The sequence below is a fragment of the Typopeltis vanoorti genome, chromosome 7, assembly GCF_054136105.1.
Source record: "Typopeltis vanoorti isolate ZY-2024b chromosome 7, IOZ_Tvanoo_1.0, whole genome shotgun sequence".
NCBI classification, from domain to species: Eukaryota; Metazoa; Arthropoda; class Arachnida; order Uropygi; family Thelyphonidae; genus Typopeltis; species Typopeltis vanoorti.
In genome coordinates, this window is record NC_143555.1 from 70334829 (window position 1) to 70399214 (window position 64386).

Genomic DNA, 64386 nt, shown 5'->3' on the forward strand with positions numbered 1-64386 from the left:
ATGCCGGTGGTTACATATTATCATTTGTAGCAATCTAGAGTCACGTTTGGTGAAGGCGGTGGGTCGTCCGATTCCCTTAGCCCTTGCAGTTGACTCACTGCGATTCCATCTCACTCGATTCATATTTTTTTACGTACTAGTAGTGTTTTCGAGATTTTTTCTCGAAAGAAATTAAGCTAGAAAAATGCCTGAATCTATAAGTTGTTTATTTTTGTTCATTGTTTAGATTATATTTGATCATTCAAATATATAATTAAATTGCCTGTGTAGTTTAGTAGAAGTAGCGTTTGCACTCTATGGTGTTTGACCGCACGAAGAAAGGATTTGGTCTTTCATATCTAGTCGCCGACTAGAGGAAATTTTTCTAAGCCTTTTTACGACCGGTTCCGGAGTTAGTCGATCTCTAGCACGGGATAGCTGGTTTTTTCTCCAGGAAACTCGGGTTTTTAGTCCCGTAAACTCAAGAAAATCGACCGTGGAACCCATACTATTTTCAGACATTAAAAATATTGTGTTAGGGTTATGGACCACGAGATGGCGGCACTAGCTTGCTGCCTTCTTCACTGCATACCGATGAATCAGTAATAGCCTTGGGCCAGCTATCTCTCTGATTGGCTACCAGTGGAGATTGAACTGCCCACTCAGTCTCCAAAAAAAATTAGATAGGGTAAACGCCCCGCCTACTCCCTATACGGAACAAATAGGCGTTAGCTGATTTTTTTTCTGATTGTAATATATATTGGTCTTTAATTAACCATGATTTATAAACATCTAATACAACGAACAAGTTTCGCCGACAATGCTGTCCGGCTTCTTCAGAGCTTATAACGGTAAGAGAAAAAAAACTCAAAGTGGCTGGTACAGAGAAAATGGAGTAACACTATTGTATAAATTAAACATAAAAACAGAACGCATAACATTACATGCATGGAGCATGTTGTGTTAGTCACTATTATGAGAGTATGTTCTGTAGTTTTCAGCGAAATTAAATTCTGGCTGGGTGAGTGATCTTATTAAGGTTTTCCCAATGTCAGCTATTATCATTCCCTGGTTTCTGTTAAGAAACCAGGTTCACAGAAAACCCCCAACAACAACCTTCCATCACTCAATACAGATCATTCTTATGCAAGTACAGTGTCTGAGAAGATTGCAAAACGTTTTAAACCTTTCAACATCAAAGTTGCTTTCAATCAGGTCAAGACTGTCTGTCACGTTTTAAGATAGCCAGAAGACATTAATCCTTTTTTTTTCAAACACTGTGGAGTGTACAACATTCCATGTGCTTGGGGTTTAAACCATATAGGACAAACGTCGAGAAACCTCGAAATCCGAAAAAAAAAGAACATATAAGAAATGTTAATGACAGAACAGACAACTCAGGTCTAGGCCATCATTTTGTGATTACTAACCATACCATTGATAGGGATAGCAGCTCCATGCCTTACCTAGAGGATTTCCGTTGTAGAAATGAAGCCGTTGTAGTGCTCCGTTCTGGAGAATATCTTAACAGAAACCAGGGAATGATAATAGCTGATATATGGAAAACCTTAATAAGATCACTCAGTCTGCAGAGCCTTTGTAGCTCAGTGGATGTGGGGTTTGCATACCATGGCGCTTGACCGCACGAATGAAGACACGGTGTTTCGAATCTAGTCAGCGACTAGAGGATATTTTTCTAAGACTTTTTTCGATCGGTTCCCGAGTTAATCGATCTCTGGCACGGGCTAGCGGGTTTTTTCTCCCGGAAACTCGGGTTTTTCGTCCCGTAAACTCAAGAAAATCGACCGTAGAACACACACTATTTCAGACATTAAATATATTCTGTTAGGGTCAGGGACCACGAGTTGGCGGCACTTGTTGAGCTGCCTCTTCACTGCGTGCCGCTTAATTAGTGATAGCCTTGGGCCAGCTATCTCTGATTGGGTACCAGTAAAGATTGAACTGCCCACTCAGTCTCCAAAAAGTTAGATAGGGCTAAAAGCGGCCTCTCCTACTCCCTATACAGGATTAAAAAGGCATTAGCTGATTTTTTTTTTTTTTTGGCAGAATTTAATTTCGCTCAAAACTACAGAATGTTCTCTGATAGCAGTGACTAACGCAACACGCTCCATGCGTGTAATGTTACGCGTTCTGTTTTAATGTTTAATTTATATGATAGTGTTGCTCCATTTTCTCTGTGCTAGCCACTTTGAGTTTTTTACTCTTACCGTTATAAGCACTGAAGAAGCCGGACAGCCCTGTTGGCGAAACTTGTTTGTATTAGATGTTTATAAATCATGGTCAATTAAAGATCAATATATATTACAATTTAATTATATGTCTATTTTTTTCACTTAGAATAGTCAAGAGAAATTTAGGAAGAGTTCTTTAGGAATAAGGCAATGTAGTTTTCTGCTGTGAAAGCATTGTTATATCCCCGTTTTTCTTGTTGTATCTTTAATTTACTTTTCTTTACTTATAGTTTTGTATCTCTTACTCTCAGACTTCGGTTGCCGACAAATTTGTATAGATTTAAGACTGCGCCAGCCGGCAACTAAATTCTGATACACTATCTAAAATACTTAAGGAAAATTGTAGGGATCAAGATATATGCAGTCGTAGTCCCTATTCTCATATCACTATTGGTTTCCCCTTTAAATGCAACGGCACGAAATTTTCCAAACGGTAATTCAAATCCGCAGAAAATATGACAAACTCAATTGATTATGTAAAAGAAACACATTTATTATTTCACAAAGACAAGTATACATGTTATTTAAATTCTTAACCTTAAAAGAGTCTGGGTTCCCCCTTAATTAAACACATTTAAACTTCTGCACTATGATCTCTTACTACACATAAATTCCTCACTTCTGTACATATATCTATTCTCAGACTCTCACAATTAAGTTACTTGATAATATCATATATGAAACATTATATATAAACACTAGACAATTCAGTAAATCTGACATGTAATTCTCTAGGACAATAGTGCTTATTTCTACTTAATTCTCTCCCCCAAAATATCTGTTAACATTTAATTACTTTCTGAACATATGACATCACTTTTCTTAAATCACTAAAACAGTTCGGAGCTCGGCCTCCTGTTTCGGCTGAAGCCTAATATGTTTTCCTCTTAGCAGTAGACAAAAGTATCCAAATTACAGACAGTTCTTGTGGCACATCACGTAAATAGCGCGTGTTCTTAACTTCTGTTTCTTTACTCCACGGATACTTTAATCCTACATTAATATAAGAAAATCTTCGCTTACCATTCTTGCTTTGACTAGGTATTCTGATCTGTTCACTGTATCTCCTCTGATGGCTAGCTTTGTTCCTTTGTTCTACACGAACCGAAAACACTCATGCACAGATCTGTACGCTGACATGGATTTCATCAGCGGCTCTTTCTCGAAAAAATGCGTTTGAACACATTGTAGTTGCAGCTTTGACCGATGTAACATGCATAGCAAGGGGAGATCCTTGCTACACGTGGCAGCAAGCTCTACATAACTCTCCTATGGGAAACTTGGTGCTGACGAAACTCGGAGACCAGACACAAGCGATCGAGGTAAGAGACAAGAGGAAAGCGATAAGAGAGCGATTCGAACTCCTGCCGAAACTTTTATACTTCGGAACAGCTCCCTCCCTCGGCGGTGTCGTCACGCATACTGCGGCAGCCGATTGGACGCCGTGGCTACGAACTGTCTTTACATGCCTTAAACTTGTACTTAGCTTATACATATTTATTTGTTAATACTACATGACTTTCTAATTTAATTCATTCACAATTACTATCTTAATAAACTTATGGGTGGGCTATCTTAACAGTGTTTGGAATTTATACATCTGGATATTTACATTTTCTTAGGACATTATACGGTACACTCCCATCCGGGGCACAAGCATGTCCTTATCCCTTGCTTTTGAGGTAACTTAATGTTGGGTGGGAAAAAGGGATGACTCATCAATTTTTCTGACACACAACAGCATGTTTCCTGTAGTGTTCTCTATCCCGTGTCACTGCCAATGATTTGCAGGGCTCATTGAACGATCCATCTCTAATATACAGTCTCTAGAAATAGCAGTAGTAGTGATATGTGGAGACATGGCCTATAACCAAAGCACAGGAGAGGAAGATGTAGGTAGCGGAGATGCTGATGTTGAGATGGATGAGTGGTGTGGCAAAGAAGGACAGGATAAGGAATGATTACATCAGAGGGACGGTTAAGGCGGGACCAATTGGCAAGAAGATACAAGAAAGTAGGCTGAGGTGGTTTGGACATGTAGAGAGGAAGGGTGAGGAATATGTTGGTAAACGAGTGGAGTATATGGAGTTGGAGGAAAATAGCAGGCCCCAGCTCAGGTGGAGGGATAAGGTGACAGAGGATCTTAGAGAGAAAGGATGGAGTCCGAAGGACGCCCTGGACCGGAGAACTTAGAACAGGAAGGTTAAAGATCGGTGCGCCGACCCCGTTTAACATGGGATAAGGCATAGTGAAAGAAGAAGAAGAAGTGATATTGCTAAAACAGTATTCTGTTCTGTTTTTTATCGATCTGCAAGCGGCACGTGTGGTTTTGAAACCAGAGATCCTACTGAATAGGGTTGGTTTGTTGTTTTTGATGTTTATGCATTCTGTCAGTATATGGCACGTGTTCTCCTAGCTGATTTACTTGTTGTGTGGATGAAAAACTCGAGTTTCTAGGAGAAACCTAAACATCTCTGGATGTTACTACTTATGTTTTTGCCAAAATCATTTAATGTAATTACAATAAAATAACATTGTGATTGAATTCCATAAAAATAATATCATATATAGCTTCCCATTTCAGATTAAGAATACATTATCAAACGCAAATATTTCAATTTTGTAGATCTTTTTAGAATAAATTTGATTATGGATGCACAGCTATGTTTCATAAAATTTGGGAAAGGTTTAGAAAACCAAGGAAGGGGACGCTAAATAAAATGGCGGCTTGGTTGTAAAGATGCTTATTGGAAGTAGAGAATAATGTCAAAAGGAAAATTTTAAGTTATTGTATGCTTCAGTTTATACACGTTTCTTCTTTTGTTAATTAAAATGTTTTGAAGGAATGATTATTGTTTCCGGTTTAAGTAGAAAAATGCTGCAGTACAATTTAGTAATAATTTATTTCATTAGAGACATTCTAGAACAGAAGTTCGTATCGTGATGAATATGGATAGAAAACAGATATCTGAGCACAGGAGTTTGGAAGGATAATTTTGAATGAAAAATAATAGTCAGCCATTCCTAGAAATAATAGGATGAGAGAAGCATAAATCATATAAAGATATCGGAAAACAAGTTCAGGTGAGAATGGTAAGAATTTCGAACTCTTATTTACACATAATATATTAGAAGGTTGAACGCAATAATAAATACTACAAACATAAGAAAAAATATATAATCGATTAAAAAAACAAACATATAAAAAAAACAAAGCCATGTAATAAAAATGACAAAACTAGTATCAACCAACAATACACAACCAATCACTTCTGTCATGCAGCATAACATTTTAACATCAGTTAAAACAGTACACAACCCCATCACTATCAGAAACAACCATACTATTAACAAAAAGCCAACACCAAATAACTCTGGCGCTGGAGTAATATAATACAGAACTTGAGAGTAGTGGGAATTGGGGAGGAACCAATGATAGTGATCTAATCTGATATTTTAAATCAGTCAAACCAACAAAATTGTCCATTGTTGTAAGTGAAGTGTTGCATCTTCATCCAGTTGGTGAAAGTTGAATATTGCAAACTCAGGAGACATCCTTGCAGCTATATCATGGAATGAGGAGTTGCATGGGAAGGAAATCAATTCTCCTTAGTCTCTACTCAGGAAGTATCTGCAGGGCCAGTGACTGAATGTATTCCAAAGGTCAGGAGGTTAAATAAGGTAGGTGTAAAATAGATGACTGAAGAAATAAGGTGTGCAATCTGGGAAAAAAAAAAAGGCATTGTGGAGGTAGCACAAGATGAATGGAGATAATCAGCTACATGAGTACCACAAAGAGCAAGCAAGGAAGGTGACTCACTTAATAAGGATAGCAAAAGTGTGGTATACGCAGCAGTTAGCAAATGACACTAAAAGAAATCCTGGTGAGTTTTTTCGATATGTGACCAGATGTACAGCATTTACCAGTCCTGTATAACATTATTATGTGTACAGCATTTGAAATATTTTATTCACCTTAACAGAAAGAGTAAACTACGAACATACATTAGTTGTTTATTCTGAGGAACTTTTTCATTATTATTATTTGACACCTCCAGGGAGTCCAAAGACTCATCGAGAGAGAGAGTTCATGTAAAATTATTTTTTGATTATACGTCAAACTTTTAAAATTCTACAAAATTATCGTCAATCAATGTAATCTAAATTTATGTAATACCAACATTTTATGTTTTGTTTTTACTACTATAATTTACATAGTGTATGTTTAATGCATGTAATTTGTATTCTGTTTTGTAAAACTATTTACCTATTTTTACTGTGCAATTCACAACCATCTGTAACAAATTTTAACTGGGATAATGCCCTTAATAAATGTTATTATTATTATCATAAAACAAAGTTTAGATATGATATCTGTTGCTTTTAAATTTCATTCATAAAATAAACAATTACACGTGAAAGCAAAAGCTGTATTTTCCCTTTTTTTTTTTAATAATAAAGGTAATTTAAGTTATTGTTAGTTTGAGGTCTTTCAGTACTTCACTCATGTCGATACAAAATCGATTGTGGAGTAGAGGAGACCATGAAACGATATATTGACCATGGTTATAGTAATGATAATTTAAAGAATGATATTTTATTGTATGTTTCAAAATCAAAATTTACCTGTAGACATTGTATTACAAGTGTTGTTTTTGATATCATAGATCCCAGGTATTCGCAGAAGTGATACTTTGCTATATCTTTTTTTATATGTTTAAAAATTGGAAAGTTTATAATTATTTTAAAATATTTAATTATTTTTTAATAATCAGGTTTAAACCATGTCAGTAAAAAGAAAATGAAGGGATTGCAAACTGACAGATAATTTGAAAATAGAGTATCCATTTATTAAGGAGTATGAACAGGAGGGATATGTTTCATGTACAATCTGTTTGGGAAATTTTTCTGTGACCTCTGGAAAAAATCACGATATCACAAGGCATTTAGCTTCTGATAAGCATAAGAAAGCTCTATAGGCAGCTTCTTCATCTGTAAAGATGAAGAAGCTACCAATTTTCTCTGTCAAACTGAATTTGGGATGAAAGAAAGAGAATTAGTGATTGCAAAGGCTGTGTTTTCTTTCCATACCATATATCACAATCAAACTTTTAGATCCATGCACTGTACAACCAAACTGACCTGCAAATTCACATGTGCAAGGAAAAAAGCAGAAGCTATCATGAAGAATGTATTAGCACCATATGCATTGAAAGAGCTTGGTAAGGAATTACAAAATATAAACTTTATATCTGCGTTTTCTGATGCATCAAACCATAAAGATGTAAAACTTTTTCCTACTATCATTCGTTATTTTGATTCAAAAAGTGGTGTGAAGAATAAGATTATTGATTTTGTGTTCAAAATCAATAATCTGGGGAAACTGCAGAGCTTATCAGCAATTCTATCTTAACTGTTCTTGAAAAAAACAATTTATCTAAGAAGGTTGTTGCATATTGTGCTGATAATGCAATTACCAATTTTGGTGGTGTAGCTAGAAAGGGTATTAACAATGTCTTTGCTATATTGAACAGAAGTTTAGAGCAAAATATTATTGGAGTAGGTTGTGCAGCTCATATAGTTCACAATGCCATTCAAACTGCTGCTGATCTTTTACCACTAGACATAGAGTCTATTGTAACAAAAATTTATAGCCATTTTTACATTTACACTGTCAGAGTAGAATCTCTGTGGAGAAGCAGAAGTTGAATATCACAAAATACTAGGCTACAGTAAAACTAGATGGCTAGCTTTAATGCCTGTGATCAAGAGGATTCTGAAATTATATAGTCCATTGAAGTCATATTTCTTATCCCTTGATAAGTGTCCAAGAATAATTGAACTCTTTTTCAATGATAATACCTCTCGGTTGTGGTTAACATTTCTTCATAGTCAGGCATCAGTATTTGAGACTATAGTCAGAAACATTGAAGGAAATGACTGTACAATAACGGAAGTCTCAGAGAAACTTGATATGCTAAAAGCAAAATACAGAGAATGTCTCGAATCAAACTACGTTCCTATTGGCATAAGACGAGATTTAAGAATTTTAGAAAATGAGGGAAGCATAAAAAAAAGTTGTTTATTTCTCATGTTAAAACTTTTTACAGTAACTGCTCGGAATATTTGGACATGTGTAGGGTTCATATATTTTTGAAAAAAAATACGGGACACTTTCAGTTTGAATAAACCAAAAAAATTTTTTTTTTTTCTTATTTACGAACATTAGCAAAGGGAAAAGAATTTAATTAATTATAGCAATCTTAAAATTGAACTTTAAACAATACTAAATCATTGATCTTTGCCTGTGATATACTTCTCAGATGACTGTATTTTCTCAAGTAAAGAATGATTATGTTTTACCAAGTTATGAAATTCCGCACAGTCCTCATTGAAAAACACTTTAACAATGAGCCACAGTTTCTACAGATAACTTATTCTTTTCGTTTGTCCATAAGGAGTTCATCTGGGAAAACAGTCTTTCAATACTAGCATTTGTGCCAGGAATGCAGCAGAAGAACTCAACAATCTTCTTCAAATTTATTAATTCATTTACTCTAACACTGTTGAATAATTCATACAAATTTTTCCTGTAGATTTTGCTTTAATTTCTTCTTTCTTCTCTGTAATTTTTCAAGATCATCACCTCATCAAACAGTTCAGGTTCATTGATTTTTGTGTTTGGGCAGATCTCTTCAATAGTTGTTACACTTTTCTGCACACTTTTCCAACTGAGACTGGCTTCTGGATTCTTCAATAAAATTCAAGACAAACTTTCAAAAGTAAGAGTGTCAGAAGACCATTCTTGGATGTATTTTATACAGGTGTTATAAAATTCATTTTTATAATTACCATAATTCTTCTCAGTGATGAGTCCATCTTCAATTAATACCTTCAGTAAGGACTGTTATTTCCTTGTTGCAGACTCATTATTTAGTCTCTGATGAAGTTTCTCTAAGAGGCTTTCAATAATGGATTTTGCTTCAGCAAGAGTGATTCTTCACCTTCAATTGCACAAATTATTGCATGAAACATTTCAGATCGGCATTCTAGAAATGTGGCTATTAGCTCTGAAACTGGATTACTAAAGAAATTTTTTAGAAGCAATGGTGGTTTATCAAATGAAAGAACATATGATTTGAGAACTTCGTACATCTCATTCATCCTTTTGAGAGCAGGGTACGGAGACAACCATCGCGTTTTTGAGTGCCCTAACACTGTTTTGTACTCAGTATTTAAAAAGTTGCAAAAACCTTTGAGTGTATGCACTCTAACAGTATAGATATAAAAATGCTGATATAATTTTTCAATGACAGCTTGAACGTCCATGGACAATGTATCAGCTGCACATTGTACAGCATTATTTATGATATGGGATGAACAACCAACTCCTATCAATGTAATTCAATTTTGATATCAATTTATGAAAAACATTGTTCTTTCCTCTTCTAGAACTTCAACCAAAATTTGTATTAGTATTATCTGCTGACAAGGCAACAACTTGCTTTTCAATATTTCACTTTGTCACTAGTTGCCATGCATATTCTGTACATTGGTCTGCAGTTTCACACGGTAAATCTAAAAACTCTAGAACCATAGTTTTGATGGCCTCTTCTGGTATGAAGTATCGAACTAGAACTGGAACTATTTTCAAAGCACCGTGGTTAGAACTGTGTATTATTATCGACACATAATTAACTTTCTGAAGTTCGTTTCTGAAAACAGCCATTGCATAAGGTGCTAATGCACTCACAATTATAGCTTAAGTCTTCTTTTGATCGCAGGTGAACTTTTTGTCATATAGTTTCCGGATTATTTTCGACGTGCAGTCCATCGAACTGAAACTCTGATTGTGCATGTATACATGATATGCAAATGTAGCTTCATCAGCTGTATTTGCATATCATCAAAACAGTGGATGAAATGGAAAGAAATCCATTTCTTTCCATTTCATCCATTGTTTTTTTTAGAAAAATAATCTGACACTTTACTACTTACACTTGCATTTGTTGCTAATTTGTATCTCTTTGTAGGGATGTGCTTCTATTTTACACCAATGTGTTCTATGCATCATTCCCATAATCTGCTGTGTTGTCCTCACAGTTGTAACAAATGTCCATGAAATTTCAAGTCCCTATCTATCATCATCCCCTCCCCCCAGCTTTTTCATATTCTCCACCTCTGCTAAAATATTCCCACAATCCTATACTCTGCATCCCATCTTTGCTTCCCAAATTTCAAAACCTTCACTTTGTAACATTATATTGAATTTCCATATACTTACCCATTCAGACAGTCTATTTAGGTCCTCTTTCAGAGATACAACATCTGCAACTTCTAATAATACGCCCCAACTTTGCATCATCTGCAAACATCTGTACATCACCATTTAAGGCCTTCTAATGTCATTTAGATACAAATTAACAACAATGGCGCAAAACAGACCCCTGGAGAATGCCACCTAGTGACCTTCCTCTTACTCCCCCCCATATGCAACTTAATGATACTTTTCAGACAGCCAATCTCAATCAAATGTGCTAATCTACTATGCAACCCCCACCTGTACCAATTTAACTACTAGTTTGTCATGTGACAATCTATTGAAAGTCTGCAAAATCTAAATGTCCCTACTGTATATGCATCCCCTTGTCCAATGTATTCATTACCTTGTTATAAAAAGTAAGCAGATTGCTAAATGATCTTCCTTTAGCAAACCCAGGCTATCCATTAAAGAGAATTCTACTGCTGCAACCCAGTTCTGAATCCATGTCCTCACTAGCTTCTCCAACACCTTGACCACAACTCCAGACAAGCAGATTGGTCTATAATTCAAAGCTGTAGTCTTATCACCTCCTTTATGAAGCAGAACAATTTTGCAATCTATCCACTCCTTGGGAACCTAGGCTAATTTAAGACTCATGTTAAAAATATAAGCTAAAGTTGTTAACTCCTGGAACATTCCATCAAAACATGCAGTGATATTTCATCAAGTCCTATGGCCTTGATGACATCAAGTTTACTCAATTCCTCATACACCTCCTGCTCAATCACCATCACTGGTTCCTCCCCATTCTCACTGCTCTCAAGTTCTGCATTATGTTACCATTCCAAAGATGAAATGCTTTAATGTACCGCCTCATTAAATAACTCTATTGTATTCTCCTCAATGTTTATCATCCTCTCATAATCAATCTTCCTTCTACTGTTATGTGACCAGATGTACAGCATTATGCTGTATTGTACATCATTTACCGGTCCTGTACAGCATTAGTATGTATACAGCAAAACGTACAGCATTTGAAATATTTTATTCACTTTAACAGAAAGAGTAAACTACGAACATACATTAGTTGTTTATTCTGAGGAACTTTTTCATGTAACATTATTTTTTGATTATATGCAAACTTTTAAAGAGTATTTTCAGTTGTGAGTAAATTATGGACTGCCAAGAAAACACAATTAAAACTTGAGACAATAAAGGCCATTCTTATTGTGAAATATCAGAGGATGATGAATTATTGAAAAGAATTCATTCTTCCGAAAAATATGTTTAAATTGTTCATTTGGAGAGTTTTAATAGATATTCATTGTATAAGATAAATAAGTTTTGTGTGATATTTACTTTTAATAAATATCTATTTATTGTATAAATAAAATAAGTTTCTTTGGGATATTTACTTTTGCATCCATTATTGAGAATTTAAATAAAAATTTCTTGATAGTTTAGCAGTAACAATATTATTAATTAGTAATAATAACAAGAATAAAAGCAGAATATTTTATTGAAAAGGTATGATTTGTTTCTGTTGGGATAAGAAGAAATACAGCATAGAAGGCAAACCTGCAAAGCAGGAAACAAAAGTTATGCAACCAGTGGAATGTGTCCAGCATTGGTCCTTGGAGGGAAGGCAAACGTACAAAGCATGAAACACAAGTTATGCAACTAGTGAAATATGTCCAGCATTGGTCCTTGGATAATCTGGTCACTATATTCTACTGTATTCTTTCTTTTAGGCTTACATGGTGATCCAAATGCATTTTTGAAAATTATGGAAACAACTACCGTGTTTGAATAAAAACTTTAGTTTAATATAACTAAAATCTACATTCGACGTTTCAACCTTTATGTTAAGGTCATCTTCTGGAGCATACAACTATACACAGAAAACAAGCTACACTACAATCAAACTGGTTTGTTAAAGACACTGACCAACCGCTACAACAATTGTTGGCCTGACCTCTGGTGAAAAAAAAAAAAAAAAATCATACATCAACGTTAGAGTCCTATTATTAGTGTTATCTATTGATTGTAGAAATACATTGGGCACAACAACAACAAGTATCTATCTATATACATACATTAACATTATGTACACATTGGAGCCAGTTGGTATGGAATGGTTTCTAATACTAACTGAAGACTGGCTAGAGTCCTGACTTATGCTGGATCCTATATATTAGGTAGGCTGAATGAGTGCCATCCAGATCCTTGGAATTTTCATGCCATCTTTGTTGTTGATATTTGGGTGGTTTATCAGGATTTCGCAGGCTTCCTTAAATTTCCTTTCGTACCAGGTTTTGTGCGGTGTAAAGAGCAGGTGCTTTTCCAGTTGATTTGGTGTAAGGTGTTGAGTGTGTGGTCTGAGAAGCCTGCTTCACCATAATGGTTATATTTAATGTGTCTAATGTGTTCTTTCTTGCATATAGGGATTGTCGGTCCTGTTTCACCAATGTATGGTAAGTTACAGGTGCAGCGGATGCAATAGACTCCAGGATGTGCTAATGGGAGGAGAGGATCCTTAGAGGAGTTGAATATGGTTTTAAGTTTAGTGGGTGGTTTAAAGGTGGCATTGAGGTTATAATTTTGTAGGATTCTGTTGATTTTTTCTGATAACCCTTTAATGTATGGGATGGCTATGGTTTTACTGTAATCTAGATTCGTTTTTGTTGTAGTTTTATGGAGTATTTTATTAACAGTATTTTTGTTATAGCCATTCTTTATGAACGTGTCACTGATGATTTTTAGTTCTTGTTTCAGGGCTTGTGGTTAGAGCAAATTGTTGTAGCTCTGTTTTTAAGGGTGTTAATGACTCCATATTTTTGTGATGGGTGATGGTATGAATTAGCATGTATGTATTGGCCAGTGTGTGTTGGTTTTTGGTAGACCGTGAAGGATAGATTGCCTGAAGAAAGATGTGTGACTCGAATGTTGAACATAGATTTTAGTTATATTCAACTAAAGTTTTTATTCCAACACGGTAGTTGTCTCCATAATTTTCAAAAATATATTCTACTGTATAGTAACCAGATTATCCAAGGACCAATGCTGGACACACTCCACTGGTTGCATAACTTTTGTTTCCCTGCTTTGCAGGTTTGCCTTCCCTTGAAGGACCAATGCTGGCCACGTTCCACTGGTTGCATAACTTTTGTTTCCTACTTTGTGGGTTTGCCTTCCCTCCAGGCATATATTCTAAAATTGCTGTTTTTCTTCTTATCCCAACAGAAACATAATCATACCTTTCAATAAAATATTCTGCTTTTATTCTTGTTATTATTACTAATTAATAATATTGTTACTGCTAAACTATCAAGAAATTTTTATTTAAATTCTCAATAATGGATGCAAAAATAAATATCCCCAAAAAACTTATTTATTTTATTTATACAATGAATAGATATTTATTATTATTATTCCTGACATCTCCAAGGAGTCTGAAGACTCATCGCAGGAGGACACCTACAGCTGTCTCAACCACTACACCGAACCTCTACTACGAATCGTCTCCATCAACTGGCCACCACAACTAGTATTTTTTTGTCTGTAAATTGCGTGTGTTCTGAAGGGCCGATTTGTCTGTATGTGGGATGAAAAACTTGAGTTTCCGGGAGAAAAAAACCCAGCTACCTTCGTACGAGATCGGCTAACTCACCTTCGATTGAAATCGTCCAGATAAAGATTCCTCCTGTTGCGATGAGAATCAAACTTAGGCCTATTCCAATCGAAGGGCACAATGTATCATCGTTCTTCCAATTGCGCTACGGAGGCGTTAGCAACTTAAAAACAATCAAAAGCAACTTTTATTTAAGTTCTTAATAATATATGTAAAAGTAAATATCACACAAAACTTATTTAACTTATACAACGAATATCTATTAAAACTCTCCATTAAACATATTTTTCGGAAGAATGAATTTTTTTCGATAATTCATCATCCTCTGATATTTCACTCATAAAATCTTCACAGGAATCAACCATATTATATTTCACAATGAGAATGGCCTTTATTGTCTCAAGTTTTAATTGTGTTTTCTCTGCAGTCCATAATTTCTTCATAACTGAAAATACTCTTTCTGTAACAGCATTTGTCCCAGGTAACTGATTCCACTGATTTCTTTTATATTACCATAAGGCACTTTTTGTTTCTCAAAAAATGCAAATATCTCAACCCATTTATCTCCTGTATGAGTTTTTTCTCCTTCCATTCTTCAATTTTTGAATCAATTATTATGATTATTATTATTATATCACACCTCCAGGGAGTCCAAAGACTCATCGAGAGAGGGCATTAACTCTACAACTGTTCGTCTCAATACTCCACCAACCTTCATCATCTAACACTAACGGCAACTGCCACCACTAGTGCTTTCACAGACAATCAGAAAAACATCCATGCCCACGGTGGGATTTGAACCTGTGGCCTTTTGGCTGGAGAGTGGATACGCTAACCACTCGGCCAACCAGGCCGGCTGAAATGCTGTTACAGAAAGTATTTTCAGTTGTGAATAAATTATGGACTGCAGAGAAAACACAATTAAAACTTGAGACAATAAAGGTCATTCTCATTGTGAAATATAATATGATTGATTCCTGTGAAGATTTTATGAGTGAAATATCAGAGGATGATGAATTATTGAAAAAAATTATATACTTCTTTAAACAAGAAACCTCATCATAAAGGTTATTTTCATATATTCCATGATTTTTTCCAAAATTAGAATCTATATACTACAACAATGCCTCAAAATCATTTTACGAGGCTTTCATCAGGCCTGATATGGATTACTGTGCACAGATTTGGTTGCCAGGTTTTCAAAAGGATATTGAGATTTGAGAGGGTTTAGAGATGATTGACTAATTTGGTTTCTGTGATCTGGAATATGAGGACAGATTGAGAGAATGCAAATTACAGTCTAGTGGATAGAAGGAAGAGGGGGAGACATGATCAATATGGATAAGTTTGTAAGGGGAGTAATTACCAGATTAATGTGGATGAGATTATTTTTTTTTATAGAATATCTTGAGACAGAGAGAACAAGGGGCCATCACTGGAAGCTGAATAAGGTAGGTGTAAGAAGGGGGCGAGGTGTAAATTTTTTGCATGGAGTTTGGTGGGTGATTGGAATTGCATTGTTTCAAAGTGTAGGAAGTGCAGGTACAGTGAATGCATTTAAGTTGAGGTATGATGAGCTGTGCATGTAAAAGTGGGACCTCTCACAATGAGTCTCTTGACTTTATAGAGGTTTTGTTGATGATAATAATAATAATACCACCTAGTAAATAGACTTGGCAGTATCAAGAAAAAAAAAGGGGTGGGGGATCCAAATATAGTAAAACAAATTGACAAACTACAATAGCAGACAACAAAAATGAGTAAATTTTTGTTGTCTATATAAGGAATCTTATATAGACAATCCTTATATTTTGTTAATATAAGGAATCACGACGTTCCTTATATTAACCAACACACTACTAGGAAAAACTGCATAAAAATAAGAAATAAAATATCACATATACAAAAAAAATTAATGCACCAGCAAATCATTTTGACAACAATTTGTCAAAAAAATTCACAAACTGTGATTACAGGTAATGAAACATTGACACAAACATATTAACAAATGATCTATTGGAAAAGAACATAAAATATAATAAATAAAACAGAAATGCATTAACACAGCACCATGCTGAACATAAGAAAGAAAGAAAAAAAAACTCCATAAACATAATCGAAACAATATCACTGCTGGCGACATTCCTCATATAGTCATGTGATTTTGTTTAATTTGGAGTTATTGGAAAGCAGTATCTTTTGCATGCTAATACCATATTGATATTGTAAAAATATTATTTGAAACTTTTCTATATTATCATGCTAGAAAATTTACTCATACATTTTTTTATGAATTTATAAGTTGTTATTGAAGGGTGGGAAGAGGCAGTTAGGTTGGCCTGGCTGTTAATAAAATATGGTATTGCCGGATTTAGGATTACACTGAAGATTATAAAATAGTTGTCAACAGTAAGCACTACAGATTACTAGACAGCATGCTACATAGTAAAACAATAGAAGCACTGCAGCACCATTAAAAGTGTCTCTAAGTGCATTATTTATCGTCAGTCCACATTTCCGCCCAGATTTTTGAAAAGCAAGAAATAGTACAGCAGTCATTATTCAAAGAAAGTAGTTCTTATAGGGAACTTCAACTATGTTGACATAGATTAGAAAGTGAAAAGGATGGAAATGGCAGATATGCAGCTACAAAGAGATCTTTATTTGAAATATGATGAGAATCTTTGGTTTGGGAGTGCTGGATATGGATTTAGCATCAAGAGGATATGTGCATAACCAAGCTAAGATAACTTAGATATCCATTAGATATCTGATTGGTGAAAGTGATCATGCAGTCTTGACTGGAGAGGATGCAAAAGGTAAAATATTCAGCAAAGAAAAGTATGTGAAACTACAGAGCTGTTGATTATGATTAAGTTAGGAGACAGCTTGGAGCAGCACCATGCAAATAAAACTGTAAGAGAAGGAGACTTCATGTGGAGATCTTCAGATGTTTGCTGATGACGCAAAATTAGGTAAAATGATAAGGAATATTGCTGATGCTAATTTTATTATTATTACGTGACACCTCCTGGTAGTCCAAAGACTCATCGAAAGAGAGCACCCACTCTACAACTCTCCAAGTACTCAATCTACCACAAGCCGCATCATCTACACTACTGCCATCTACTCTCCTCTACCACCACTAGTATTTTTCACAAACATCCATGACAGGATCCGAAACCCTCAGCCTTTTTCTTGGAGAATGGATACGCTAACCACTCAGCCAACCAGGCCAGCAGGAAGATTTTAATAAACTTTTAGCTTGGACAAATGAGTGGGCAGTTGTAGTTTTAATATTAATAAATGCAAGGTACTGCACTCTTGGGGGGGTGCAGAGATATAAGGCTGCATACTATATTGGTGGAGCTGTGCTTCAGGAATTGGATGAGATTGAGGATCTTGGGATGATGGTAGTTAGTGCAATAAAGTTCCAAGGACACACGCTGCAAGTGTTGAGAGATTGCACATCGTATTGTTTCTATGATAAGAAATACATTAGTGTGTAGGGGGTAATGACATGGTGGTGGTGCCTCTGTATAAGGCATTGGTCTGACTACATATAGGACTTTTGTGCTCAAAGTTGCTAACCTAATTTTCATTTAGATGTGGAAATGCTTGAGAGGACCCAGAGTTGAATGACCAAAATGATATCAGGATTTTGGAGTATTGGTTGTGCAGGACAGTTGAGAGATAAGGACGTGGTATTGTAAAAGTCACAAGGGAGTAAGAGAGAGCAAATTATAGACCAGTCAGCATCTTAGAAGTTGTGGTTAAGTTATTGGAAAATTTGATTAAAGCCAGAATTCACGTATGGGTGCCTCTGCTTAATTTGTACATTTATGTGTGAAACTGTATTGGGGAAGGAGTAGACATTGCTTTGCGAAGAATAGGTTCTCATCTTAGTAATTTGCTCACATTTTATAATAAAGCTGAATAAAGGAAGTGCTATATCATGGTACTTCTGGGCATTTTAAAGGCATTTGATAGGATACTACAAGGAAATTTATTTCATAAATTGGAGTGAATGGGCTTGGGTAATATGGATGACATAGTGGCTGCTAGATATCTAAGAGTAGTATGTAAAGGAGTAAATTCCAGGAAAATGCAGGTGACCAGTAGTGTATTGCAGGACTCTGTAGGGGTGGGTGGGTGTGAGTATGTTGTTCCATCGAGTCGTTTTCAACTCCTGGTGATCCTATGAACATACATTCTCCATTCAGTTCTGTCCCTGACCATGTCTTTCAGAATTTCCAAGGGTGCTCCAGTTATTTCTTTAACTCCATCCACCCATCTAATTCTTGGTCTTCCTTCTCTCCTGCTTCCATCAACTTTAGCAAGCATCATCATCTTCTCCAGATTGTCATTTGCTCACATAATATATCCAAAGTATGACAATTTTTGCTTGATGATCATAGCTTCGAGGGAGCAATCTGACTTTATTCTGTCTATCACTGATTTAAGATCTTGCTTAAATTTGTCATTGCTTACTTTCCGAGTAATAATCTTCTAACTTCTTCAGTATAATAACCATCTTTATCAATTCAGGATCCTAGGAGCACAAAATTGTTAACTGCTTTCATTTTCTCCCCGTCTACTTCAAAATCATTAAGTTCACATGTTGCCATAACTTTTGCCTTTTTGAGGTTAAGTTTAAGACAGAATGCAATAATTCCTCCAAATCTTCTTTGCATTCTGCTAGCAAGGTGGTATCATCTGCATACCTCAAATTATTAATATTTTCCCACCAATTTTAATTCCAACTGGAGACTCCTCCAGCCCTGCCATTCTTAAAATGTATTCGCTGTACAAGTTAAACAAGTACGGAGATAAAATACATCCTTGTCGCACCTTTTACCTATTGTGAAATACTCAGTTTCTCCAAGATCTGTTCGGACAGTAGCTTCTTGTTCATAATAAAGATTCCTCAGAAGGTACTCCCATTGTTCTTAACACATTCCACAGTTTCACATGATCTACAGAGCCAAAAGCCTTGCTATTGTTGTGTCCTGAATAAACCAAGAAAAAGAATTACCAATTTTTATTCAGGAACAACTTTCTTTAAATAAGGGCAGAGAATGTGGTGTGTTGGCTATATACTGGAATGTGTTTATATGTATATAACACTAAAATAGGAGTAAGAAATTATATGACAAATGAAAGAAAATTGTAAGACCTAACCTGTTATGTATAAGGGTTAGATAATGAAATTATTTAAAATATTGAATTAATTTAAGAACCCCATTTCATGTGTCATAAGATAGCAAAATCTGTAAGTCAGAGTCCAAGGGTCACCTTTTGACCGTCCAGTGTTACATGTGCCACGGGGGGGGAGGGGGGGGGATTATGAGAAAGAGAAACTAGAGTGCCTTCTAAGAAAACACACCAAGCGCACGCGCGATGTAGTGGAAGGAGCGGGATGCAGTGACGAAAACCCATGTGACTGCATTGATGGGCATCGTGATATACGAGAAACGCCAGGAAGAGCAAAAAAAAACAAAAAGGTCAAGCAACACCCACTCGAGGCTTTTTTGGTTCCTGTTTCCTGACCTCTCGGACGTTGGTCCAGTCCGCACCGGCAGAGAAGTTCCACGCTGGCTGTGGAAGGTATGGGTCATCTGCCGCAGCATATGGAATAGTCCTATCTATTTCCTAGGACTAGGATAGCTAAGCAGTGTCGTGTGACGGAAGAACCAAGTAGATGCCGTCTGTTCTGGCTAAGCTCCTGAGCCATATCGCCCTTCCCATTGAGAATCTGGCCGTATAGTTGTCGAAGGTGATCAGACGAGTAGCAGACTGAGAAGAAGCCTTGATGCCCAGACAAGGCAGAAGAAAGGAATGCGTATCATTTCAGAGACGGTAATGTAGACTCTTGTATTATATATTCACGGTTGAGGAATTGTGTGTTTTCCTAAGAATATTTTGTGTAGTGGACTTAATATATGGAACTTTAGGAACTGTCTCCAACTTGGCATAGACCCATCTTTGTTTGAGAAATGTCTGCCTAGAAGGGCTATATTTAATTTGTATGAATTAATTGTGTTGTGTTAAGTGATATAACTAGTGACCACATGAGTGTAGAATGTGTGATAACTTGTGATGAGATAATGTTAAGTTGCATATAGAGGTGGTTCAAGCAAATTTGTTCATGTATTTAATTAGTAGTAATGAACCAGAGATCTTACTTAAATTTGATTCAGATTACCTAGTAGTAAGAATTTCATGTGTCTTTTCTTTAATTAATAAATATATTTCTTAGTACCTGCCTGATCTGGTTTAGCATATGAATTCAAAAGTCACTCACAAAAATCGAATTTAGCCGGAAGAACCCATGTGTATAATTAAATAAAGCGGACCACGACTGCATGCAAAATTATAGTGAACAGAAGTTAGATATTTATTGTAGTTTAGTTACTGTGTATAACTCTGAGAGAGCCATCCTGGATAAGAGCCTCATCTATCCTCGGTATTGGCTGGTGCAGTAAAAAATAAATTTGTCAATGCTTATCAGGTGGACTGTCTCAGAAGATATGTTAATGGCCGCGTCTCATTCCAGGACAAAGCCCTAATCATTAAGTATCCTACACGTGATTAAGCTTAAGAGCGGCCAAAGATTTTGTTTGTTTAAAAGGGGGAAGGATTTAAGAGAACAATGAGTTAAGTATAGACTAACATTAAAGGCTAAAAATATAAAAGAGAAATTATAAAAAAGAGTATATAACAATTAGAGCAGCCGGTAGGATTTATTTAGATAGATAGCATAGAACACGATATAACACTATAGTCAAGGAAACAGGTAGGCATTCTTTCGATATTCCTGTGCTCTTTCTATTATCCAACTCACATTGGCAATTTGATCTCTTGTTCCTCTGCCTGTTCATCTGGCATTTCTCTCTTCATGAATGGTTCCAGTCTTTTCTGAATGATCTTAAGTAAGACTACTTTCATGAGAAATCAGTGCTATAGTTCTGTAATTTTTGCACTCTCTCTTGCATCGCCTTTCTTCAATAAAGATATATAAACTGATTTTTTTTATTCCCTAAGCCATATAGTTGTGATCCAAATTCGTTGACATAGAGCTGTTAAAATTTAAACTGCCTCTTCTCTCAGGGCTTTGGCAGCTCAATAGGTAGTCCATCCAGAAGCGTAGCTAGAGGGGGGGGGGGGGTCCACCCCTGGCAACACTTTGAACCTTTTTGAACTTTTGCACTTAATTCTAAAATACAGTCTCGAGAACTCAGTTCCAAATATTGTAATACTACTGCAAATTTTCCTCACAATTGCTGTAAGTGTTGCTAGTTGTGAGAGGAGTTTTTCTAAATAAAATTTATAAAGAATTACCTATATTACTATGAAATAGACCTTCACCAATGTCATCAACGATTTTGCTAGCAGAAAAGCAAGAAAAATAACATTTTAGAATGTTGAAATTAAAGTTTTACTTCAAAAATAAACATAGATTTTTAATTTATTTCCCTATAAGTCGTTTCGACTTTTTGTAGTATTTTTGGTATGTATTGTGAGAGGGGTGGCAAGAGCTCTAGTTACACCACTGATTCCATTTCCTGGTGCCTTCTTACTGGATAGCTGTTGCAGTGCCCACCTCACTTCACTCTCCAGTGGTACTGGCTCCTGTGTATAATCCTGCTCTTCAAATTTCTCAGTAATTTTGGAGTCCTTTCTGTAAAGGGCTTCTGTATACTCTTTTCACGTTTCTTTGATGTGTCTGCAGCTTCTGTAAGATATTCTTTGTGTTTACTTTTCAATATTGTCACCTTGGTACTAAACTTCCCTGTTAGTTCTCTGATCTTTTTAAAAAGATCTCTTGTTTTGGTCTTCTTCTTGTTGGCATTCCTGGTTAAAGTATTTTTCCTTGTCTCTTCTGGCTTGTCGTTGAAACTCTGCATTCAAATGCCGTACTCCTTGCAAATTTCCTGTGGCCTTCATTTTCCTCCTTTCCTGAGCAGTTTTGATGGCATCTTCTGACAGCCATTTGGACTTCTTCTTACAAACTGTTGGAATATTCTTCTTTGCTTCTGTTTTAATTATATCTTTAATCTCTTCCCATAGTTCATCTGGTTCTCTTTCACACGAATTGAGTGTGTTGAATCTGTTCTGTATGCTAATATTGTATTCAGATGGTATGTTTCCAAGATCATATCTGATCGACATTTGTGTTATTTCAGTTTCCGTAATTTCACATGTATCGTAGCCACTTATAACCCATACTCTGTTCCACAGTCATGCACCTGGAAAAGTCTTGACAGACTGAATTGCACTTCTTCATCTTCTTTGTCTAAGTATATAGTCAATTTGATTTCTGTATTGTCCATCAGATGATATCCATGTGTACAATCTTCTTTTGTGCTGTTTAAAGAAGGTGTCAGCAACAAAGAATTCTCTGCATAAAACTCAATTAGTCTCTTCCCTGCAGTGTTACGAATACCTAAACCAAAATGACCTGTTATTCCTTGTCCCTCAGTGTCTCCCACTTTTCCATTCCAATCTCCGATAAGTAGCCATAAATCTCGCTTGGGTGTTGCATCTATCACTTCTTGTAACTTGCCATAAAATTCTTCAATATCTTCTTCTGGTGCCTCTGTAGTAGGTGCATAAACCTGAATGATGGTCATATTCATAAGAAGTAATATTAATATTACTTCTGTTTAATTTGTACATTAAAGATATAGGGCAGTGGTGGTGAACCTTTTTATGTGCGCGTGCCAAAAATTTACAATTCGAGTTGCTCGATTTGTAAAGATAAAAAATTAAATATTTATAATATTTTATAAATAATATTTTATTTTATTTATAATATTTATTTATTTATATATAAATTTATAATGTTATTCAGTGTAAAACTGATTATTGTGTTAGTAAATTGATTTTCATTATGTTGGTTTGAAAAAAAAAAAGAAAGAAACAGTAGTGAGAAAAATATTTATGCATTGTAACTCACCATCGAAGTTACCTGAGCAAGGGAAGCAGCAGAAGAATGTCAACTTGTCGGCGAAACGCTTACCATATTTACTCGAAAATAACTCGCCCTCAGGTATAACTGGTCCCCCTCATTTTACTTTACAAAAAAAGACATTAAAAAGTGTTGCATATGCCTCGCACACAAAAAATGTTTAAACATGTTCATATTGAGGTGATAGTAACTCGCTCCCTGCAGTTAGCAACACTCCCTCCCCAACAGCCATTATACTGCAGATGCAATAAAAACAAGTAGTTTTATTATATCCCTGATTAAGGTACAGAGGCTTTTGCAGTCTGTGTAGTATATTTCTCAACATATAGTGCAATTAGAGACAGCTAGAATAAAAACGGTGCTAACTAATGAATCACATGTCCCCTCTCACAGAAACTATGCTGTATAGACTCAAGCAAAACTATATGTTTCACCGGAAACAATATCTAACTACAAACTTTTGTCCAATTTTTCAATTACATGAAATAAGTGTTTGTTTTATTGCATTTGAAATTCTTGATGTCATTATGACAGATCACAAAGGCTAACTTCAAATAAAATTCTACCACAAATTGAAATATACCATATAATGCATATGTGAGTTTCTGTGCTAGCTCAAATGCAAACAAGAAGAAATAAAATTCAACCAAAGGTTGAAACTTTGTGTGAGTTGAGCCCACTGATAAAGAAAGTTCCGTCAGAACAATAAACCACACTCCGTCGTGAATGTGTTAAAACTAAGAAATATATCGTGAGTGTTGTTATGACAGTTTCACATGTTATGAAATTCGGTTGAAGAGAATTAGCATTTCAACTCAACAATTGTAGGTTACCTTTGTCTTTGGGTCAAGCGACCTTTTGTTAATACCACACCAATCATATTATTATTATTACTACCACCACCCCAAGACCTCATGGAGTCAAAGACTAATCTTGGAGGTCCTTTTATCACACACACAGCTCATCATACCATGTTTTAAACACATTCAAACTCTTTGCAGACACCACATTCTCAGGCAAGGCATTCCAATCATTCACAACTCTGCACGAGAAAACCTCCCTCACTCCCCTACTCACACCATCTTTATACAGTTTCCAGGGATGACCTCTGGTTCTCCCCTGATCTCCTGCTATTTTCTGTAAAACTTCTCCAGCATTGATCCTATAACAACCCCTTACCAACTTGTAGGTCTCTATCATATCTCCCCCTCTTCCTCCTGTCCACCAGACTCTGCAAATTACATCTTCTCAATCTTTCCTCATACTCGACATTCCAGAGGTCAGAAACTACCTTAATCAGTCTCCTTTGGACCCTTTCCAACATCTCTTCATCCTTCTGAAAACTCGGTGACCAAATCTGGGCAATAGTCCATGTGTGGCCTAATCAAAGCCTTATACAACGGAACAAGAATCTCCCTACTTCTACAAGTCAATGTCCTCTGCATCATTTCCAGAAGCCTTTGTGTTGTCTTCACAATTTTGGTGATGTGTCCCCTAAATTTTAGATCCTTATACACTATCACCCCTAGATCTCTTATTTCCTCTACCTCCAACAATATATTCTCACCAAGCATAAATTCTGCATCCCATCTTTGTTTTCCAAATTTTAAACTTACATTTTGCTACATTGAACTAACATCCCCCATTTCCATGCCCAATCACTCAATCTATTCAATTCTTCCTGTAAGGCCACAACATCTTCATTACACTTCATGATTCGTCCCAACTTTGCATCATCTGCAAACAACTGAATATCTCCATCCAAATCCTCACCTATATCATTAATATACAAGTTAAACAGTAATGGACCTAAAACAGACTGCTGCAGCACTCCTCTAGTGACTCCTTTTCCTGGATATCGCTCCCCAATACACAACTTGTTGATACCTATCAGATAGTCAGTCTCCAATCCAATGCACCAATCTAATATCCATCCAACCCCATCTGCTCTAGTTTGACTGTCAACCTATCATGAAGTACTCTATCAAAAGCCTTTGTGAAATCCAAGTATATTACTGTGTATCCTTTTCCTCTGTCCAAGGAAGCAGTCACTTTATTGTAATAAGTAAATAGATTACTAAAATGACCTCCCTTTAGCAAATTCATGCTGTCCATCAAAGATAATACCATTGTTATCAACCCAACTCTGGATCCTAGTTCTCACAAGCTTCTCCAACAACTTAACCACAACACCTGACACACAGATAGGCCTATAGTTTGATGCTTGAGTTCAATCACCTCCTTTATGAAGTGGCACAATCTTGCCCTCCTTCCACTCCTTAGGAATTTGACCAAGTGCAAGACTCATATTAAAAAAATAGGTCAAGGCAGATGTCAACTCCCTGGCACATTCTTTCAGAATACGTAGTGATATATTATCAAGTCCCACAGCCTTATTAACATCTAGTTTACTCAACTCCCCATACACCTCTTGCTCACCTACAGTCAGTCCTCTCCCCATCATCAATTGCTCTCAATCCCTCCATGAAGTCACATTCACAAGACTGAAAGATCTGTATGAACTGCTCATTAAGTATCTCCACCACACATTCTGCATCAGCTGTCTTTATACCATTTTCTCCAATCATAGTCATCCTTCCATAATTATTCTTTCTTTTGCTGGCTACATATCGAAAGAACTCCTTAGGATTCTTTTTGGCTTCATTGGCCAACTGCTGTTCATACCTCTCTTTAGCTACCCTCACCAACCAAGTCACCCTCCTTGCTTGATCTTTGTAGACCTAATGGAATTGGTTATTTCCACTTCTCTTATGCTGCCTCTACAATGTCCTTTTTCTCTGTATCGCATACTTAATCTTTTTTATTCATCCATCTCACACCCACCTTATTTGACCTTCTCACCCTTGGAATACATTTAGACATTGCATCTACTAAACAGTTTTTGAAAATCCCCCAAGCTGCATTGATCTCTTTTCCAGCTAACCCCTCGTTCCATGCTACACCTGCAAGCTGTCGCCTGAGCTCTTCATAATCACCCCCCTTGTAGTTCTACATATACCCTTTTCTCACAGAGGTCCTCGCACTGCTGACAACCACCCAGGTAATCACCTCATGGTCACTCTCACCAATTGGTGGATGATTTGACACCTCATAATTACATCCTCTGATGAGATGACCAAATCCAAGATCCTCAATCCTCGTATGCCCTCTGTTACATACTATCTGAGGTAGTTATCCCTCAAAAACTCAAGAAACTCATTTTCTTTAATTTCAGTTGCTATCTCATCATTCCAGTCTATATTGCCATAATTAAAATAACCCTTTTCTTATTTACTTGGCTAATTTGATTGTACAGTTCATTATCACCACCATCCACATTACCTGGTCTATAACAACATCCCACCAAGTATTTGATTCTATTCACCTCTATCTCACACCATACTGCCTCGAAACCACTGGCACTATTTCCCTCTTGCATCTCTACTTTATATGGACATAACTGTTTCTCTATCATCAATAACACTCCCACTCCCTTTTTACTCCTTCTGTCCTCACGAAACACATCATACCCTTCCATCTGTATTCCTGTCAGGATGTCATCCTCTTCCAACCATGTCTCACTTATTCCGACAATCTTTGCACATCTTCATAACTACTCTCTGGTGTTAAACAAAATTTAACTTGTACATATTTTAACAATTAAAAAACAGGTTGAATAATTTTTAAGTGTATAAAAGGATGTCACCTGTAAATCATTGACATGCCAGCAAAATTCTTGGAAGTGCTACCTCTGGTATGCCATCTATGATATAGGGAATGATTTGAAGAAGAAGAATATTCATTATTTATTTATTATTATTATGAAGATGATGTAAAACTAGGGTGGAGCAATAGTTCATAACATAGAGATCTCAGGATTAGAAGACACTGCCAGTGTAGGAAAAGGACAATAGCTATCAATATAATGAAGCAAAGTGTAAAGTCATATTTTAGGATGAAAAGATGGCTTGCTGTATATTATATTGACAACTGGACTGCAGGAAATTGATGAAGCTAGTGATTTGGGAATTATGGCAAACAGGAAATTGAAGTCTAGAAAGCATTTTTTCAAAAGTGGATAGAATTGCTCAAAAGATCACTTTGATATTGAAGAATACATTGTGAAATAGAGATAGGAATGTTATTGTCCATCTTTATAAGATTGTGTATGGCTACTCTTGACTACTGTATGCCAATTGGTCACCTGAGTTGGTTGGGAACAAGAAGTGCTGGAGTGAATTGAATGATATTTGAGTGGAATGTATATTTTGAGAATAGATAGAAAGTGTGTGGAATATAGATGGAAAAGAGGAGATGATAGAAACATATACATTACTGAAGGGTGTTTTCACATCTAAAATTTCAGTCTTCTAAGGCTTTATGAACTGCATCAATCCATCTGAATCTTGATCATCTTCTGGGTTTTTAATTTTTGGCATCAAAATGGCAGTTCTCCATTGATCGTGCAGTTGATGTTTTTTATTTTCCTGCTTATTTCCTTAATTTTTGTCTTTTTTATTACTAATTTTCTTACCAAAATTGTTATAGTAGGTGTTCAGTTTAGTATTAATATTACTTTCAAGCCTCAGTGGGGATCTGAAGACTCATCATAGGAGATTGAACACTCACAGACCACAATAACTATGATATCCCTTTAAGACATTCAGTTTTAGAGCTCTTGTTAGCCACTCTTGACATCACACTCCACTCATTCACCACCTACTGTGCAAAAAAATCTCTTTTTCACTTCTTTATTCATTTGACCTATGAAGTTTGCAGGAATGACGTCTTGTTGTTTCATTACCCATTATCCTATGCAATAATTCCCCTGTATCTATGATAGGCTCCTGTCACCAACTTACATCTCAATCAAACCTCTCCTCCTCCTATCTATTAAACTCTGCAGACCACATTCCCTTAATCTGTCCTCATACTTCACATTCTAATCCCGAGGCAGTAGTGAAGAGTCCTGAAGACGTACTGGATTTATTGAAATTCAGGGTGAACAAACAGCACACTAATATTAAAATGGAGATATTAGAAAGAACTCAATGTTGTTAGCATTTAAAGTCCTCGGAGTCTATAGACTCCATAGAGTTTCCCATATAATAATTATTATTATTTATTTAGAAGTGTAACATCATTTGCATAAAGTAACAAGCTGAGTTGCATATTTCCCATTTGATATCAGGTTTAATGCCACTTCATAATGTGATCCTAATCATTGAATAACAATAGGGACAGCATTCAGCCTTGTCTTAATACCCTATTTTACATCAAATATTCTCCTTTTTTTTTTTTTTTTTTTTTTTTTTTTTTTAATTTTAAATGCAGAATATGTAGCTTAAGCATCACTCAACAAAATACCACCACCTGACTTATTGGAGGTCTCCAGAGCAGGGATTCCAGTTTCTGTTCTGTTCTCTTCTCTTCTGCATACAGTGTGAGTGATGCCCTTCAAGGCCATGACAAAATTTTTTTTTTTTTTTTTTTTTAATTTTAAATGCAGAATATGTAGCTTAAGCATCACTCAACAAAATACCACCACCTGACTTATTGGAGGTCTCCAGAGCAGGGATTCCAGTTTCTGTTCTGTTCTCTTCTCTTCTGCATACAGTGTGAGTGATGCCCTTCAAGGCCATGACAAATATACTTAGAGACCCAGAAACTTCTCCATTCCTCAAACCTGTCAGTAATGAGTCAAGAGGTTTCCTGATCAACTGGTGCATAATCCTTCTGCCACATACTCTGCCAGATCGTGCTTGGAAAGGGAGACACTGTCAAGGCCACGTCATAGTATGGAAACTGGTTTCTCTCTGTATGGAAATCATGTCCAATAGTCTATCTTCTCTCGCTGCATATCCCCACTATATCCTTCTGTCTGATCAAACCTATGAAGATTCTCACCAACAACAACAACAGTAACACTGAGACAAAAGTGAATTTCCCTCATAAACTAATCCCATCAAAAAAAAAAGTCACATCACAACATACAAACCTTACCAGAATCTCTTTTGTAAAAATTCCCTTTCACAGCCACTTCACTAACAATCATGGCATTAACATAAATGACATCCACCATCACTTGCAAATTTCTGACAGAAATTCAGATCGCAGCTACACCTACTACTGTCCACCATAAGGGTGACACTGTAAACAGGGGGGAGGTATATTTTTCTTCTTATAACTTTTTAATCTATCTCCTTTTAATCTTGCTTTTTTATATCTCAACCTTAATCTATTCCTGTCTCTTTCAATCTCAATAATCATTATCATTCTTTACCTTTACTCTCTCTCTTTAACTTTATGCCCTATGCAGTCGGCTGCGCCTTTGTAATGTTGTTCTATTCCTTCCTATATATGTTTTCCCTTAATGCATAAACTCCCTTTCTATTAACTGCCTTCCACACTTCCCTACTTATTCCTCGAACACCAGAAAGTTTATTTGATAAGCTGCATCACCGGTGTTCGTTTCCTAGCAATAATTGTGGTAAGTGCGTCCAGTAGTTTTTCCCTTAAACTCAAACTATCTCCATTCAATTATTACTTTACATTCATGTTCCAATAATTATCCCTTCTAATTATCTCTTGGGTTCCCGCAAATAGGCTCTAATTTATTTCGGAACAGTGCATCGAAAAATTAAAGTACAGGCGATACTCTATTGACAATTGAAAAACATATTTATTAACAACAAAACAATTTACACTATAATTCCGTTAAAGATAGATACTCAGTTTAACTCTAAAATAAAAAATCAAGTTAAATTACTTTATCATTTCAAGATTACCATGACACATAAATACTCAATCTTTTCCAATACTAAATTAATATCCTAGGCAACTGTACTGCTATCAAATTGATAACCTTCAACTATTACATAGATGATCTGGATTATCATGATACATAAATATTCATTCCTTTATATTTTTCTAAGTTAGTTTCATAGGCAATTTTACTATTAACAAACTGTTACTCTACTTATTTCACACATGATCTTCTATTATTATCAACCATTAAAATTCATTCATTAATTCTTCCCAAATTCAGCACTTTAAACTTAACAATCCACTAATAAAGTTCTCCTATATTTCACAAAAATTAGTAAAATGATCGATCGAATTCATTAGAGCTGCTACGCACTGTGCGAATTTTATTCCTTGCCTTCAGATTGGGATCCTGATCTTTCCTTCCGTATCAGGTTTTACTCCCTTCATACACCGGTGTTGGATTTTATTGACACTGACAACTGCTGTCTTTCCGGTACTTCGGTGAAGGCTTTTGGCATGTGGAGTACTTTGCATGTGCATTAACATAACGGAGTAGTTCCTTCCAACTGGAAATTTTCTCTTTGGAAAATAGCTCCCGGCGAAGATTGTCATCAGGTCTAATCTCTGCCTGGCGGATCGGCTCCCATCATCATCCCTTCAGACTTCTGACATGACTTCTCCAAAAAGTCACTTCCTTGACGATGGACCTCTGATAGATTTCCTGTGGGCAAAACGATGGAAAACCAATATCCATTCTTCTAGCCAACGCCTTTCATTCATCCCTTTTTGGATCCCTGCACGAAGATTGGGACCCCGAATATTTCGGTGCACTCTCTTGATCTTTCACTAACGCTGACCCCTTTCTTTGTTCTCCTACTGCACTCCTTTAATCCTATTCATTGGGCAGCGGAAGCTGTCTGAAGTTTGGTTGTCTGTTTGGCACTGACCTCGAAGGTGTTTACAAGTGGAGCTCCCAAACAACTCTCATATATCCTTATAAGGAGCTATCATACAACATTTCTGGTGGCAAGGTATTGCCCGTTTGTTACATTCTAGAAATTTCCTTCTTAGAGCAGTAAGCACAGTCAATTCCCATAGGATTATTTATATTAACGTTTAGCTTTAACTATATACAGATATACAAGATTATTTTTCTATCTATCTTACAGGACTTGACCTCTGTAAAAATTGATGAAAATGCTTTGTCGTTTTGAAGTTACATCGAATTTTTACAGCACCTCCACCTTTTGTGGAATCTGACATAGCCTGCGAGAATGTCTAATTTAGAATCCCCTGCTTTTGGCCTTCTCTGGCTCAAGGTTTCCTTGTCCGATTTAGCAACTTTCATTTGGATTTCTTTATATTTATCTTTGCATGAAACTTGACCAACTGCAATCCAGCTATCTATCTTCCTGGGTGACTTCAATGTCCACAATTCCAACTGGCTCCTCTACTCCATCACCACTGACCAAGCAGGATGAGAAGCAGAAGCCACTCAAATCTCTGATGACCCTCTTCACTCTTAAAGAGTGTTGTTTTTCAATATGATAATGTGCATCCTCATAGTGCAAGAATCACCTGTACCAAGATTGAGTACTCAGCTGGGAAAAGCTTCCACATCCTCCATATTCTTCTGATCTTGCACCTTCAGATCACCACTTATTTCGAAGTTTGCAACATTTCATTAATGAAAAACAATGCGATACATTACAGGCGCTGAAATTGAGCCTATGCAACTTCTTTGTCTTCAAACCTTGTAAATTCTATAGAAATGGCATATTATAAAGCTTTCACAATGTTGGAAGAGCGTTATTGATTCAAATGTAGAATATATACTTGATTAAATTAACAAGTGATTTATCTTTTAATATCTTTCAAAACGTAATGCTTAAAACGACATTACTTTTGAGATGACCTGATATAATGATGTTATTAAGATGTTGATAAGTTATTAAACATAACTTTGAAGGTTATGTTTAGTAAAGAAAATATTTAAAAAATGCTTTTATGACCATTCATTTTTCAAGAAAATACGAGGGTGGTCAGAAAAGTTCTCTGCCTAACAATGAAAAAATTAATCTATTATTTCAAAATTAGTTTTATTTTTCAACATAATCTCCCTTAAGACTAATACATTTATTCCAGCAATGATCCAGCACCATTATCCCATCTCTGCAGTGGGTTCTCAGTAAGATTTGCAAAATACCTCTCCAAAACTGCAATCACCTCTTGATTTCAAAGAAAAACACTGACCAGTGAGCAAGAGATTTAGTTTGAGGAAGAAATAGAAGTCAGAGGGGGAGCCAAATCTGGAGAATAGGGTGGATGTTCCAACAATTCATAATGCAGATCCCTTAATTTTCCCATTGCCAAAACACCTTTGCGGGCAGTTGCATTGTCCTGATGAAAGGTGATTTTTTCCTTCTGAAAACTGGGTCTTTTCGCGCAAATTTTTTTCATCTAATCTGGTTAAAAGATCAGATTAATATTCCGGTTATTGTCTTACTCTTTTCAAGATAATTAATAAACAAAATGCCTTTAAGCATCCCAAAACACTGATGCCATGATCTGTCCTGCTGATGGAACCGACTTTATCTTCTTTGGCACTGAACAACCAGCAACACCGTTTTGATTGCTGTTTGGATTCTGGTGTGTAATGGTGAATCCAAGCCTCATCCATAGTAATAAATCGATGCAAAAATCAATTTTGTTCTTGTTAAAGTGCTCCAAGCATTGTTCAGAGATTTTCATGTTAGTGCATTTTTGATCTGCTGTGAGCAAGCACAGCATCCATCTTGCGCAAAGCTTTTTCATTTGTAATTCTTCATGCAAAATATATCCTACACATTCTTTTGAAATGCCCATAGTCAGCAATTTCACGCACTTTGACTGACTGGTCATCCAATACCGTATCGTGCACTTGATCAATGATTTGTGGTGTTGTTACACTTTGTTTTGGACATCCTTCCCATGGATCATCTTTAAGGCTGGTACAGCCACATTTAAACTGAGCAGCCCATTTCTTAATTGTCGAAAACGAAGGAGAAGAACGCCAATAAACTTTTATGAACTTCGAATGAATTTCTTTTGGCGTTAAACCTTCTTTTACAAAGAATTTTATAACCGCTTGATACTCAATTTTATCCATTTCAAGGGATACAGGCAACACTTTTGCTTCAGACAACTGTATGAAGCAAACTACTTGTATAGAATGACTTGCAATTTCACATGGATGCGTATGACAGATGTACCAACTTAGAAAAAAAAATCTTGCCAATAGTGTTGCCATCTATGATTGAGGCCGAGAACTTTTCAGACCACTTTCATATGTATGATAAAATAAACATAACGGTAAATGATACTTTGATTTTAAAAAAAATTTAAAAAAATTAACAAAAAATTTATCATCATCATCATCAAATTCCTGCCATGTACCCTCAAGGGGTATACAGGATATGATAGTACTACATGAAAAAAATTACATCATTACTAACTTCCTATCTACAATTTTCCTCCAAATGAGTCTGTTACTTGTCAAGACTCCAACATTATCAGATCTTATATTTCTATCGTCGAAGGCACATTGTACCGTATCAATCCACCTATATCTTGGTCTTCCTCTGGGTCGTTTTCCTGCCAACCTGGCAGAGAACACTTGTTTTGCTAATCTTCCTTTGCCCATTCTGTTTAAGTGAACATACCACCTGAAATTAGCTCTGCTAACGCATTCCTGGATGTTGACAATGTCAAGTTCTTTCCTAATATCCTCATTTTTAATATGATATTGCCATTGATGCCATCTGTTCACGCCTATAATCTTTCTCAGGACTCTTATATCTGCGGTCTTTAGTCTTTGGTCAAGTGTTTTACTTCTGACCCAGCTCTCATATCCATAAGTTAAAACTGGTTTGAACACTGTCTTGTATACAGCAAATTTAGTGTTTCTCTCTTATTCCATATGAAATTATTCAATTGACTTCCTACTATACCAGCTTTATTGATTCTGTTCTCTATTTCCATATTTAATTTACCATCTTCACTAAAAATTGTGCCTAAGTAGGTGAAATGTTTTACTTGTTCTGCAGGTTCTCCATTCACAATGCAGTTGACATTTTCAACGATTCTGTCTATTTTCATTTTCTTTGTCTTTTTATTGCTGACCTTCATACCATATCTATTACAACAGCTATTCAATTTAGTCAAGGAATTTTGCAGACTCGTAGTGGATTTATTGATAAGTATAACATCGTCTGCATAAAACAAAGAGCTGACACTAACATCTCCAATTTTGATATCATGTTTAATACCACTTTCTTTAATAATGTGATCCATATAGATAATGAATAACAGAGGGGATAATGTACATCCTTGTCTCACATCAGATTTAACATTAAACCATCTTCCTCTACATCCTTCAAATAAAGACTAAATATTGCTTGATATAATGCTCCATTGACACAATATAACTGTAGCGTATTGAATAGCTTCTCTCTTGGCACCTTGTCATATGCCTTTTCCAGATCGACAAAACTTAAATACAGATCTCTGTTATATTTCCATGCTTTCTCGGCTATTTGTCATAAAGTGAAGATCCGATCCTGACAGCCTCGATTTGGCCTGAATCCAGCTTGTTCTTCACCGAGCTTTTCTTCCACAATTCTTCTCAACCGTTTCTCAAGTATACTTGCATAGATCTTGCCAGGAACACTCAATAGGGAAATACCTCTGTAATTCTCACATTCAGTTTTATTTCCCTTTTTATATATGGGTAATATGAGAGCTCTACACCAATCATTTGGAATTCGTCCCTCTGTCCAGGCTTTCTGAACTATGCAGTGCAGCCAATGTAAGACTCTTATACCACCATACTTCAGCATTTCTGGTTGAATATCATCTACTCCTGCTGCCTTTCCACATTTCAAGTCTTTGATGGCTTTTTCTACTTCAAGTATGGATATGTATTCCTGACTGCATGCCTGGTCAGTGTTTTTTACCACTGTGCTGTCATCACTTCTTGTTTCATTTAGCAGTTTTTCAAAGTAATTACTCCATACTTCGAGGATATCTTTTTCTCTTGTTTTCATGTCACCTTTATCATCTCTAACTCCTTTCACAGCACTCTTTCCTCCATTCCTAAGCCTCTTCAACAACCTCCAGAATATTTTCCCACCTTCTTGATATTTATTTTCTATATTCTTCCCAAAGTCCTGCCATGACTTTTGTTTAGCTTTCTTACATTTGTCTCTGTATTCTCTAAGAGCACAAACTGACTTATTTGCCAGGAACGTTTGATATGTTTTCTTCTTTTCCTTCACTGCCTCTTTAACAATAACATGTTCAATGAGACTTTTCTTATACCTTGCCTCTTCTCTCCATGTGAATTTGTGCACATTTTTATGTTGGAACATGGTGTTATAATAACCAGTCCATGTCCTGAGCAGAAATCCAACAGATATTTGCCATTATTATTAGCTTTGCTCTTTTCTCAAATTTTTTCCCAAAAAATTTTTGTATGTCTCACAATCATTTCCTACTCTGCTATTTAGATCCCCAACAAGGACCAACTTTTCCTTTTTCATTGTGTCAGTAGCTTTCTCTAGAGCCTCAAAAAATTCCTCCACTTCTACCTTAGTAGAACCTTCTGTGGGACCATAGGCACAAATAAGTCTCATTGTCCAGTTCCCCATTCTCATATTTGCCCACATTACTCTACTTGAGACTGACTGCCATTCAAGAAGATTAGCCTCATATTTAGTGTTGAATACTATGGCTACTACTTCTTTTCCTTGATTGTCATTGCCTGAATATAACATTTTGTATTTATTGCTCAGAAAGATCTCACCAGTTTTTGTCTTTTTTTTGTTTCAGTCACCCCTATTATATCGATCTGGTACTTATCTAATTCCTCAGCTAGCTCCATTTCTTTGCCATTCAGGCTTGTTATGTTGATAGTACCGATCTTTAACTTTGATGATGTTGAGTTGGGGTTTGTTTTCAGATTTGTTTCAGTAGCTGACTTTTCGCTGTTCGCCCTGATTCCTTGACAAAAATAACAGGGTCCTTGTTTAATCGAGCAACGCCTCAGCTGGCATGAAATTCTGTCATGTCGTACCAACATTTTTTATTTTGGTTTAACCAATAAGAATACAATTTGGTCGGCTAAATCCCAAATTGCCCACCCATCCTCGTTCGTTCAGTATCCACGTAGATACCCAACAGGGTGCACCGCGAGAAGGTGAGAATTGGACATTAGGTCAGAAGCCCTGATCAGTTGTCCGCATCCCTTTAAAGGCTATTTGGAGGTCTCCTCTCAGTTATACAGCTTTGACCCTTATGCACCCCAGAAAAAAATTAAGATGCTGTAAATTTGAACGTGCATCTTCAATCCTCTTTTTTCGGATCTCAAGAAAGTGGTCTATACTTTTTTACAAATCTTTTTTGTTGACTGTTTATATCTTTTTTTCAACTTCAACTGTTTCTTTTTAAGAAGCACTGAAATTACTTTGCTTGGTTAACTACTTTTGTAGAGCCTTATAAATGCTTTTCAGTGTCTTGGTATTTGTTCTTACTGATGATAATATCTTTCATGGTGATTGACCATGAATTTAAATTAACACACATAAATTCAAATCTTTCAGCATGTTCAATGATGCCATGTTTCATATTGAAATTCTTAATGTAAATTTTCAGCACTAGGTTTTTGTTGAAAACATATTTCACTATCATTTTTTCATGTGGCTTTCCCACCTCATCCCCATGAAAGGTTTATTTATAAACCTATTAGGACATTTGTACTTTGGGTTGGCTTTTATTTTTATTTTTATTATTGTACACATTTTCTTTTACATAGTCTGGAAACCCTACTTTAAAGTCCAAACAAGGAACTTTGTTTCAAGCCAGCATGAAAGACACTGCCCTGTTTATTGGCCTTCAATATGCCTGCATGAGACTACTAACTTGTTGGTAGTCTCACGCTGGGTGATGAAATCCATCTCTCACCTAAAGATATTTAAAAACATATATATATTTTGAATCACTAAACCTGGCTTTAAGAATAGAAATTGTTCAGATGTTGAGAAATCCCAAAAATGCACATCTATTTGTACTCTATGAAAAAAAAAAAAAAAAAAAACAGAGGTGCAATAAAGCACTGTATGATCAGGTGTGACACATGACGCACAATAAGCATCATGTGTCACACCTGATCATACAGTGCTTTATTGCACCTCTTTTTGTGTGTGTGTGTGTCTGTGTGTGTGTGTGTGCGCGTGCTGCCTGCATAATATATCTTGTTATAATGCTTGAAACATTAAAATCTTTTAAAATCTGAAAATTATGCTCTTTCTCTTGGATTAATTGGAAACAAACAGAAACTAATACATACACGATTTTTGATTAATCCACAGGAACATGGAATGTTGACCTGCATATTTGAAGAAGGCATTAATGTCCTTTGGTGATCTTAAAATATGGCTTATTGTCTTGACCTTCTTACGAGCAACTCTTAAACCCGTCAAGACAATATGCCATATTTTAAGATCACCAAAGGACATTAATGCCTTCTTCAAATATGCAGGTATGTACAACATTCCATGTTCCTGTGGATTAAATTATGTAGGACAAACATCGAGAAGCCTGTAAATTCGAAAAAAAGAACATGTAGGAGACGTGAACACCAACAGGACAGATACTTCAGGATTAACCCCCCCTCCTCACTTCTCGATCACTAACCACACCATCAATTGGGATAAAAGCTCCATGCCCTATATAGAAGAGGATTTTCAATGCAGAAACTTCAAAGAACGGCCATTGTACTCTGCCCTGGAGAAAATCTAAACAGAAATCAAGGAATGATTCTGAAAGACATCTGGAAAAGCCTAATAAGTTTGCTCAGCTTACCAGAATTTCATTTTGCTAAAAACTATATAACACGCTCAATAAAAACAATAACTGATAAACTACATTCCATGTTTATGATGTTACGCGTCGGTTTAATTTATTTCACAGTGTTACTCCATTCTCCTTTTTTACCAGCAAACTTTGAGTTCCATGTAGTTACACATGTCCTGAAGAAGCCAGACAGAACCGCTGGTGAAACTTGTAGACAATTGTATATATTTTTCAAAAAATCTCTGGCCAACTAATAAAGCCAATATAAAGTTCCAGTTTAATAAAATTGTCCTATTCCTAAATATCTCATTTCATGTTCTCTATTTTCTTTTCAGAACATCATTATAAGGTAATTGGAACTCTCTAAACATGGAAGAGATCTACACAGGTATGGCTATTCAGCTTTATCCCCTTCCCAACAAGAATCCTTTGAATGAAAACAGCATTACAAATAGTTCATCATCATATACCAGAAAGGAACAAAGCAGTAAAGATGTTGATGAGAATCGAACACTGGATATGATATGTGAAAGTGAAGAAGATTATCATCATATAACTGACTTAGAAAGGAAACAAGTTACGTCAAATATAAATGTAAAGTGCACTGTTAAAAATAATGGTTCTCCTTTGGAAGTTGGTAAAAAGAGGGATCTTGTTTGCGAAAATACATTAGAGAAAAGAAAATGTAAATCTCCTGTCACTTGTGATATTTGTGGACTTCAAATGAAAGCAAAGTGGATATTAATAAGACACATGGAAATTCATACTGGCATAAAACCACATTCATGTTCCCTTTGTGGTAAAGCATTTGTTCGGTTGTTTAACTTAAAAATTCATATGCAAAGCCATGAGAAGACTGCACGCTATCAGTGTGATATGTGTGGTAAAACTTTTATGAGTCATGGTGGGTTTAGGGAGCATAAAATTAATCATGACAGGCAGTTGCAATTTAAATGTCCAGTTTGTCATTCATGGTTTAGCACAATACGTGGTTTAAATTTTCATCTCAAGACTCATAGCAAAACATCAGATCATATATGTGAAGTGTGTGGGAAATCATTCAAACTTTCTAAATATCTTCAGAAACATATGCGATGCCATTCCAGTGAACGGCCATTATGTTGTAAAGAATGCGGAGTGAGCTTTAAATTTCATCATTGTTTAAAAATGCATATGCGAAAGCATACTGGTGAAACTCCATATACTTGTGAAATTTGTGGCAAGCAACTGAAATATCTCAGCACATTTAAAGATCATATGAAGCGTCATGCAGGAATTAAGATCATTAGGGAACGAAAAGTTGAATGTGATTACTGTAGTAAAAAATTTCCTGATACACGTCACATGCAAGAACATCGACGACTGCATACTGGTGAAAAGCCATATGAGTGTAGAAAGTGTGATAAAAAGTTTGCCTTTTATAACAGTTTGCGATACCACCTTAGAAAATTTCATCCCGAAAAAGAAATAGTAAAAAGTAGTGAGCATCACTTCACATGAAATAGATATGTTGTCCATTGGCAATCTGAATGAATCAAATAAAGAATTAGTTGATGAAACCAGTTAATAGAGGAGTGAAAAAAAATTCATTGCTCTGTAAAATTTTGCATATGTAACTTATGTAAGATAAATTTCAGACATTATACATTAATAACCAAATGAATAAACTGTGATGAAACTAAAACAAGTTACCAAATGCCATTTAAAATTATTTTAATTTAAAGAATTTTTGTGATCATAATTAGAGTTTTGTTTTATTATTTTATGGAGCAAACAAAGCTATGAAATAATATGAGTGTAAGTTTTTGTGGTTTAGCAGTTCTGTGGGAAGTTTTCAGTATTGAGACCACATTATAATATAAATAAGGAGTTTAATAAAAATAAGCAATTAAAACCCAACCAGATTCATACATCGTAAGACACATCGTCAGGGGTAGTGGTACATAAAAGTTTTACACAACAAAATCCTATTAACAATTAATTGCAGATATTAGATGTTTTTAATAACTTCTCAGCTGTTAATTATAATTGATAAATCAGAATACAAATGGTAAATTTGTTTCTGTATGTGTGTATTGGAACATTGCTAGTTATTGCTATTGTGTTCTGTGGTATCACACGTGTTATATCCTAGTTTGTGACAGTTAAATTTTTGATGAAAGCAGACCATACTGGATGTAAAATTAAGCCTTGATGTTTATTGCATTGTGTAGGGATCCTAAGTATTTGCAAAGCTTCTTTAATACATTTCCTGCAACTCCCTTATATAAACAAAGATTTTAAGAATGCAATCACGCTGCATTAAATCAAGGATGTCAAAGACAAAGTGGCTGCATTGCTCTGCAAGTACAACATAGAAGTTGCTTTTTTTACCTATACAAAGAATATCGAGATTCCTACATCCACTAAAATCTCCTCATCACCCCTTGATAAAACCAGGCATTTAATAGATTCATTGCTCTTATGGTATTTGTTATGTAGTCCAGACAGGAAGGTCTAGAGAGATCTGCATGTCTGAACATGTAAAAGACATTGAAAAAAGAAGAGAGCATAAATCAGGATTGGCATTCCACACAGCCACTACTGGTCATCAAGTACACTGGCAGCAAACAAAAATGTCATATATTGATCATAACTGTTTTACAATAAAATTTAAAGAAGCCTTGCAAATGCTGTACAATGCAATAAAAATCAAGGCTTAATTTAACAGCAAGTATAGTCTGCTTTCATCAGAACTTTAACTGCCATTAACTTCTGATGTAGCATGTGTGATACCACAGAACGTGATAGCAACAACTAGTAATGTTCTAACACACATACAGTAATGAACTTACCATTTGTATTCTGGTTTATCAATTATATTTAACAGTTGAGAAGTTAACAAAAACAACTAATATGTGTAATCAATTGTTAATAGGCTTTGGATGTGTAAAACTTATGTATGCATGTAATGTGTGTACTCATTACGTGTGATACTTGTCAGATTTTAATTGCTTATTTTTATTAAACTCCTTATTTATATTACACCATCTGTCCAAAAAGAAACCGAACTTTTCGAAAATAGAAGAAACCAGTGGCGCCACCTGTTGTGTCTTTTTGTTGTTGAAAGCGGAAACCTTCATTAGTGTTGTGTCGACTGTTTATGACATTTGTTTCATTAGCTGAGTTATAGTGCCAAGAGTAACAGTATGTTTTGACGAACGGAAAATGAGTTTCAAACAGAGAGCTGCGATTAACTTTTGTGTTAAACTTGGTAAAAGTTTTACCAAAACGCATCAAATGCTTCAAAAAGCATATGGTGATGAATGCTTATCCCGTAGTCAAGTGACCGTGAGACACTTGAGGATGATGAAAAGTCGGGCCATCCAAAAACTGGACTGAGCGAAGTTAACATCCAAAAGGTGCATGATTTCATCAAAGAAAACTCGAAATCATCCATGAGATTGATTGAAGATGAACTGGGGATTCCAAAATCAACTGTGCTCAACATTTTGACCTAGAGTTTGGGCCTTCGTAAATTGAATTCGCAATTTGTTCCCCACAAGTTGATCGACAACCAAAAAAATGTACCGAATTGAACACTGCAAAAGACCTCGTTAAAACCGCTCGTAATGACTCAGACTTCCTTGAAACAATCATTACTGGTGACGAAACGTGGTGTTTTGAGTATGAGCCTGAAGCAGAGTGCAGACCACCAGAAGAGGGGCATCTGAAAAAAAAATCGCTTGAAGTCAAAAGTAAAGACAATGCTGATTTCTTTCTACGATTCCAAGGGCATTATCCACAAAGAATTCATTTTGCCTGGCCAAACGGTCAATGGTGAGTTTTGAAGCGATTGATAGCGAGAATTCATCACATATGGCATGAATATCGTGACAACTGACCATTCGTCAAAACACGCTGTCACTCTTTTCATTATAACTCGGCTTCTAATGAAACAAATGTCATAAACAGTTGACATAACACTAATAAAGTTTGCTGCTTTTGACAACAAAAAGATACAACAGGTGGCGCCACTAGTTTCTTCTATTTTCGAAAAGTTGGGTTTCTTTTTGGACAGAGGGTGTATAATGTCGTCTCAATACCAAAAACTTCCCACATAGCTATGAAATTGCTTAAATTATTAAAAAAAAATGTTTTATATAGGTAATGAAAATGTTACTTATTAGCATAAGAGAAAAAATTGCCTATTTACAAATACTACAAATGCCATTTACTGATACTACAAATCCACTTGTTAGAGTATTGTAGTCAAATCTAACATTAATTTTTATCATTTTGATCATAAATTTAATTTGTTGGAAATTATGTTTGCTTGGAATATGATTTATTTTGTAATGATTGTTTTTCTAATAGTGATACAAAATTTTTATTGTGACATGTTTAAGTGAATGTGCTGTACATAGTGATTGTTGATAGTTCTTTCACTTCATAGGTCTAGTTTAACATGTATATTACATCAACTTTTTGTGTGTGTTTGTCTATACACATCTTCACATGGTCTCTTTGCCCAAGATAACAATATTTTTACATCCCAAAACTAGAGCACTACCAGAAATTGGAATGCTTCTTTAGAATGCTGTTGTAGAACATCATCAGTAGAAGAAATATGAAAATACTTACATTTCTTTAATATTGGTTCCTATGTCTGCATTTCTAAATAAGCCATGAAAATATCCCAGCAAGTCAGTATTTTATTTCTCTCACTTCATGACCTCACACCATGTTAGCGATTTATCATCTAGTCAGTGTTACTTATATAACTGGAAATTGATCTCTTGTTAGCTTGATTGTGTCAGTTATGTTGCCAAATAGTATAACTATGCTTTCACAAATAAGAATATAATCAAGTAGTTGCATTTGAAAGGTAATAGCATGTCCAGTTTATGAAATGTCTAAATCCTTTAAAAAAAAAGTTCGCAAGTATTACTGTTCGTAAATTCAGTAAGCAAACACAAATTGACTGATTTCCAAAGATGTGGGTAACAAATAAATATAGATTTTAAATATTTTTACCAATGAGATATGTTGTAATTTTATTACTGGGGATGATAAATTTTGTCTACGTCTTTGTTATAATTTTATTTTATAGTAGTTTCATTTCCATTTCATATAAAATATCTATAACAAACATTAGAATATGCTGTATATGAATTACAAATCCAATTCATCTTCAGAATATTTGACATCTGGGTATTAATATCAGTTGTAAACTAGTGCAAGGAATCAAGTAATGATTGTCAAATATGCCATCCACAAAACTGTTTCTCTGGCTGCTTATCTGTGTTGCATATCTAAAAATAAAACAGCTGATATTCTTCAACTTCAGGAAAAATGTCCTTAGTATGTTTGAGTATAAGAGATTTACTAGTGAAATGTCATCATTAATTAATCCTTTTTTACCAAACTGCCAGAAAGATGAGTTCCACATTAGCCTTCCAGCTGCTGTGAGAACTGCATATTATTATTTATTATTATTGACCATTTATATATACACTGGTGCCTATGCCTCCCCCTGAGTTCCGGGATGGTAAGACAAAAAACGTTTCAAATTTCGTTTATCTTTTTACATATATCATTTATATTTTTCACTGGAAGTTATTTCTATACTGTGCTAATTATACTAGATAACTAATAGCTTAGGGGTGCTTAAGGGTCAAATCTGTATAACTGAGAGGAGACCTCCACATAGCCTTTAAAGGAATGCGGAGAACCAACCAGGGCTTCTGACCTAATATCCAATCCTCACCTTCTTGTGGTGCACCCTGTTGGGTATCTATCTGGATACTGAACGAACGAGGATGGGCTGGCAATTATGGGATTTAGCCGACCAAATTGTATTCTTATTGGTTAAACCAATATAAAAAAATGATGGTACAACATGACAAAATTTCATGCCCGCTAGGGTGTTGCCCAGTTAAACAAGCCCCCCCCCATTGTTTTCGCCAGGGAACCAGGGCGAACAGCGAAAAGTTAGCTACTGGAACAAATCTGAAAACACACCCCAACTCAACATTACCAGAGTTAAAGATCGGTACTATCAACATAAGAATCTTGAATGGCAAAGAAATGGAGCTAGCTGAGGAATTAGATAAGTACCAGATCGACATAATAGGGATGACTGAAACAAAAAAAAAGACAAAAACTGGTGAGATCTTTCTGAGCAATAAATACAAAATGTTATATTCAGGTAATGACACTCAAGGAAAAGAAGTAGTAGCCATAGTATTCAACACTAAATACAAGGCTAATCGATACTAATATACGAGGCTAAATATCAGAATGGGGAACTGGATAATGAGATTTATTTGTGCCTATGGTCCCACAGAAGGTTCTCCTAAGGTAGAAGTGGAGGAATTTTTTGAGGCTCTAGAGAAAGCAACTGACACAATGAAAAATTGGTCCTTGTTGGGGATCTAAATAGTGGAGTAGGAAATGATTGTGAGACATACAGAAATACCTTGACAGATTAATTTGGTGAAAAGTTGTCAGTAGAAAGTAATGATGTACTTTGTCATACTGACAAAATATATACTCAATGTTTCCCTGATGGTGCATATCAGGAATTTATAATTTTTAATGATTCTGCTATTGATGTAATCTGTTCTGTCTCCTAGTTTTCCTCGTAATCTCAAATCTGTGGTCTTGATATTTTGCTAGTGTTTTATTTCTAATCCAGTTATTAGATTTGTGTGTTAAAATTAGTTTGAATGCTGTAATCTACTAGCTTGGTGGTATGGCTGATTTCTCTCTTTTATCACATAAATTTATTCTTCTATTTTCCTGCTATACCAGCATTACCCATGTTGCTGTACGTTTTTATAATTATAGAAAGCTTTTCCACTTGGTTACAAAATAGATTATGCTAGACAGGAAATTCTTGTGTTAATTCAGTACCCAAGAATGAAAGAGAAACAGTTCCTGTTATTCTAGAAGTGACCTCTTAACTCTCAACTTCTTCAGTCACACATCATGCTCAGTTGTTCCCTCTAAAATTTTATAATTTCTACAAAAAGGCCAGAATACTTATGCTGGTGGTTTTGTACATGATACAAGTTTTTTTTTTTTTTCTTAAATCTCTCAAATGTTTTAATTTTTTTCTTAAAGTTCCATAGCCTGTTTGATTCATTATCTTCTTGGTTATTTGGTTCTATTCGTGTGTCATTTCAGCTATTAGATATATATTTTCACTCCCACATAGTTGCACATCATCATTTTTCTCAAATCATACATTTTTCATTTATTTTAATTAGAATTTCCTTTAGCCATAAGGAATACAGGAGCAGCTCCCATTCCATAAAAGCCTTTTTTTCCCCTGTTCATTGTCTTAAATTAGTGGATGCATAAAAATTTTCAGAAAATCCTAATAATCATCAATTTTTTTTATTCTTATGCAGTTGATTTTCTTACATCCTGCTTATTGCTTTCTCTATCATTATCCCCTCGTTTTGCTGAAGCAATTATTGTATACATTAATTTTTTCTTAAGGTTTGCACTAACTTAGTCTGTATTGTGTAACATGGCCACAGGTACATGTTTATCTGGTTTTTCCATATCCCTGGGAAGGTATGTCTTTTGGTGGGAGTTGCAGGTTGGTGGTTTCATTTGTTGGGAAGGCTTTTTAATCTGCATATTCTGAAAATCAGTTTTCTACTCTGCCAGTAGCCTCCTTGTGAAAGTGGCATTTGAATCCACAGCACCAGACAAACTGAAGATGTTCTCAGTTTGAATGTAATCACTATCTACATTAACCTTTTCTAACCCTTTCTTCGACTGATTCTTAAGTTAGTTGATATCTGGCATGAGCAAGCAGATTTTTTTTTTCAGAAACGAAATTACCACAGAATCCATATTTCATATAAAATATGTTGTTTTAGGGATCACGAGGTGGCAGCACTTGTCTGCTGTCTCTCACTGGAAGCCATTTATAATTAGGGATAGTAGAGATTGAACTCCCTCAAACTCCAAAAAAAAAGTTAGGATTAAAACTGTCTCGCCCTACTCAGAGGATTAAAAGGCATCTGTGGATTTTTTTCCCTAACTCAGAAAACTCGTTTGGAGGTATATTCTTTAGACATGCAGACTGGCTTGAATGAACTTACAATCTCTTTATATGTTCTTTGCAGCAAGTTTTAAATTTATGCAAACTTTCCCTGCATGTCCTACATGATCCTGGGCATTTTCCTGAAATGTAGCATAGACTTAAAAAGTTCAAGCATTTTGCTTTGGTAGTCTGCACCCAAATGGTGAAGATGCCACAATGCAAACATTGCTGAGTAGTTAATTCTGGGTAACATTTTACACAAAGCAGCTTGGTCACAGGAAACTCCCTTAATGTTGGTCTTTACAGCTCTAGTTTATTCAGACTAACTCACTATCATCCCAGAAAAAAAACAAATGATAATGCATTCTTCCTTATGATTTCCCCATTCAGAATTACATATAAATATTAGGTGGTTCACACCATTTGTTCAAGAATTTCTGATTGCCTAACAGATTATTCCTGATTTCCACTTTTTTCTTCCAGGCATTTTCTCTTAGTATATCTTGAACTAGAGCCTCCATAGTTCATTCAGTAAATCTGAAGGCTTTTGGTTGGAAAGACCTGGGTTCAACTCCCTTGTAGGATGCCAAGAAACTTATTTATCAGGGCTTTTCAATAAAAGGTGAGTTATCCAGTCTCGTATGGGGGGGTAGAAGATTTTTTCTCCCAGAAATTTGGGTTTTTTAACCCTCAGAACAGGCTAGTACAAACCAGGCTAGCAGAACATGTGTAATTTTACAGACAAGAATGTTTAGAGGCATGAAAAACAAACTCTCTCGACTCACTCGGGAGGCAATTCTTACACAAACACCTAATCCTCTTATGATTAGGAAATCCAGGGATACTTGGAAGGCCATACGAGGTGGTCTGAAAGTTCTCGACCTTGACCACACGTGGCAAGATTTTTTTTTTTTTTTTTTTTTCTAAGTTGGTACATCTGCCATAAGCATCCATGTGAAATTGCAAGTCATTCTATCAAGTAGTTTGTTTTATACAGCTGTCTGAAGCAAAAGTGTTGTCTGTATCCCTTGAAATGGATAAAATATCTTGTGGTAATAAAATTCTTTGTAAAAGAAGATTTTACACCAAAAGAAATCCATTCGAAGTTTATGGATAGTCTTCATTTTCGACAATTAAGAAATGGGCTGCGTTAAACTTGGCCATACCAGCCTTGAAGGTGATCCACGCGATGGAAGTCCAAAAACGGTAACGACACCACAAATCATTCATCAAGTGCATGATGTGGCATTGGATGACCAGTGAGTCGAAGCTGAGGCTGGGCATTTCAAAAGAATGTGTAGGATATATTTTGCATGAAGAATTACAAATGAAAAAGCTTTGCGCAAGATGGATGCTGTGCTTGCTCCCAGCAGATCAAAAACACGCTCACATGAAAATCTTTGAACAGTACTTGGAACATTTTGACAAGAATAAAACTGATTTTGTGTGTCGATTTTTTGCCATGGATGAGACTTGGATTCACCATTACACACCAGAATCCAAACAGTTGACAGAAGCCAGTTCAGTGCCAAAGAAGACAAACCCTGTTCCATCAGCAGGAAAGGTCATGGCATCAGTGTTTTAGGATGCTAAAGGCATTTTGTTTATTAATTATCTTGAAAAGGGTAAAGCAATAACTACGGAATATTATTCCGATCTTTTAACCAGGCTAGACGAAAAAAATTGGTGAGAAAAGACTCAGTTTGCAGAAGAAAAAAATCATCTTTCATCAGGACAATGCACCTGCCTTTGTGGAAAGGATGTTCCAACTATGAATTATTGGAACATCCACCATATTCCCCAGATTTGGCTCCCTCTGACTTCTGTCTCTCCCCAAAACTAAAACTTCCTCGCTGGTCAGTGTCTTTCTTAGAATCAAGAGGTGATTGCAGCTGCTGTAGAGGGGTATTTTGCAGATCTTACTGAGAACCACTACAGAGATGGGATAATGGTGCTAGAGCATCACTGGAATGTTGAAAAATAAAAATAATTTTGAAATTATAAAATTGTTTTTTCATTGTTAGGCTGAGAACGTTTCAGAACATCCTTGTATACTATATTCTTACAATAAAATGAGCTAGAGAAAAGAAAATGTTATTAAAGAAAATCATAGAAAGTGAAAATTCATTTACAGTACTGTACTGTATTTATGGATACCATAAGTTTACGTGGTCTGCTTACAAGATGAATCATATGTGTATCAGTAGTACCTGCATCAGTATTATTTTATATAATGCAAAACACGAAATGTTTTACATATGACTAACACTAGACATCGAAAAATGAAAATACAATGTGAAAGAGAAATATTTATTTATATGCATAACAGTTCATTACAACGAAGAAGCAGTAATATGATTGCTCTATGGTAGCCTAATGAAAATTAATTTAACAAATTAATAGGCTGACCATACGTACCATTTTGAATACGACAGTACCGTACCCGGCCATCCCGTCATTTTAATAAAAATGTCAATTTTGTCCCGTTTTTAATAAAAACGAATGTACTTTAATATTTTATAATATAATTTAATACTGGTCAATCAGTATTAAAGTATATTATAAAAAAAAAGTGGCCGAGTGGTTAGCATATCCACTCTGGCCAAGAGGCTGCAGGGTCGAATCCCGCGTAGGTATGAATGTTTGTGATCGTCTTTCACCTCTCTCAGCATGGACTGGATCACCATGGAAGTAATAGTCCCAACACCTGCAGTGGTTAGGAAAATAGGCTGTTCATCATCAATCATAAATTATTATCCATAACCTATAATTCTATATCAATAATTTGTATAACTAAGCATTGTTCGATACTAAATATCGAATCTGCAATGATTTATTTAGAGAAAATAAAAAAATGCATGTTGGCAACACTTGCGTGTCTCAGAAGAGGCGTCTGTTCTGCTGCTGTCGACGGTTTACCAGTTGAGATTGAATCTTTTGCAGTGAAAGTATACAATTACTTCAATATATACACAAGTCAGAGTTGAAGAACTAAAAAATTTTGACTCTGCAGGTAATAATTACGTTAAATTGTTAGAGCATAGAAATACAAGATTTTTGTCCTTAGGTCCATCAATTGACATCATTTTAAGCATGTTTGATGGGCTTCGTTCTTATTTTTTTTTCTCAAGAAAAATGCCCTTTTGAAAATTGTTTGTAGATCCCTATTTGAAATTGTGGTTGTTATTTGCAAGAGATCAAGTGTCTACATTCCAAACCTATATTAGCTTAATTGAAAAATATAATATTTCAGCTACAGAAGTAGCAAGGAATATTGAAAATCTTGTAAACAATTTAGAGTCCACTAAAAGTGAAGTGTTTGTAACTGCTGATGTCAAAAAACAACTGAAAACGTTAATAGATTCAGGAGAAATTAATGAGGCTAAGTTTTTTTGAGATAGTTGAGAATTTCTGTGGAACCAGCTTAGAATATGTCAATAAGTGGAAGTGCAGTTTAGGAAACACTGAGAAGTTCAAGTGGGTATTACTAAGGAAGACACCTGAATGGAAAGAAATACAGGAGAGCCTGCATGCAGCGCATCACACGTGTAGAAACAGAAAATCGTGTATTCGATCAGTGGACCCTCAAAATCTATAATATAATTGTGAGGTAGCTGGATACAAGAATAAAGAAAACATTTCTGTATCTGATAGATGGGTACAGATTTTTTTTCTGCAATGAGCGAAAAACGCCTAGACTTTCAAGACTTTTGTAATATTGTAGTTTATTCTTTGTCTTCCAGCAAGTACAGCACCTGTTAAGAGAGAATATTTTCTGTTATGAACAGGATGTGGTCAAAGGAGAAATCTAGATTAAATGTTGAGATAATGACGGCTATATTAGTTGTAAGACAAAATTGTGCCACGGAGTGAGAAGTTTTATGATAAGGTGTTGAAAGACTGAAATTTGCTGCGTATGATCACTTCATCGGAGAAATATTCATGATACGATCGTGGTGAAATACATTTCCCCCTGCGTTCTTCAAAGGTCAAATGTATATATCAATATATTCTCACTATTGTTTTTAACAATTTTTATTTATTTTTAATACAAACATACATATTCCCACATCTACCTAATATATTTTTTGTTTCTGTCACTGAAGAATAAGCTCAATATGTTTATATAATAAAACTTTTTGTATCGTCTTTTTCATGAATTCAGAATCTTACATAACCCCTGTCCCGTTTTTGCCATCCCAATGTCCTGTTTTTTACTCATGGAAATATGGCCAGCCTACTAATTAATAAAAGTTAATTTTATGCAGTTATAATTTAACACTGCATCTTTACATTTTGACTGCATCTTTATGTTTGTTTACGTTTCTCTCGACTGTAAATGGCCATGTACGGTGTGTAAGTGTTTGTGTGCATAAGTTTTGATAATTTTTTTAACATTTTATAATAGATGTGTGTATACCTTATGGTAGTAAATGATAAAATAGACCAGTATCTACATTTATTTTATGCATTCATGACATACCCAACTTTTTCTTAATTGTTTCGATATTTCTAAGCTACACTGTTCGTCTGCGAGTTTTTTTTTTTTTTTTAAATTGTCTCAAATCTGCAAAAATTTTTCTAAATATTTATTCATAAAAAATGCATATAAGTGAATCCGCGCTGTTTTCAAACCTGCATTCTTCAAAGGTCAACTATATGCAAATATATTCTCACTGTATTGTTTTTAACAATTTTCATTTATTTTTAATACAAACACATTCCCACCTGTATCTTCCTAGCTTATGATTGTATGCTTTAGGATTCTATTGCAATACATATATTTTTCTTTTCTTTTGCATTCAAATTTCTATTATTGTTCTTTAACTCTCATTGATAATGTTTAAGGATGTGAAATGAAATATTGGTGAATAAGAAATATTAATTTTTTCTGTGGCATACATGCTTTGTTTAAAATTATGGAAGTGCTGCAAGTGTCCCTATACAAGAACACATTATAGTTATTGGTAAAAAGATGCGATGGAGTGAAGACACACACAGTATGGAACCCTAGTTCTAGTTCATTTTTTCTTAGATGCGTATGTGGTGTGTTTTGCTTCCGGATTTGACTTGACTCTTTTTAGAACAGCTGAAGCATCTCAGTAGTATGGGAGCCACTCTGAACTAGATCAAGATAAGATAAGGAATCGTGACATGATTGGTTATTCCGATGATGGCGTCATGAGTTTGAAATTTTTCTGGTTCGCTTATGGAATTTTGGGTGATGGTTGGAGATAAGGATTCGTGTCGTGATTGGTGGGCACTTTGAACAAGATCAAGAAAAGATAAGGAATTGTGTCGTGGATGTGTGTTATCAGATGAAGATAAGTGATGTAATTTGTTAGTTGTAAATAAGTGACATAATTGTTTTGAATGGAAAAGGAAGATATATTAATGGATAAGGATTTGTGGCGTGATTAGTGAGACACTATGAACAAAAGAGGGGTAGGGTGAATGGGGGAAGCAACGTCCGTGTCGTGGATGTGTGTTGTTATGAGTTGTAGTTAAGTAAATGGTTTGCGTATGGCATTATGGGTGATGGATGTGATAAGATAGAGTTTGGAATGTTTGGAATTTCGCTGGGCCCCTTCTGTTAGGGACATCACGTTGTGTGTTTGGTTCACCAAAATATCACCCACAATTCTATAGTCAAACCAGAAACTCCACATGAAGTCATAGAGACATATGTTCCCCAGAAATTTCCAAACACATAACATCACAATTCCTTATCTGTAAATATCACCCACAATTCCATATGCAAACCAAAAAAACCACGTGATGTCACTGAGACATATGTTCCCCAGAAATTTCCAAGCACAACGTCGTTAATCCTTATCTCTAAACATCACCCACAATGCCTTACGCAAACGAAACACACCACATGATGTCCCTGATAGATTTTGGTCCTGGAGTAAAATTCCAAACTATCTTATCACTATCCATCACCTACAATGCCATACACAAACCATTTACTTATCTACAGCATATAACAACATACATCCACGACACTGAAGACTCTTCCCCATTCACCCTATCCCTGTTTGGTTTAAGGTGTTCCCACCAATCCCACCACGAATCCCTATCCACTAATATATCTTCCTTTTCCATTCAAAACAATAACGTCACTTATATACAAATAACAAATTACATCACTTATCTTCATCTGATAACAACTCACATCCACCAAACGGACGTTGCTTCCCCTATACACCCTACCCCTTTTTGATTTAAACTTCCCTACCAATCACGATATGAGTCATCTGTAAACATCCCCACAATTCCATAAGGAAACCAAAACATAAGACCTGACTTCACTGACACACATGCCCCAGGCAAATTGTAAACACATGATGTCACACACAATGACGTCATCAACTGAACAACCACTTACGTCACGATTCCTTATTTTGATCTTGATCTGGTCAGAAGTGAACCCCTGCAATTTTGTGAAGAGTTAAAGCCCTCTTTTGTATCTTTTACGATCTAATCGAACTTGTCTGTATGTCTGGATATCATCACTGTGTGCAGAAACACCCAGAACAAATGCTCGGGCCATGCAAAGATTGTCTTTGTTGGTAATTTCCACAATAGCTTTTTTATTTTCACAAATTCATCTAGGCTAAGCAGCATTCTTCTTTTCACATTAATTCTGCCACCACCTTTGTTACTGATATTGATGAGAATGACAACAATAGAAAGATCATTTGCCAAAAGAAACTCACGTTTCGATTGGGTGACAGCATAAAATGCATCAACTATCCTTTGCATAGTTAATTCAGAAAACAACATGAATGGTAAGTTAATATTGCTTTCTAAACTGGATGAAAAAGTTCCTGAACTCGATAAACGCTGAATGATCGCATTAAGCATGTCTCAAAACATTGCAAAAAAAAACGACTTAGGTGGGAGGAGATCAAGATCATGAAATCTAATTTGGTACTCCATTTGGCGAGTTTGATATTTGATAGAAAAACGTGACCGCCCCTCCGAAACAGTAAAAATCCGTGTAGAGTGAGGAGTCAGTAGTGGTAGAACAGCTTTTAGTTTCACATTCAGAATGTAAAAATTATGGGGGTCACGACTACTTCCAGCCACACCAGCAAGAGAAACACGTGGATTAACGCCATGACCTGTGTGTGTTGTTCATTTTTACCTACAGATGAATCTGTCAAATCAACTTCGATAATAACTAGTGCATGATTATGCACAATGCCGCCACTAACAAACCAAATGATTGATGATCACTATTAAAAAAAATTACTTTGTTGATTCAGAAATCTCTTTTATAAATAAATAAATAAATGTTAATCATCATAAAGTGATTTTGCAATTGTGACACTACGTGATCCTTCCACTAACATGATTTTGCTAAACATCAGCACTCAAAATCTTTCACAAAAACCCAAACATGCAAAAAAATAAATAACATAATGACTTATGGACATTTCATTTAACACAAAAACAGTTTGAAGTATTTTCATGAACATGTTTTTAATTTCCATTGCAAAACCACCTTTATAAACTTATATATTAAAAATTTAGACATTAAAAAATTTTTTATAGATTTCAGAAATCTTTTAGAAAATAAATATTACTCATAAAGTGTTTTTGCAATTTCGACACTACACGATGCTTTCACTAATACAAAACATAATACAAAATTTCACATAATACATAACACTAATAAAACATAAGCCCTCAAAATCAGACATTAAAAATGCTTTCTAGATTTCAGAAGTCTCTTTTAGAAAATAAATAAATGTGACTCATCAAAATGTGTTTTTGCAATTTCGACACTATGCGATGCTTTCACTAATACAATTTTACTAAATATTCACTTTCGATATCATTACCCAATCACTAACAAGGAAAAAAATGTAAAATAATGACTTATGGGACACGTAACACAAAAATAGATTGAAATATTTTCGTGAACATGTTTTTAATTTCCATTGCAAAACCACCTTATAAATATTAAAAACTTGGACAAAATTCGCTAATCTAGTCACTAAAAAAACTCAACTAATGTTAATATTTACAAATTGCATTGCCATGTCAAAAACATTAACTTAGATTTTCTCCAGAATAACTCATCTTGGAACTACGAACTTCTGTCTGCATATAGATATTCCAAATACTTAAAAAGACAAAACTAATCTCCGAACCCTTTTATTGTGTATTTATAAAAAATCATAACCAATGGAAAACCAATAACGAGAACACGTGACATCGAATAAACTTAGTTCTCGTCGCTCACAGGTAAAATTCCAAACCTTTGGTACCCACACTAGTGTAAACAATTCGTGCATCACCTCGAAAACAAGACGTGATAATAAAATTCCATTATTAGGAATGAAGATTAGGATATGTGCGTCACAATGAACAAATCGTGAATGCTAAAAACATATAGTCACATCAGAAACCGTTATGATACATCTATGAAAGTGATGTGATTAATTATTTACATTCTGTCTAAACTAATGTTCACATAGTCTGAAAGAGGATCGAATGAGCGGATATGACTCAGTCATCTTCAAGATAAGACACCTTTGAAGAACACCGCGATTTGAAATTACCACTCGCTGCCGGATATTACACATGAAAAACACACGACGCTCACTACTGCAGGGGAAAAAAACATAGCATGATCCCATGGTCCTAAATCTAAAGGAAGACGTATGCAACTAGATTTGAGGTTACAGTATTTACAGAAATTTCATTCTTTGTGTTTTTTTTTTTTTTTTTGTGTTGTGCTGTGGATATAAGGTTATAATTCAACAGTTTGGAAAAACTATCGGCATTCAGAAGACCCTTTCTGGAAAGAATGAAAGTTAATAAAAATTATTAGAATTTTTCTAGACTACATACAAAAGTTCTTGTAATTCATTGAAACATCCGTTTATTTTTTATTTTTTTTATAAAAAAATGCCGTTTGATGTTCATTCAAAAAAGAACTCATTCTTGACTCTAAACTAAGAATTCCCATACTCATCTATTGAAAAAAAAAACTGTGTGTGTGTGTGTGTGTGTGTGTGTGTGTGTTGGAGGGGGACACCTGTGATATTTGTAATTAATTATCCAGCAATGTCTAAAGGCTGCTGCCACCTCCTCACTCTAAACTAAAATTCCCATACTCAATTATTTATTTATTGATTGATCTTTAAGATCTTAAATTCGTTCTTTCAACCTAGACGACCAAAGACAAAACTTGAAGCCAATGACTGATGTGTGTGTGTCACCTTGGGAAATTCCAAGATATCTTATTTCTATCCATAGGCAAACCAAAAACACCACGATGTCACTGAGACATGTGTGTCCCAGAAATTTCCAAACAAAAAAAAACACCACAGATCAGGTCTGCACTCACATTTTTCGAAATTCCCCAGATTAGACCTCAAAAATTTCCAGATTAGGGAAAAATTCCCCAGGTAATATAACTAGGGCTCGAATTTTTAGGTCGTAAAAGTGTGCAAAATATACTACCAAGTATACACTAAAAGCATTTAAAACATCCGAAATATGCTCTTAAATATGCAAAAGACTCAAACTATGCACTTAAATATGCCTTTATCATCATCATCATCTTTCTTATACCCTCTTTTACCTTGCGATGTCGAGGGTCCATTGATCATCGGACCTCACTCTGTTTACAGGATAAGGTGGTCAGCCTTATGCCCCAGTGTATCCTATGGCCTGTAGTGTTGAGTTCTCAAGGCCAGTTTGCCTGCATTGCGAGATGAAAAAACCCCAGAATAAACTGGGGAAAAAACCCTGCTGTCCACGCCCAAGACTGGCTAACTTGGCTATGGCTGAGGAAGATCCTTCAGCTCCTCACGTCACCGACGGGAATCGAACCTAGGACACTCCTTCCACAGGCATATGGTTGCGAAGCACATACCCACTAGGCTAACCGCGCGGACAAATATGCCTTTATTAATTTATAATTCTGCACAGTTTAATTAAAACATTACACATAAATTAAAAAGATAATATAAAATACAAAAAATTGACATTTAAATAGTTACTAACTGACCAGTAAAATGACTTAAAAATATGCTCATTTTTTTTATTAATTCCCAAATTCTCTTTTCCTGTAACAAAGTATACTTTCATTTAAAAAAAATGTATAAGTTTATATTATAATTGTATAATTTAATTTAAAAAAATCAGCTAACGCCTATTTCTTCCCATATAGGGAGTCGGCGAGGCCTTGTACCTTATCTAACTTTGGAGATGGAGTGGGTAGTTAAATCTCCACTGGTAGCCAATCACAGAGATAGCTGGCCCAAGGCTATCACTGATTCATCGGTACACAGTGAAGAAGGCGGCAAGCGCTAGTGCTGCAATTATAATTTAATAATTAGACTTAATTCATTTTACCTTTTACTTCTTTAAATTTTACAATTTCTCCTCTTTTTTAAATTTTTATTAATTCTCTCTTTCTCTTTCCCAGTAACAAAGTATACTTTCATTTTAAAAAAAAAATTGTAAGTTCATATTATACAAAGAATACATGCTTAACTTACTTTAAATGACATTTCTTCCCTCTTCTTCTTCGCCAATATCTTTTGGTAATTGATCACATTCCCTTTGCTGCTTTGCTGTATTAAGTCGATTTTTATATCTATTATGAACTATGTGACTTTCCAACTCTTTGATTAACGTTTTCGGTGGCTCCCAAGTAGTACACGTTGAATTTTGTGTCGCTAAGCACTGCTTTGCTTAGATTCTGTCTCTCACAGTTTCTGTTTTTAACGAATTAGCTAATTTTATTTTTATACAATTCGCTTGTGAGAAAATTCGCTCCACGCATGCAGATGAATGCGGCAGAATAGTAGCATTTGTCATAAAATATGACAGAAACCATATTTATTATTATTCATGCCATCTTTTATGACAGTCGATGAATGCCAATATCTTTAGGAATTGGTAGATCTGATGATACGAGATGATAACTTCTCCACTCATCATCTATTTGATTTAACCTAATATCATCAACAAGTGAGGGGAATTGAGCAACAATAGGAATAATAGTAGATGGTGACTGGCTAGGGTCACTAGCAACTTTTGGGTCCAAGATTCGTAATTTTGCAACAACGCTGTCTTCTTCGAAGACAAATCTTTTCTTTATTTGCGAAATGAGTTCCACAAGAACCTTTGAACAATCATTTTTAAATCTCAACAAAATAGAGTTATCTTCGAAACGGTTTCTAATTAAGTGCGCCATTGCTCTACCATCGAAGTAAATATCATTGACATTTTTATAGTTGTTTTGATTTCTTGGATCAACTTCTAATAATTTAGCTGTTCTTAAAATGTCAAAAATGTCATGTTTCTAAATTGAGATATTCTGCTGATGCATTTAGGAATAATTTGTGTAACCTGAAATTCTCTGATTGAAAATCTATATTAAGTGTATTTACTTTTTCAAAAATATACTGAAGGAAAAAAAGCATTGGTCTAGTTCCAAGGTCAATAAGAGTATCATAATTTTTTGGGGGGGATTGTCAATTTTATCTGTCCTTGATTCATTTTGAAAGTATAGAACTAATGCATCATACTGTTCTAAAATAGTTGATACCACTTTTTCCCTCGACAGCCACCTAGTTTGAGCAAGTTTGGGGATTTTTTGTGTAGCTATATGAGCAGCTTCTTGAATGAGTACAAAATCTCTTTGCCGCTTAGCACTGCGTTAGAAGTAGGAGGTTAAATCCTTTAGAAAAACTTCTAAGTATGAGAGTAAAACACTGACTGCATGACATGAAATCCACTGCTAACGCCCGTCATGGAGGAACATTTATCACTACCAAACCCAATGATATTGCTAAGGGGAATGCCATTATCCAGCAGAAGAGTTTTGACAGCACTGTAAAGACTTTTAACACTTCCGTTCTCTACACATACTATGTCTTGTAATGCATCAGCTACATCTTTTTTAACTGTATCAAAGTACCGTTCAACAACAGCCAAGATTTGAGTGACGGAGATATCTGTACTCTCATCTATTAAAATTGAAAATTTTTGATTCTTGTATATTTCGGTAAGTTGAGACTTTTCATGGAATGATATTCCATCCTGAATAACATAAGAAACTTTATTTTTTTTCATTGCCAACTTCCCAGCAATTTGGCTATCCGGAAATGCGCATTTACACATCGTTACAAAATGATCAACATGAGAAAATGGGACGTTATGCTCAGAAAAGAAGTTAGCTATTATTAACTCTGAGCTAATTGTTTATCCTCTGTTGACGCTTTCTTATTAAGAAATTGGGTAATAACAGCTGTCGACTTAGCAGACTGATAATTACTTTTATGTTTGGCTGAATTTTTATGCTTTATTAGCGCAGATTTGTTTGCGTTTTTAAATGTAATATTACAACATTTACAGTAACTGGTATCTTTGCTGTTCACGTCTTGCTACAGCCAATCTTTTAATCTTTTAATTCAGGATATTTTAACCAATCTTCTTTAAATGCTTGAGAATACCACTTCTGTTTTTTTTCTTTGATGGCTCCATATGGTTGGATTGGAAGTACCATAAAACCATAAATATGAAAATAATTAAAAATATTGATAATTTAAACAATTTGTCAAACACTGTACAAGCACAGGGATCTCTACTACAACACTGCAAGAGGTTGTGCTATATGTATGTAACGATTTAAAACCTGTGTGATAAGAAAGGGAAAACGAAACCAGAATAGAGCAAAAACGGTTTATTTATCATATTTATAAAAAAAAAAAAAAATCGCGAATATAATAGTCAAATATGACAAAAATATTAAAATTCAAACTTTTGTTCAAATTTCCCAAGATTTTGGGAGTTTCTTATTAAAATTCCCTAGATCCCTAGGTAGTGGATAAATTCTCTATATCTTGGGAAAAATCCCAAGGAATGGCAGCCCTGCCACAGACAGCGGTGATGTCTGTAAATTCCTGTAAAAACAAACGATGTCGAAGTGTTATGCATATTTAAGTAAGATCTTTTGAAAACACAGTGAATTTACAATTTATTTATTTATTTTATTATTATTATTATTATTATTATTTTAACGGTGTCTCCATGGAGTCAAAAGACTCTTCGCGGGAGACCCGACATTGACACACTAACCATTATTTACACAATACCTGTCATACCTCTCCTTAAATTCATTCACAGTTGAAGCATTCGCAACCAGTTCTGGCAAAGCAGTCCACCCATTCACAACCCTCCAAGTAAAAAATCTAGTCCTAACACCCTTGTTAACCACACTCTTCCACAATCTCCAGGGATAGCCCCTCGTTCTCTCACATCCTGCATTGGTCTTAAGAATATCATCAGTATCAATCCTGTAAAATCCCTTTAACAATTTAAATACTCTATCATATCTCCTCTCCTACATCTATCAGCTAGTTTTTGGAGCCCACAGATCATCAATCTATCCTCATAGGGAACAACCCACAGACCTGCAACAATCTTTGTAACCCGCCTTTGAATCCTCTCTACCACTTCCGCATCACCAAGAAATCCTGGCGACCAGACCTGTGCACAATAGTCCAAATGCGGCCTTATTAATGCCTTATAGAGTGGAACAATAACTTCCCTATCCCTGCTTGTTAGTGTGTTCCTCAACAACCATGTAATTTGATGTGATGTTTTGGCAATCTTAGCAATATGCCCTTTAAACTTTAAACACAAGGGTCTGTTCTTGGACCACTGCTGTTTAATTTGTTCATAAATGATATAGGAAATGATCTGAGAGGAACAGTTCATTTGTTTGCGGATGATGCGAAGTTGGGTAGGGCAATAGTGAATGCAGATGACGTCAAAATTTTGCAGGATGATTCGGATAGATTGGAGGTCTGGGCTAAGGAGAATGGATGTCAGTTTAATGTGGCAAAATGTAAGGTTATGCATTTTGGGGTGAAAAGATTGGCGGCAGTTTACTGCATTGGTGGAACCGTGCTCCAGGAGATTGATGAGGCACGAGATTTAGGAGTGTTGGTAGATAAGGAATTGAAATTTAGGGGACACATTGCAAAAGTGACCAAAACAGCTCATCAAATCACTTGGTTGCTGAAGAATACGATGACAAGCAGAGACAAGCAGGTTATTGTTCCTCTGTATCGAGCCTTGATAAGACCCCATCTAGACTACTGTGCTCAGATTTGGTCACCTAGGTTTCTTCTTGATGGGGAGGAGGTGGAGAGGATCCAGAGGCGAGTGACCAAGATGATAGCAGGTCTGTGGAATGAACCGTATGAGAACAGGTTGAGGATTTGTGGGTTGCAAAAATTGGTTGATAGGTGGAGGAGGGGAGATATGATGGAGACATTCAAATTACTGAAGGGTTTCTATAAAATTAATTCAGAAGATATTTTTGAGAACAGGGCTGGTTTTGGGAGGACTAGGGGACATCCATGGAAACTGGGCAAAAGTGTGGTTAGTAAAGGTGTTAGAGCTGGGTTCTTTACTTTTACAGAGTAGTGAATGAGTGGAATGCGCTCCCTGAGTCTGTGGTGGATGCTGTGACAGTGAATGAGTTTAAGGCGAGGTATGATAGATACTGTATGAATGTCAAATAGTTGTGATGAATATGATTTGGGGCCTCCCTCGATGAGTCCAATGACTCCCTGGAGTTGCCCGTAATAATAGTAATAATAATAAACTTAAGTTCTCTGTCCACAATAACTCCCAAGTCTCTTGTCTCATCAACTTCCTGCAGTTCAGTTCCGTTAATATAGTAAACAGCATGCGATGTCATCCTCCCGAAGTGCATCACCTTACACTTAGCCACGTTTAACTGACAGCCATTTACCTCAGTTCATAGCGTCAGCCTATTTAAGTCATCCTGTAAAATATCCACATCATTTGAATTGATTATCGCTCTTCCCAATTTTGCATCATCAGCAAACAAGTGGATATTCCCATTCAAGGTATTTCCAATATCACTGATGTACAAATTAAACAATAGAGGACCAAGAACTGAGCCCTGAGGTACACCACTAGTCGCTTGCCTTTTCCTGGACCCAGCTCCTCTGTAAACCACTCTGATATCTGTCCGCCAGCCATCCTTTAATCCAAATCACCATCTTCGGATCCAAACCCATTTGCTCTAATTTATGTAACAGAGTTCCATGTGGAATCCTGTCAAAAGCCTTTGCAAAGTCAAGCAGTATCACTGAGTAAGGATTTCCTTTATCCAACTCCACTGTTACTTTATTATAGAACGTAAGCAAATTACTTAGGCAAGACCTACCCTTCACAAAACCATGTTTCCCCTTATAAAGTATCATATTGCTGCCCACCCAGTCCTGAATTCTAATTTTAACTAATTTCTCCAAAATCTTAACCATTACTCCAGATACAGGGTGTTCGGGATAAATTTGACAGTTTCGTAAGGAAAAAGAAAATCTTCTTTGTATCTATTAAATTTAATGAATTGACAAAAAAACATTACAGGCAGAGTTAATTACAATACTATCAACAAGATTTACTCAAAATAACCACCATTAGCATCGATCACAGTTTCAATTCTGCTTCGGAACCTCGAACAAGCTGATGCTACAGTCTCCCTGGGAAGGGCCGCAAAAACTGTTTTAATTTTATCCATTAACTGGGCTTTTGTATTACTGGAAGTGCGATTGGTGTCTTTTTCAACTGCGCCCCATACAAAATAATCCATGGGGTTAAGGTCTGGGGAGTTTGGAGGCCAAACATTTGGACTGGTGAAGTCGTAGAAATTTTCAGACAACCATTTTTGACTTTTCCCAGAGGTGTGGCAAGGGGCCGAAACCTGCTGCCATACATACGGCCTACCATTGGCTACCCTTGTTATCCAGGGCTTGACTACAGTTAGCAACTCCACGAACAAAGCCTGAATTCCAATGCCAGGGTTCTTCAACACCTGTTCCTGCAGATTTGCGAGGAATTCTGCTGTACGAACGCAATCAGATCGTCTTCTAGGGATCTTTCTTCTTGCTACATCCTCGTAGTCACCATTGCAAGTCTCTAGTTCATGCCTGATTGTTTTTACTGTATTCAGGGAGCATTGGGCAGCAGTCGTAATATCCTTATTTTGATGGCGGGCACGAATCATCATGATACAAGTTATTCTCTTCCATGATTCAGGTGGGTTCCAGCTATCCATCCTTTCTGACATCTTGTATATGAATGAAGAAGGGTCCAAACTTTTAAATGAAGAGAAGTGTGTGTTAATACATGTAACTTACAGAAAAATATAATTAATTATAAATATGTCAAATTTATCCCGAACACCCTGTATATATATATACAAAATAACATGTCCTACCCAATGCAATTTCTTGAACTTGATTATACTAGATATTATAAGACCATTATCATTCACTGGAGTAAATATTTTTTCTAAAGATCTCAAACTGAAATTCTCAGGAGTCGCCATAAATATCCAGGTTTCACATCAATAGGTAACAACTGGACGAATTATTGATTCACATATAATATCCATTTGAAGACTAAATATATATATTTACTTTATATCTTGCAACGGATATATTTTGAACTCAGTACACATATGTGAGAATAAAAGCCTGATTACCTCTTTATTCTTCAATCTGATTTGATTGGCTAGTGATCCTTACTCTAAATATTTAAATTGTTCCACTTTTTTTCTATTTCTAGGTCCCCAATTTGCAAACTTGGGAACCTGATTCTGCCTAGTAATAATCATTATTTTGGCTTTTTGTTAATTAATTTTTAGTCCTATATCTTGTGCTAATTTTTTTGGTTCCAAATTTTTTCTTCTGCTTTGTCTGGTTCTTGTCATGATGTTAATGTCATCAGCATATGCTACAATCTGATTTGTTAGAATGTCTTTGGTATCTATTGGCAACAAATGAATAATGTATTCTAAAGCTAAGTATTGAAGCAAGACTGTCACTTTGTTTTACTCCTTGAATTGATGAAAAGGGATCTGTTAAATGATTTTTGTTTTTTAACCTGTGCTTCTGAATTTTCCATTGTTAACCTTTGTCTTACTAGTATTCCAAAATGTATCATAATCTCCTATAATTTTACTATATTAATGCTCCTATGCTTGTCTGAAATAAAAAAAAAAAATCGAATGAATATGTAGTCTGTGCCCATGAACTTCACTCATAAACTGCATACCATTCTTCCTGTACAATCTTTCTCACTGACTCATTTGTAATCATGGTCATGTTTCTCAATTCAGTCCTATCATACCATGACACCAAACTCACAAAGTGAGTCTGTTCCTAATGATATGATGCCATCAAAGTAACTTTTTTAACATACTACTTACAAAAAGATTTTCACACCACTCAACGAAGTGTGTTAATTAACAGGAAGTGACTACTTTTCAGAAGAATGTATCTTCAATATATGAGGATTTGCTACGTTTCCTGAATTCCTACTAAGATAAGTAAATATTTGTTTTAACTGCTGTAATAGCTTGTAATGGTAAATATAATCTGGAAGAAAAAATAAACAAAATTAACAAAAATAGGCTCGATCTGAAAATTGCAGATGGTCACCTTACCCTACATGACAAAACAATTTGTTCATTTCTCTATACATCTTTTTCAAATGTAGTTTCATCAAGATTACTAACAAAATCCCATACTTCTGTGAGGCCTGACTTCAAATGGTAATCATCCAAATCAAGAACCCACATCGCTGAATGCATGTAACCTGGTACCGTACAGAACATCACTGTAAGCAACATCAGTTCCTTACATTAAAAGATATTTCAGAAATTGCTGTTTACATTTTATTTTAAACCCACTATCACAACCACATTCACATCTGTTTATAGTCAGCCAAACTATTTTCAATCTCTCAACAATACTTTCCCTATCAGAGTTGACCAAGCTTCCTGTTATGCCATTTTTCTTACTTTGGATAACTGGCAGAGAAGAATATTACAGAATAAATACCAGGATTACATCAGTGGTTTATTATCATAAAGCTGGTCATGTAGAATCTTTTGATGAAATGTCATGCTGCTAAACAAGAAGCCTTCAAATATGCACATTTATTCAGGGTAAGTTCAGATGTTTTATTATATGATCCAAGCCTAAACTATAATTATCAACTTTCTGTAACCAAATATCTGGGAAAATCTCAAACTAAGCTACATTAAATAATTACTTCAATGTTGGAGATCAATGCTAGACAACACTGTCTATTACACGACTTCTTAAACTCCACCATTTTCACTTTTACCACCCTCTCAGGTAATGCATTCCATGCCCCTACTACTCTCCATGCAAAAGATTTACTTCTTACTCATCACTTCCTTTTGTAACTTGCAGGGATTGTCACTTCTCTTGTTCTACCATATGAAAAATCTCAGCTCAGCTAATGCCTTTTGGTTCCCGTAGATAGGGAGTAGGCAAACCCATTTAGCCCTATCTAACGTTTGGAGACTGAGTGGGCAGTTCAATCTCAACTGGTAGCCAATCAGAGATAGCTGGCCCAAGGCTATCACTAATTAATCGGTACTCAGTATATGAAAAATCTCCCCACTGTTAACTTGATACTTTCAATAGCTTAAATGTCTGAATCATTATCCCCGCCCCCCTTGTCTTCTATCCACTAAAC

At 35.5% G+C, this 64386-nt stretch overlaps 1 protein-coding gene across 2 annotated transcripts; it reads left to right on the plus strand.

Moving 5' to 3' along the window:
• Nucleotides 1-4985: 4985 nt before the first annotated feature.
• On the plus strand, nucleotides 4986-42838 carry LOC150104765 (uncharacterized). 2 transcript variants are annotated; one of them, XM_090395946.1, is made up of 2 exons: nucleotides 4986-5324; nucleotides 38090-42838. In XM_090395946.1, exon 2 carries the CDS (start codon nucleotides 38124-38126, stop codon nucleotides 39252-39254), a length of 1131 nt encoding a protein of 376 aa, XP_090252072.1. In that variant the 5' UTR covers nucleotides 4986-5324; nucleotides 38090-38123; the 3' UTR covers nucleotides 39255-42838. The 2 variants fall into 2 exon arrangements, with proteins under 2 accessions (XP_090252072.1, XP_090252073.1); XM_090395947.1 differs by having other exon boundaries at nucleotides 4986-5315.
• The last annotated feature ends 21548 nt before the right edge of the window (nucleotides 42839-64386 follow it).

Excerpts from the sequence above, each read along its gene's own strand:
- LOC150104765 (XM_090395946.1), top strand. The coding sequence starts at position 38,124 with ATGGAAGAGATCTACACAGGTATGGCTATTCAGCTTTATCCCCTTCCC.